Genomic DNA, 72,089 nt, shown 5'->3' with positions numbered 1-72,089 from the left:
TAGCAACTTCTCTTTATTCATTGATTTAGTGGTTTGGCCTGTTTGCACACACACAGTGCGTGAATAGGCACACACTGAAACGCAGTGCGAAACTGTATAATTCGTCATGGGGACCTAAGATTTGTAAACGTGTTCGTTTCGTTCTTTAGTGAATGTAGAGCATAATAAGTTGTTTCCTTTGGCAGTTATCAAAAAGAACCTTTTTCAGATAAGCATGTTGGGAAAGTCATGTATAAACAATAGAGCCAGCTTGGCCACAGTGTTTCCACCTTAGCTAGTTTCGCGCGGATTACACTTGCTTTGATACCCAATGGTTAATGGCGGCTGTAAAGTCACCTGACGGCTATTCAGCTGTCAAGATCGTTGAAAGTCACATCATAGCTGAAGTGATGAGACTTGTTAGGTCGAATCAGTGGCCAGCTTACCATGTTGGAAATATTTGTTTAAAGTCAGGCTTAACATCATTGATTGAAAAAACCTCTGAGAAGCAAATTCGAAATACTTGTTTGTGTCTTGCAGCAACAAATTGGTGCTACTTTAAACATAATACTATTCACATTTTTCCGTCCATCTGTTACAGGGACAGCACTATTATGAAACGAAAAACTGTAAGATTTCGACTGGTCACAGTCTTAGTTGTGGCTGTAATGAGTACTTTGCTGTATTTGGATCTCTGTGTTAATCTGCCAGTCAGCTACAATGGGAACTTCCCCCGAGCAGTTACAATAACGAAGGATATTTGGAATAAGTTTGGATCATACGAATGGAGAAAATACATGTCTGAAGTAGACGACCTTCTCACTAAAATCGAACAGGGAGAAGTTGAATGGCCGAAAAACATTTCCAAAACCACAGATCCTAAGTTATCTGTTATCATTACATCAAGTAATGTTAACTACACGGTTGGACAGAAGTTAGAAGGATTAATTGAAGCAAGAGACTTTAATGGAGTTGCGAAGAAACACGGAGGAGATCATTTTCGTGCCAGGTGAGAAATATAACCCACCCCATTGATGAATTTGAGCTTTCCGTATGTTTTTGTAGCAACATTTTTTGTTATTTGTCCAACTCTTTACACGTATTTGAAACCGATAATCAAATAGATGCGTTATCAATGCAAAATCATAGGCTTCTGAGAGTTAATGAGAATGGTTTTCTCACAAATGATGGCATAGCAGTGATGTTGAATGATCACGGAAATGGAACTTACAGTTGGAAAACACTTCTTCCCTTTCCTGGGAAGTTCAAATTAATTATAGAACTCGTTCACTCCAGTGAGGCGGTAGTGGAACTTATTGTGAGGAAAGCAACGTTTGTGAATTCACTGAAACCGTTCCATATGCAGTTCTTTCCAATGGAAATACTATGATGTGTGACGTAAATGTAAGGTGTGTTAACAGTTTTATGTTATTTTGAAACCAGTTAAAGCATACTAAAGTTTGATCAATAGGTTTCCAGGCTTAGCAGCCCAGGCAATGCAGCCTAGCTATCACTAGGTTGGATCAAATTTTTTTGAAAAATTTGGGCTTAATAATCAATCTATATCTGAAATTTAGCAATCAGTCCCCGGTTTGTGACTACTCCAGACTTGGTCAAGGGATTATATGGAAATGCGTTGCTCCACAGCCAACTACAATTTGTCCGAAAGTGGTTCCCATGATAGAAATTAAAAAGGATCATCCGGACAAAAACCTTGGCTCGGAACCGCTACACAAAACTGGAGTTAACTTTCAAGTGGAGTTGAATAATTCCGGAAAACTTATTTTTGTGAATGGGAACATAAATGACAGTTTGAAAAGTAATGAAAAATGCAAATCAAACAATCCAACACAACATCTTTGTGCAACAAATTACAGCTCTCCAAACGGATATTACTACGCTGGCCAATGGAACTCATTGCTTTGTGACAATAAACATAAGACTGCAAAGATGGCCGGGGAATGCCTTCAACATAAATCAATATATTTTGTTGGTGATTCTACAATGAGACAATGGTACACAAGTGGTTTACTGTCTTTGTTGCAAGCTAAAGACCTACCCTCACCATTAAGTAATCGTTTCTGGTCAATGGGACGAAATGCTATCAGTAAAAAATTTGACATTCATCTTCATTACCGGGCACATGGCAACCCATTACACAACCCAGGTCCCCCAGACAGTCGTCCTTACATTGTGGATACGTTACGAGATATTACAACAAATCGTAGTGTTATTTTGGTGTTTAATATCGGTGCACATTTTCTTCAATATGATCCTTTTGTCATAATTGAACGAGCATCAGGAATAAAACATGCGATAATTGATTTGCACAAACGCCTCCCTAAAACTAAAGTCGTTTTACGTGGCGCTGTGCGTTTTAGAAAAAGTTTTGAGGTAATTCTGAGCGAGTGGCTTTACATGAGAACGGATCGAATTCTACGAAGTTATTTATCTGATCTACCCTATGTATCATACATCGACACATGGGAAATGACCACAGTTGTTCCGCAAGAATCTGTTCACGCCACCAGTGATAAAATTAATGACTTTATTTCTTTATTTCTTTCGCATCTTTGTTAAAGGTGGTTTTCCATTGTACACAATGTTGAACAAGTAACATGCTTTTTTCTGTGCAAGTAACGTTTATCGTTTTTTATTCGATACACTAATACATGTGGTGTACTTGTTCATTTGTTGTGTTGTATTTCTGATTTACTGGTTGTCATTTGAATTATCTTTTCTGTGTCCGAGTTGAGTGACGTCAGATATGTACATTTACAAATCTTCCCGACTTTGTTCTGAGGATCGAAATAATCTTCCAGCTTTTAGTTGTTTGGTTTGTCATTGAACGTCTGACTGCAATCAGACTCTCAGTAAACATTCAGTTATTTTTGGCCACATCACATATAAACCTTTTGATTCAGGTGTATGTGAGGGGCGATATATGTTCCCTTTATATGAGTATTACTTTAACCACACGGGGTTGATGGTTTGTGTGTAAACAAATACACTACATTGCCTATAACGATTGTCATAACAGTAAAGAACAAGTTAACGAAGTTAAAACAGAGTTGAATTTGGGAGTGTTAGTGTAACTTTATTTGTTAAGCGGTTTTCCATGTTTGCACAAAAGACAGCGTAGTGACAAAGGTACACAGCGAAACGACATAGGAAACTTGATACACTTACTACAATATGGTGCGCAGGTAAATCTTGAGTTAATTTTTTTGCCATGTTATTAGATGTTATGGCCGAAATTTCCTTCGATTATTTTGCAAATGTGAAGCATTTTAATAAAAACGACTTGATTCGCACAGTTTGTGATGTTACACAGGCTCATGTGAGGATCAAATATAACGATCATTCTATGTCCCATTGTAGTAGTATTTTCCCTTCACAATATCAAATATATCACACACGTTCCAAAAAGAAAGGCAATTGTACGAGAAGCTTTACATATATTTCCACAAAAATAGCGAGACTGTATATCAGCACATTGAATTCAAAGCAAATGAATTAAAATGCATCAAAGACAAGCCTATGACATAAATTGTCTGTCATTTTGAAACTATCACTAAACGAGTTTATTTAAAACGTATAAAACCAACTTTCAACGTTTATATTACGTAAAAAAAGGATTAGGATCATCTTTTGCTTGTAATAACGGTGGAAAAATGTTTGTGTACCATTGTCTCATCAAGAAAGAAGTGTTTTCCAACTGTAAGTTCCATTTCTGTGATCTTCCAACGTCACTGCTATGTCATCCTTGGTGAAACAACCATTCTCATCAACTCTTATAAGTGTGAAAATGTTGCATTGAAAACGCTATCTGATTTCCGTGTTGATATACGTGTACAGAGTTGCAGAAATCAGGTAGCATGCTCCTACATTGGGCAAAATTGATGAAATTCAACATAAAGGTGGGGGAAATTCCTTACCTGGCACGAAAATGATTTTCTCTGTGTTTCTTTGCAACTCTCCTGAAGTATCTTGCTTCAATTAATCCTTCTAACTTCTGTCCAACCGTGTAGTTAACATTACTTGATGTAATAATAACAGATGATTTGGGATCTGTTGTTTGGGAAATGTTTCTTATCCATTCAACAACTCCATGTTCGATTTTGGTCAGAAGGTTATCTACTTCAGGCATGTATTTTCTCCATTCGTTTGATCCAAATTTGTTCCAAATATCCTTCTTTGTAGTAACTGCTCGGGGAAAGTTCGCGTTGTAGCTGATTGGCAGATTTACACAAAGATCCAAATACAGTAAAGTACTTAATACAGCCACAATTATGACTGCGACCCGTCTGAATCTTATCGTTTTTTGTTTCATAATAGTGATATAACTGTGACATGTAACAGCTTGACTTCCACTGAAAGGCTAAGAGTATACTTTCGAAAATATTTGGTCCCCGTTATGTACTGTGCAGTTTCGCACACCGTTTCGCTGTGTGCCTATTTACGCACTGCGTGTATGCAAACAGGCTAAACCACTACGTTAATGAATAAAGAAAAGCTATCTCTACGAAATCAAACTTTGCTTGCACTTGCCGTTGTTTACCTAGCCAAAAAAAGTTAATCGTGCTTGTTTCACGACAATCAAAAATGAAATGCTTTAACAAAAAAAATCAACATTTAAACTATGACATAATGATGCCTTCAACCCGAATCAGCTGATTTTGCTGGTGATTGATTACGTTTTCTACCAACACAACTTGTTCTGAATTATTCGATCGAATATTTTTAGTTCAAGAGTAAAAATGCTTCCAGAAGAAAATTGACAGACTTTTACTACCAAGCACCAGCAACCCATTATATATTAGAATGTGAGCATTGCGGGTAAAAACAGACTGGTTAAAAACAAACACGTTATCGTTTTGATGTGTGCACATTTTCTTTAATGACAAATAAAACATATGTCATATGTCGTTATGATGATTTTGATGTATATATTTCGCCTACAATTAGTACCACAAAGTGTGGAGACTAGTGTGCCTGCTAGTGTGAAAGCTAGCACAGTGCCACTCAACAGCTGCACTGATGAGACCTTACAGGTCGAAACAGTGCGTGTACACACCCTGTCTGCAGCTTTACAAACAACTTTGATTTCTTGAAATCACAAGCAAGAAAAACAAACGAAAAATTTGAAATCACTTTTCCAGCTTTCCCAGCGGTCCGGTGTCCATTCATCGTATGGGAAACTTATTTTCTGTTTGTGCTGAGAGCCTATGTATCTTGCTTGGGTAGATTACGTGTAATACGAACCAGTCTTTCCAGCCCTTAGCCAGTTTAATCATGTCGCTGACCATGTTCTTAGGGAAGCATTATCGCACGGCTTTGGACACTCATTAACGTTTGCTTCCAGGAATACTCACTGTCAACACCAAGCGGTTAAAGGAACGTATCTTTTCTCGCCACTAGATTTTCTCAGTGCGTGCGACCCATATAAATAGTGTTCGAGTCCCGGTGTTTAAAAAAAATTGACAAGGATTCGTGGCCGGGATAATCTTGATTCGAATCCGAGTGTGGTCGAACAATACATGCAAAATATGTCAAGATAGTTGAAAATGCTAGTCACGCTTTTATAACAATTTCTGGTGAATATTTTGTTGAGTTACTTTTACTTGCAAGTAAATGCAATCACATTTTGTGTTTCTGGCAGTGAATAAGAAATTTTTGCAATGCTTTGGTGATATTATTCAAAACAAGCGGCCATACATGATTTGGAAACTTTGCGCACAATAAACCTTACAAACAACATAATTCAGTATTTTTGACATATCAATGTCTACATGCTGACGAACGATGGTCAGTTATTTCTGCGCTGTCCGAAGCCATACCTACGCCTGATACATTTCCGTTAAATCCTTTGTCTTCTGATTGAATAGTATCGGATTGCGCAGACGTTGCCTTCTTCTTCGTAGTCGCTGTCGCACCACCTGCCTTGCCATGTGTTCGTGAGTCGAGTAAAGATAAAAAAGATTTAAGGAATGTAATGGAAAATCTGATTATTTTGAATAAAAAAGTCAAAGCTAAGATGCTGTTAATCATTTTAAGTAAACGTTTCGAACCTATACTTGGTTCATCATCAGTACTACTACAGCTGGTTGCAGAAAAGCGTCGAGTTAATACGGGACTGAAAGGCAGAAGGGAAACAGCAGCAACAACAACGAGCAACAGGCCGAAGGCGTGTAGCGTGAAATACTCCACTTATTTTGCACCCAAATCTGATTATGTTGGGCAGATTGGGAAGTAGCACTAATTGGAAAGTATTGTTTAGAGAGAAAATAAACTGTCCAGTGTTGAATTATCACCATTGAGACAACCTATTTCTATAACGTTGCATTTATTTTTTTTAGCTTTCGAATGTAAATTAAATATTAACTTTCTAAAATCTTTGCGTAAATTGTTGTATAACAAAGTGTTTTTTAATTGCGTGTGCTGTCTGGAAAATCCAAAAAACTGAACGTACAACCGTTAACAAGGGGCGTGGTGAACAAAAGAGTGCCCGTGTCAAAAGTATGTAAGACGTTTGTTGAATAAATCGCTCTGATTCTGTAATCTTACACCGACCTGTTGAGAAGTTGTCGCTACTCCTTTGCCAAAACATGTAAGATGAATATTTCTGTTTTCAACATTACTCCACGTAGTTAACGATGTGTTTGATATATTAAAGTTGAATACAAATATTAAAGTTGAATAGTGTTGAAAACGCCGAATTGTTTCATGCTATCGCGTAATTGGCCGAATCGTCCGACTGCGCAGGTCCGTACTTGGCAAACACGGCTATCGTATCGAGATCATTAGATATACAGTCCTGGAATTGCATCCCAACTGCATCGGAGCAAGATCTAAGAAATCAGGCTCCCAGTAAGGTTTGAATTCACGTCCCCAAACCTCTACCGAGGGTATGTTGTGACACTGTTAAAACAATACAATTGTAACCCCTAACACATATTTATTTTGTAACAGCTTTTGTAATAAAAATCAACACACTAACGATAAAATGAATAATATATTGATCAAAGTCAAATTATTCGTACTTGTGGCTGTGGTATTGAGTACTTTGTTGTATTTCAACCTCGATAAAACGCTGTCAGATGTCAAAATGAGGAAATTTCCAAAAGGGATCACCGAAAAGCGGTTTATTTGGAACAAGTTTGGATCATACGAATGGAGAAAATACATGCCTGAAGTAGATAACCTTCTGACTAAAATCGAACATGGAGTTGTTGAATGGCCGAAAAACATTTCCCAAACCACAGATCCCAAATCATCTGTTATCATTACATCAAGTAATGTTAACTACACGGTTGGACAGAAGTTAGAAGGATTAATTGAAGCAAGAGACTTTAATGGTGTTGCGAAGAAACACGGAGGAGATCATTTTCGTGCCAGGTGAGAAACAAATGCAGACTTTACTACTAGAGATTTGCCAAGGGTTTTCCAACATGTCTTGTAAAGTGGGCAGTAATTTTGTCTCCCTGTGTCGACAGTCAGTAACTTTGTTTTTTTCTTAGGGTCGAACGGCGTTAATGTAATGTTGCAATCTTCATTGATTGTGCTGCAGTAGCTTTGTGTTTTTGTCCGCTATATAGTGGTTCACTGGCATTGCAGCCAAGCTGGATCAGCTATAATGTGCATACTATCTTAAATGCTGTAAAAGCGATTTTTTTCTCAAGCATAAATATTTGCGACGATGAAGTTCGTAAATTTGTTGATAGTTTCAATGTTACCAGTATAGAATGTGACGTGGTTGTCAAACATAGTTTTAACAAAGGTTTTGCGTGAGATGATATTCGTGGTTTGAGAACAATGTCATGGAATCGGCCGCAACTATCTTCGAATCAGTTGTTAAAGTGAACATGAAAGCACAAATGAACATTTATCGGTACTAATCGCTTTCAAACTTCGTATTGCTTTGTCTTTGGTACCACATTATCAAGGCAATTGCAATTGTCAAGCGATAGTAGTAGACTAGAATGACCAACTGCAACGCAGGCAGTCAAGAGAAGAGGAAACAATTTACGCTGTCACATGAACTAGCATTTAACCGTTCATATGTGAAACATTATTTACTTTATAATTTAGCTTGATAATTATAAGATCGATGCAGTTCAAATTAGCAACAAAATTGTGTTGGTGTTTATACATTTTCAGACTGATGAGAGTCGATGGAAATGGTGGCCTTACCAAGGATGGTATAGCAGTGATGTTGGATGATCACGGAAATGGAACTTACAGTTGGAAAACACTTCTTCCTTTTCCTGGAAAGTTTAAATTAATTATAGAGCTCGTTCACTCCAGTGAAGCGGTGGTTGAACTTATTTCATGGAAAGCAACTTTGATCAATCCTCTCAAACCTTATAAAGCAGTTCTTTCTGATGGGAAGACGATGATGTGTGACGTAGACCAAAGGTCCCTTGCTCGTTAATTTCCACAGTATTAAAAATACATTACAATAAAAAATTAAAGATAGCGGAGTTATTATTTTTGAAGGCTATTGTTTTTTAAAGCATTACTTGCAAAAATCATTACTATTTGCACAAATTATTCTTGTCACTAAATTTTTACGCACAACCGCTACATTTTGCATGAGTAATCTTATTTCTATGTCATTTTCGTCAAAAATTATAAGATATATATTTTCAGCAATCTTTCGACGGTTTGTGACTATTCCAGACCTTACCATGGAATTACATGGAAATGCAGTGGCTTACCACCAAATACAAGTTGTCCCAAAGTGATCCCAATGATTGAATTTGCAACTCTGCCAGGAAACTCTCTTGGTTCTCAACTGCTTTTCAAGTCAAAGGTTAACTGGCAAGTTGAGTTGAGCAATTCCGGCACACTTCTTATTGTCAATGGGAATATTAAAGACAGTTTAAGGAGTTTAGAGAAATGTGAAAATAACACAGCAGTGCGACTTCACATAACAAATTTCAGTTATCCGAGCGGTTATTACTATGATGGAAAATGGAATTCATTGCTTTGTAACAACGAAAATAAGAATGAGGAGACGGCCGGACAATGCCTTCAACATAAATCGATATATTTTGTTGGTGATTCTACAATGAGACAATGGTACACCAAAGTTCTGCTACCTTTGTTACAAGCAAAAGATGATCCCAATCCCTTGAGTAATCGTTTTTGGTCCATGAGTAGAAATGCCTTTGGCAGAAAATTTGACATTGAACTTCATTACCGGACACATGGTAACCCGTTGTACAACCCAGGACCTCCAGAAAGTCGTCCTTATATTGTCGATACGTTACGAGATATTACAACAAATCGTAGTGTTATTTTGGTGTTTAATATTGGTGCACATTTTCTTCAATACGACCCCGGTGTTTTGCTTCAACGAGCATCAGGAATAAAACATGCGATAATTGATTTGCACAAACGCCTTCCTGAAACCAAAATATTTCTTCGTGGCGCTGTTCGTTACACACAAAGTTACCCAATTACCTTGAGCGAGTGGCTTTACATGAGAACAGATCTAATTCTTCGCCGCTATTTCTCTGATCTTGCCTTCGTATCATACATCGACACATGGGAAATGACCACTGTTGTTCCGCAGGACTTTTTACATGCTACCGACGATAAAATTATTGATTTCTTCTCTTTGTTTTTGTCGTTTGCGTGCTGAAGATAAAGCTTTCGAAGTGCATCGCGCAATTGCAATGATATTTTTATGCTTGTTTACTGATTCTTCTTAACATCTTCCGATCTTTAATTAATTACTTCTCAGTTTTAGTCTTGTGTGCATTGGTTTGTGTGATTCTTTTGTGTATTATCCTAACCATAAAATTATTCATGCCGTTTTTATCTTGAAGGAGTATCATTGGGTACATTCCCAGATTTCACAGTTGAGAATTTTCGTCGAATAAGTGAGCTGTTACCTTGATGCAAGTGTAAAATATCCTTGTGCTATTGGACGAACTCTCAATAATTTCATACAAGTGTTGTTGCGCCTGATATACCTACGCCTATACCCGTAAGTGTTTCGTAGCGGAAAGTTGATGAGATACTGGGATTTGCCACCGACAAGTACCATATTGATTCATATGTTGCTCTAGTAGAGATGATGGAGTTTTTTTGGAAAATAGAAAGCGTTTTACTCTTAGGAGAGCAGAAGCTTTGCATGAAATATGGTGGCAAATTTTGATAAAAACAAATCATAACAATTAAGGGCGTGACTCTTGGCTGCATTTTGAGCAATTTGGGTGAGAAAACAAGTTTTTGTTGCACTGTTTATGTTGGCTTCCCAGTTGGAATCACGAATCGTCGAAGCGGTGCTTTTTTTTCACAAATTCGTTTTAACAAATTGGCCGCGTAATTTCAAGTAGCGATATTGGTATGCTTCAATTATTGTCGGGCGTTCCACTGTTCTTTCGTTAAGCGTATAATAACAACACATAATAATGAACAGAAAATTGTGCACACTGCACAAATATTGAGCGTTGGCAGGAAAACCAACTGACTCGACTAAACGGGAAGCGTTGGTGGGCACTAAAAGCTTATTTCAGACAATTCATCTGTTACTCATCGGAATCGAAAAAATATGTGTCAAAGCCTAATGTTATAGATTCAATATACTATGAGAAAAAAGAAAGATAGTAATTAAAGTGAGGCTGGAATCCATGCAAAATCTTTTATGACAAGCTGTGGAATAAAATCATCACCAAAAATCCAACAACTACTTTTCATACACAAAGTCGCTATTTTTTCAGGAAGACGTTTTTGGTAAATCGAGTGCGTTCTGCAGAGGAATGCTGCACAGAGGTGACAAATGTTCAAAAAAATTTAAATCATAACTAATGAAGGCCCAATACGTTCTCAGGTGCCCTGACCGTTTATTTTATCCCAATTTAGGTATAAATTACATGTAGTAGTTGTACTGTTCAATTTGGCATCCAACATGGAATACCTATCATTCTGACGATGTTTACTTCCTTTGCGATTACAACTTTACAAACGCAGTGAAATCCTTTGCAAATCTGCAAGTCTTGTCGCAATCTCGAAAATAACGTTGTTACGCGATCTACCGCTACGTGGCGCTACAGCGCATGTTTTCAAATAATTCTCATGTTGTCTGTTTTCGGAAGGCAAACTTGAAAGTAACGCAAAAAACGAGATCTTTGAAAGTAATGACAAGATCATGCAAACATGCCTTAGGCTTCTGGATGAAAAATGGTGTATTATGTTGGGCAGGATAAGCACGTATTTTGTAACGAAACAGAACCCAGTATTTGGACAAGTATCCCTATTGAGCGGCAAACGTATTTGATTTAAATACACTTATTCAATCAAAGTCGCTGACGTAGAATCGGGGAAACATAATTAGCAGAATACACTAATAAGTTGTCGGCATATTTATATTCAAACCACAAGTAGCACATCAGCCGAAACAGCTGTGTTGTAACCAAATCATAAAGCAGGATAATAATCAAATATTGGGTCTAATCGCATTATATGGTACACGGTTTAAGAGCGCCACAATCGTTCAATAAAAGTTGTCATTGCGCGAGCTTCGTTCCCACTTAGCCTTGCATGCTGCCCGCTTCACGCACATGCGCACAAATGCCAAACACCAGGCCCATAGAATTGTGTTTCGCGTCGCCACACCTACAGATTTGTCACGTGGAAATATAGTGTATCCCACTGCAGTTCCACGGTGCCTGAGTCGCCAACGCTAAGGTTTTTGTCCGCCTCACTCTTATATAAACAAGTTATAGTCTATGTAATATTCACGGCCTTTTTCGCTACTTGTTCGGAAACGATCAAAAGCGTCACAGTCAAGTACGTGCTAAATAGGAGTTTAGCTATTTCAACAACGAAGCATACTGCAAAACATTGGTGAGTAATCGTGAATTACTTGGTAGCAATAAGTGTTAAGAGATCCACAAGCGTTATTTAATAAATTTTCTGTAAATTATAAATCTCCTATGTTTTCTAAATACTTGGCAAAAATCAACCACCACATTGCCTCCAAATCATATCACAGTAAGTTTGTTTTTACAACAAAGGAAGGTGGGTGTTCGTTCCAATCAGGATGCCTGCACTATTGCAGGAGAGTTTGAGTTAATGTTACTGAATCTGTTTTCGTTAGTGGTGGGAATTCGACCTGGACTTAATTGAATGTTGGAGGCGTTTCACAGAGGCAACCCGGGAAAACCATAATATGTTTATTAAGTTTCAATTATTGTTTGGCGTCACATTCCAATGCTGGCAGACATACCAACATGCTACGGTTGTCAACTGGAAACTCTTGTAATGTTAAAAGTTGCTCAAATGATAACTTTTCCTACTGTTTCACAAAAAAACCTGACAAATACCAAAAATATTTATGTAAATCCTTCTGATGAACGGGGAAAACATTCTAAGTCAAGTGATGTAGAATTCTTTCGTTAAGCGTATAATAACAACACATGACGACGAACAGAAGATTGTGCACACTGCACAAGTATTAAGCGTTGGCAGGAAAACCCGCTGACTCGACTAAATGGGATGAGTTGGTGGGCACTATTATTATTTTAGACAATTGATCTGGTGCGCATCTAAACCGGAACAAATATGCGATAAGTCCTGATATTATAGATACAATACATTATGACAAAAACGAAGATAGCAATTAAAGTGAGGCTGGAAACCACGTAAAATCTTCATGACTAAACATTTTATAGATAACATAACATCAGCTTTAATTTAAAAAAATGTGTTGAAATATAACATTTTCACATAAACACTTTATGAAGCAATGCGAACATTGATGACTGGTTTATTATAAATCTGTTATCGTTGTTTGTATGTTTTTGCAGGCATTTTTTCCTTCCCCCAAAAAACATTGATGATGACCCCTTCTGAAACATTATAAACACTTCTCCGCTCATGGGAGGTAAATATATCGTAAATCGACAAAAAAAATGTGCTTTTTACTGGCTAATCGCTTGTAAAATGCATAGCACCAGGAGTAAAAATTTAGACGTATTTATAGTTATCCATCTATTTTTAGTCTCCGTAGGTCTCCTTCCTGAAATATATTGGACATAAAGCACATTTCGAAACAATGGAATTTACTTGCCTTAAAATCAATTTTCTAGATTTGCCGCCTCAAGTAGCGGTGACAGCCAACAACGAAAACACCTAGTCTAGAATACTATTTGGTATGTCATAGTGCACACATTTTGCTCCTGAAGGTTTTACTGCAGTGAAGCAACGGGAAACATGCAAGAAATATGCAATGAAAATGTATAAGTTAATATTGACTGCTCGCTTGACTAAGACAAGCGGCGAAATATATTTAATACAGACTATGATTGATCCTAATTTAAATTAAATCAATACACAAGCTCAGTGTTGATCATGTGCGGTTTATGAAAACGTTTGCTTTTACAAGAGTGAAGGTGGGCGTTTGCCGATAGCAGCACCAACTCTGTTGTGCAGGACAGTGGGAGTTCCGAAATTGCACAGAATAATGCTGAAATAGTAAGCCATGATTAAGGTTTTTTCCCTTGGAATACCGATCGTGGTGACGATGTTTACTTCCTTTGCTATTAAAACTTTACAAACGTTGCAAACAACTTTACAAAACTACGTTTGAATTAGGAAACACAACATGAAAATTCAGGCACTTTTATTCGTTTTTCGAGAAGATTTTTGAGAATTTTTTTTTAAATCGTTGAAAATAAGTCGAACTTTTTATTTTACCAGAATTGGACGAAAATGTTGATTGACTGAATCCAGATTACCTGCGTTTCACAGAATTTAAATTTTTCAAATAATTGTGTGCTGTACATATCATATCACCACACTCATTGCGACCCTTGTTATTGCTCACTGGTTTGTTTTCACAGCAACAGGAAGAAGGCTTCCTGAATAATCAATCCACCTACGCATGAGTAAAATACACTGGTATGAATGAATAATATTACTTTGTCGTGACCATGGTGTACAGACCGGTCGTTTATCCGTTGTTTTAAACATAATATTCCCTATTTAAATAACAAGGTTAATTTTTACATTCACAATTAACATGCATTCGGCGAAATTAGCAATTTGTTTTCACAGCGTTTGCACAAAACCGAAACCATCAGTATTTGGGCAAGACAACTTCCACTAAAACGCAAGGTCGTTATTTGTACTTGCGCGAGCTTCTTTACCACTTAGCCTTGCATGCTGTCCGCTTTACGCGCATGCACACAATAGCCAAACACCAGGCCCTGGAATTGTGTTTCGCGTCGTTATATCTACAGATTTGTCACGTGGAAATATAGTGTATCCCACTGCAGTTCCACGGTGCCTGAGTCGCCAACGCTAACGTTTTGTCCGCGTTAAGTTATAGTCTACGTAATATTCACGGCCTTTTTCGCTACTTGTTTGGAACGATTAAAAGCGTCACAGTCAAGTACGTGCTAAATAGGAGTTTAGCTATTTCAACAACAAAGCATACTGCAAAACATTGGTGAGTAATCGTGATTTACGTGGTAGCAACAAGTGTTAAGAGATCCACAAGCGTTATTTAATAAATTTTCTGTAAATTATAAATCTGCTATGTTTTCTAAATACTTGGCAAAAAACAACCACCACATTGCCTCCAAATCATATCACAGTAAGTTTGTTTTTACAACAAAGGAAGGTGGGTGTTCGTTCCAATCAGGATGCCTGCACTATTGCAGGAGAGTTTGAGTTGATGTTACTGAATCTGTTTTTGGCACTAGTTGGAAATTGAATTAGACATGTTTGAATGTTGAAGCTATTTAAATATTGTTTGGCGTAACATTCCGATGTTGGTATAAATACGGTTGTCAACTAAATTTATCCCTAAGTAGTTCAAATGATAACTTTTCCTACTGTTTCACAAAAAAACCTGACAAATACCAAAAATATTTGTGTAAATCCTTCTGATGAACAGGGAAAACATTCTAAGTCAGGTGATGTAGAGATCTTTGGTTAAGCTTATAATAACAACACATGAAGATGAACAAAGGATTGTACACACTGTACAAATATTGAGCGTTGGCAGGAAAACCCGCTGACTCGACTGAATGGGATGAGTTGGTGGGCACTAAAAGCTTATTTCAGACAATTCATCTGTTACTCATCGGAATCGAAATAAAGATGTGATAAGTCCTAAAATTATAAAAACAATATGTCATAAAAAAAAACGAAGATATTAATTAAAGTGAGGCTGGAAACCACGTTAAAATTCCCCATAACCCGACACTGCTGTATGGATAACATAACATGCTTTAAAGTGCGTGTGACACGGAAAAATAAAGCATGTTAATAATTAAAATAAGGGATGTTCATAACTTTAAAACATTTTTGGCGAAAAAAGTAGCCTGATACGAAGACTGGTTTCTGCGAGATTATGGTTGCGTGACATCATAGAAAGCGCTTTGGTCGTGCCAGTGCTGGCAGCAAGCCTTATTCGTAGGAATGGAAAACATTGTAAAACTCGTTTAGTATAGTATTGCATTAAACAGGAGACAACAAGTGAACAAGTGCAACAAACGGATTTCGATGTTAAAAAAAATTTGAGGCTGGCAAAACCGCCGAGAAAAACCGACCGAATTAGCTGATTATGCAACACAACATTGTTATTCTGTCATAATACCACTTTTTGCCCGACAGTAGCGTCGCCTACGAGTTCGCGTCATAAATGATTTGTTTAATTCGCCACAATCAACCAATAATGTATTTTTCGCCATATAGTTGGAACTAGAAATGTTGGAATCATCAAATTTAAATCAACAGAAAGGTGAGGTTAAAGTTATGACATCACACATAAAATGACGTCACGTAATGTGACTAAGCAAAGAAACGCACCATCCCCGTCTTATCGAGGTACAGAGTAGTGTCGTTGCTGCAATAACCTTGCTTTTCCGATGATCAAGGACAAATAAGCCTTTGGTTTGTGACGTCACAGTGACATATTTTTGTGTGATGTAAAATCTTGTCTTGACCTTTGAGGTAACGTAATCTGTGGATTCTCCTATGTTTGAAACTATGTGATATCTGCAATATAAGGCGCCTTCTCCGATGTAAACAATGCATTTTTTCGACGCGGGCGCCTTGTGTGATGTCAATTACGCCAGAGCGAAAAAGATTTCCGATTTTTATTCGCCGCTATTGTTCGTGCAATTTTCTGCATTTTTTAGTTAACGTAGAACCGAAAAACTTTGGATATATGTTTGTTGTAGATGTACCATTAGTTTTACGCATATTTGTCATGGCCGTGGCATATATGCACATTAATTTTCAAATATGGGTGAGCGTATAACATTTGCACAAGAAACATTTGAAAGAATGCGAAAGTAGATCGGGAATCTGTAATCGTTATTGGGAAAATTTTTACAGGCATTCACAAATACAATTCAATACGTTGATAAAAAATATAAAATAAACACTTTTCCGATGTTGGAAGTTTTTGTTGCAGCAGCATACATAATAACTTAAACAATGTAAATTTTACAAAGGTAAAGTGTCTGTTAAACGATTTGAAGATAAAGGCGTCGTCATGTTGAAAATAAAGAATTTCCCAAATATAACACAAGCCATCTAAATAGGTTTTCAAATTAACTAAACGTAATAATTTAGCAGAAGCAAACCAAGGATGTGGGTTGTGCACAGTTTTGTTGATGCAGTGTTTGCTATCATGACTAACGTGTTGCGTGGGAACCACAAAGCCAATGCATTTAAATTGAAACGGTTTTCACAGTCAGATTTTAAATAAACGGTAGTATCACGTTGCAAAATTTGAATAAAATTAAAATCAAAACAAACAAATGACAGTCTGTCAACCTGTTTGTGGTCTGGTCACGACCGGCGGCATTCAATCCATGCATCACCATTTATTTAATTTTTAAATTTAATACAGTGTGAAACAAAAATACAAGAAAAGAACGTTTTGGTTATGTATGCCACAGTCAGAGAGGTAGATTTTTTGCATTAAAAGCATGTCAATATCATTTTGGCACTTTGCTTTGAAATTATAGTACAACACAACACACAAACGTTAGAGAAAAGAATGTTTAGCATATATGAAGCAAAGTGACTGAAAAGAATATTTGATACCTAAAGCATGCAGCATCATTTTGGCAATTTGCTTTGTAAATAAAGTACAACACTACACACACAAAAATTCAAGAAAACATTGTTTAGCATACATGAAGCAAAGTCACTGAAGAGAATACTTGATGCCCAAAACATGCAGTATCATTTTGGCAATTTGTTTTAAACTGAAAGTACAACATAACAAATTCAAAAACACTAGATAAGAATGTTTAGCATATATATAGCAAAGTCTCTGAAGAGAACACTTGATGTATAAAGCATGCAACATCATTTTGGTAGTTTTTTTGAAGTTGACTCTCTACTCTGCACAGCTCTGCATCTGTGGTGTGACTTTTTCTTTAAAAATATCACAAGCATTGATTTAATTTAAATATTTACTATCAGTGAAGTTTATTTATTTGAAAAAAGGGATTTGTGATTGTTTTTTGGGTGTAGTGCGGAATCGCACGTACCTATGTTCCAGACACCGGGGAAACCCCAAATTACGTCACAATGAAGGTGGGGTCATGTTATGGGTGTAGTGTCCAATTGGGGTCTGTTGTACTTTTAGCACCACACCTAATATCTCGGCTATCCCTTGCACTACAAACCTGAAAGTTCACACGAATGTTAAATGACACCTTACGAGTAACCATGCCAAAAATAACGTAATCACCTATGATGTAACGAAAATTACAAGACTTCGAAATTTTGCTCTTTAAACGCGCTACGCCCGTCAACGAACTACAGTAGCATACTCTGTAAGGAACAACACCCACAAAACCAAATTGTTATTTTATGAAAATTTACACGTGTCATAAGTAACCTGAATTGCGTCGTGAGACTTTTACTTATTTGTTAAATGCCTTCCCAAACACACACTCCAAAGTAGCCCGCAGTTACTTCGAGAAAAAACACAACAAACAAAATGTACTCTTCTTACGGCGACAAATTGTCAGAATAATAAAGCAAAAACCGTTGTTCCAATTGAGTCCATTGTGGCTTCTTCACAAAGGCCTGCTCCTCTACTTTGCAACTGAGTTAAGTTTAAAGATATACTACGAATGTGCAACACCTAGTGAGGTTTAGAACAAGAACGATTTACGCAACATTGTGACGTCACAAGCACACTAATCGAATCGAAACTTCCATCGATTGAAAGACATGTCCTTTGTGACATAGCGTAAACTGATTACGTGTCCAAACACAGTTTTGGAACACTCGTTTTGCTAAAAACAACTTATTTAAACAGCCTGTTTTTTAACCAACACGATCAGTATCGTCACAGTTCCCCCTTCCAGGCGACGCAGGGGCAACTCCTTGAGGTGATTGAACTCGGCAAGCTTCTTCGCATCAGGGATCCTATTCGGCGACACGGGAATTTTGTCGATGGACAGCACTTCCGGCAACAACAACGGCTCTCCGTCATCAAGCGGCATGACGGTGAAGGACACAGTGGAGCCTTGGTACACTCGCGATTGATCTGTCAGAGTGCTCAGACAAATCTTTCGATCCTTGGATTGCAGACCAAGTTTATCAATCAGACCTTGTTCGCAAAATATAGACGAACCTTGATCAAGAAAAGCGTACGTCTTTACCTCGATGTTGTTGTGTCTGACCTTTACGGGAACGACGTTGAGGTACACTCCGCAGTTGTCCGTTGTAGCTTTCATTATCGTTGCCGATTGTTCTACCGACGGTGGCTTTGGGACGATGACCTGAACAAAGGCATTTAAAACGCAATCCATTTGTGACAACGAACTCGCGTCTTTCCTGGGGAGACATTCCGTCGAATTTCAGGCATTTGGACAGGTCGTGAGACTTGTTACAGCACGCGCATGAAACGTGAGTAGGTGGGTTTTGACTTCGGGGCTGACTGGATGTCGACGACGAGACGTTGCACGCAGCAGCACGAGGACCCTTCTTTACCGAAACAGGGACGGGTTTTTCTTGCACGCTTTCGTAGACAGCCTCGACACCGAACAACGAGTTGGCGATGCGCTCGCTTCACGGCAAAATTTGCAAAGGCGAGATATCCGGCTTGGGATCCAGTCTCGTCAAGCACTTGAACGGAACGTTCGATCCACTTCTCTTGAAGCCGGAAAGGCAGTTTTCGAATTAGCTGCGACACTTTTCTGAAAGGTCAGAAAATTCCATCAGGCCTGTTGAGGTCACGCCTCATTACGTACGGTGACAACAATGCGCTTGCATACCACAGTCGCGTGATGCGTGGAATGTGCCGCAGTCCTTTCCACGTGATTATTATTTGTGCGTGTTACTTGAAATGCAAATACTTTCCCTTTAAATGCGTGTACGCAGTACCTTGTTTTCATTCTATGATTTGCAACGATACGAACAAAATATAAAGAAACACAACAAGGTCTTTTGGTCGACCTTGCTTGACTGGCGGAAATTATGTGAGCCGACGTTCACATGCGTTGGTAATAATATGGGGTTGTACGTAATCGTATTCAAATCGGGAACGGGCTTTGCAGTATCCTGAGATCTTATCCTTGCTGTAGATCTCAAGCTTAGCAGCAATGAAGTCTTCGCAGAATTGCAACAAACAAACTAGCCGTGAATCTTGGGACTTCGTTCGGCTATGAACATGAGACTCGATAGCACGAACAAATGACCAGTAGTTCAACGGATTACCATCAAACTTTCTGACCGCGGGCTGGGGCAGAACAATTCGCTGTTGTATGAAGGGACGTATCTACGCGACGGAGACACAACATGCTGTATGTTCGACGGAAAAGGATCAGGACCTTGATATGACTCAGCAACTAGTGCGCTGAAAGTTTGCGGAAAAAGCGGCTTCGTATCCATGCAAGTTGGGGGTGACCGTGTCACGACAGGGACAGCAGGTTGGCAAGCATTTACCGGCGCACTAATAAACTCAGGTCGAAGCATCCCGACAGAGGAACTTGTCACGGGAGGATGTCTTAGGTCACTCAAATAGGGATCTCCAGCAACGGATTCTTCTTCCCACGCACGTACCTCAGCTTCGGCTATCTCAACCTCATCGTTGACCTCTTTTTTTTTTCTTCGTTCAGCATCAAGTTCTGCTTGACGCCTTGCAAGTTCAGCATCTTCATTGACTTGACGCTGTGACACCCGAGCCAATTGAAATTTAACACGATCGGCTATTCTGTGACGGGTAATCGAGGAGGTGGTGGAAACAGAGCTATGTACGTCAACGTGTGAACTCGACGATCGGCTTGATATAGTCTTCCGACGCCCGGTTGACTTCTTGGCGTTGGCGAACCACTCCGCCACACGAGAGTCGAGTTCACGGTTTGTGCGCTGACAATCCTGTCTTGCTAGAGCCAATTCTTCGCTGTTTTCAGCAAGCGGCGCATAGGCATCAATCAGGTCGGAAAAACATTTCTCCAGCTGTGGCAGGTATTCCTTAACAAGCACAGCGTTGTCAATTTTCAGAATTAACTCTTCTACACGCAGACAAGATTGTTGCCATGCGTGCGCGCAGCTGGATATTAGCAAAACTGCCGGGTCCTCGACTGTGGAAGACGAAGACGGTGAAGCAGAATCACACATTTCGAATGGTAATAAATCCAACTGATTCGAAACGGGCTGAGAATAAATCCAACTAGTTCGAAACGGACTGAGAATAAATCCAAATAGTTCGAAAAGGGCTGAGAATAAATCCTAATAATTCGAAACGATGTTACGTTGCCCTTGGCAGTGCGGGTGGGCGTGACTCCTGCACCCGGACAGTGCAACAGTGGGTTTTCTACAAAAGTCGCAACGCGCAACCCTCTTCCAATAAAACGAACAAATCCGCTTTATTTTGAAGGAGCTGCGGTTTCTACATGAACAGTTGTAGAATTAGCGACCAAAAACAAACACACAGAAATAAGCAAATTCTGCTTATCGATTTATTATAGCACCAGAGTCACAAATTTCGGGAGGTTTCAGATCAACCAGTCATCGGAAAACAATGGCACTTAAATTATCCTTATGTAAGCTATTCAAATAGAAAAAACATTTACAACAGGTCAGCAGTACTGGTAAACAATAACAAGCCGACAGCAGTGGCAGGCAGCAGTGTTCCACTAAGACAAATGTTCGTGTGACGCAACAACGGCACATTGAGATGACGTTAAACAATCACAACATAGAAAACACACACACAGCATACTAGTGGCGATGTAACACTAATTATATCGGAGTGTGATTATTTTCATCCCGCAGTTTCTCTCTCTCATGAGGAATATTAATCTGACGTAGCCAACTCACGCTGTATATTACCAGAACACAACACGCTGTAACATAGAAATCAAGTTAAATCGTCGAGAAACTTCTTTGTCCTGGGTATCTCCAAACTGAACAGGAAGCGTGGACCAAGCAAAGCGGCAACACACACACACTCACACCCACACACAATAGCAGCAAGAACAAAAGCAACATTGCTTTGGCTAGAGATATTTGGTTACATCATATGATGTAGTTCTCTAATACATACGATGAGTTGTAAAAATTGCCGAGTAAAAGAGCTGATGTTGCAGTTGTTGAAAGCGCGGATCAGACTAGAAAATGATAGAAAGGATCGGTGTTTGTGAAGCTTTCTTTGATAAATGGTTACTCGAAACAACAGTATACTTGCGTAGCAACCAAACACAGTTAGTCCTTCCCTACGCTTTTATTTGACGTTGGCAAAACTGATTTGGTATTTTGGGATGAAGGACAGGAGTTGGACAATTTGTGTCACATAATGCCCTCAACATCATAGAAATAAGCAAAAAATGTTAAAAAAGCTTCTGTCGTTATCGGGATTGAATGGTGTTGTGTTGCTTGCATTTTTTTCGAATAAACTCCGACTTTAATGTTTAATTAAGAATCCCATTTAGTCAAAAATATGGGTTGGCATTGCAGGGTTTTTTAAATTGACATGTTTTTACTTCGTCAGTTTACGAATCTGCGTTAATTGCATTGTGTTGTAAAAAAAGCTGTACAATACATAGCGGAGATCTGAAAATTGTAAAAAAAAGGATTTTAGCTTTTCAGTGAAAGAGAAGCATTTTAAGTTGTACTGTTCCCTTAGATCATTCCGAGAATTCGGTGAATTATTTCTTGTTGTCTAGTTTCATTTGATAAAACAGGCTGAAATTTTTACATTTACACTAACGTTAGCATTATTGTTGTTGGTAGCTTTTACTTGAAGGAGTAACGAATTTGATTCCAATAAAAATAGAATAAAGTTGAACAAATGAAATCCTTGTGAGCTACACACAGGTGTACACACTGTTTCTACCTGTAACGTCTTGATTTTACAATAACAGGCACATATATTTGTTGTCAAAAAGATTAATTGATTTCAGTTTGCGCAAAACTACTACGCGAAATAACAATAAACACAAGAAACGAAGTGGCAAAAAGTTAAAACCGTTGTCACGTGACTGCAAATTTCATGCAGTGTATCACCCTTTGACGTGATAGTCACAATGGTGAAAAGTTGCGACCGGCGGTGTTAGATGTTACAAACCAAGCATTTTAATAAGGAACTAGATGTCGCTTATGAGTAGAAACGTTTCGCATCGGATGTCGGTGTTTGACGCCAAACACATCGTCCCACTGTACGGTGAACTTTCACCTACATCTCCTTCCCTTGTTGATAGTAAACGCCTTATTGTTTGACCTAGATTTCGCTCAGTAGAAACAGATGTCGGTGTTTGACGCCAACCACATCGTCCCACTGAGCGGTCGGTGAACTTTTTGCTGGATCTCTGAAAGGAAATGATTAGTTTAATCGCTGTGTTGTTTGGAATGTGAACGATCTGTTGCAAACACTGTGCTATGTGGAAGTCGGTAACCTACGCAACCTCCCATCAATACAATCCAACCCGACCCCTCTTGCGAATAGATGGGGCATTCCTGCCAGCCGCGTGCTATAATATTTCCGTGCAAATTGCAGAGGTAATTTGAACAAAATAAGGTTGTACTTCAAATAAAATTTCCCAACGTCGCATTCTTGTACAAAGTAACAACAGTGAAGAGTTTTCAATATAAATATAGTATCGGCCCACTGAGACATTACAGAGTTTGGTTTTATTCCGCGGTTAGATTATCGATGTCTGGTCTGGATGTTTGCGTTACAACAGAAAAGTTTTCATCATCACCAGCTCCAGGCAGTAATCAAGCAGTCTCAGCGTTCGCTTGAAATCTCCCTACTCAGGAAGCAATCGTGGTATTGAAGAAATACATAGCTTTCGGTCATAAGCCGACCAACATTAACCAAAACTTCTCAATCCATTCTCTACACAAAATAAGAGGGTAGCCGTTATATCTCCGCTTGGGAAGTTCAATATTATGCCTCATATAATACTTCGCAGAAATTCTAAAAACGATAAAAGATACGAAAACGCACGAATAAAACAACATTGTTTGTTATGTGAGCTCGTATAGTCGTCCATGTGATGCTGGTTTTCATTGAATCGCCCGTGGGTTGATTATTTGCAGCAGGTTACACACGACGTATTGTTTTGATTGTCTTATAAATAACTTATAAATACAACGTGGGCTCGATAGACTCATAAATACCCCGTAGACTGCCAAACAGCAATGGAAAATTGTTTGTCAGGCTCTTGTATTGTGAATGTGCTTTGTATACCATTGTCTAAAATAAAATAAACAATTGCACATTTTTACATTTGTTGATTTAGGAAATACGTTTTTTTCTTTTGTAAAGAATGAGACTATATGTGATTTGCCTCACAATGCGCAAATAAAACTTGCACCACGTGGTATTTAAAAACCAGATCAACCGCAACTTTAAGGTGAGATTTTTGACAAAAATGATAGCGAACAACTTTTGTCAGGGAAAAGTGGCCGATCCAGCTAGGCTGCAGTGCCTGGGCTGTGAAGCCTGTAGACCTAATGTATTTAAGTTTTATTTTTCACCCCCATAATGAAAACAATAATTGACCTTTATGCAATGTTATCACCTAAAAATGTTTCTATTTGAATAATATATGCGTCACGAAAGTTTGTAATATATTGTTGTCTGTTGGCAAAACTCGTAATGAACATATTTCTCAGCAAACATCGAAGGAACGTTGAAACGTGCAGACAAATATGTCATCTCCTTCTCCACAAGAACAAGGTGACGTTAAGTTAACTTATATAAATATGTGAGTGCTCTAAAAATGAGTTGCTTCAGTAACTATAAGCCCTTTGCTCTGTCCACATGAAATGGTTTAACTACTATAACGTAAGCTTTATACATGTTCACAAAACAGTCTAATGTGATTATAATTCACATGTTCCATACAACACTAAAACATACATCTCACAATTAAGCTGGGAGTTCAAGAGATGTGGATGATCTCTCACAAATGTTGGATCTTCTACCAACGGCCAGCCAACATGATGTAGTTGGTGTTCCATGTACATCTTCACAACATGTACTGGTAAGTTATAATGTAAAGATAACAATTAGAATATACAATTTTACTACAATGTCGTACTATGTGATTATGCTTAGTCTTCACAAATGACGGGTGACTCATCACATCATAGCTCCAGTCAGGAATCGAGTGACACAGATGAAGATGTAAATCAAACTGCTCCTAAACGTGTAGAAAACCCAGAACAAATGCTGGATTTTTTACCAACGACCAGCCAACAAGACATTGTTGATGTTCCAGGGACATCTGGAGAACCTGTAGTGGTAAGTAATAATGTTGCCACGTGAAATTGTAAGTCGGAAATCAAACTGTGTGATAAACAATGATAAACAGCCTGATGGTATTTTCAATCACTGCATGACGAGGTTGGATTTCCTTTTGAGGCCCAATCCATATGTTGTTTATTTCTGATGAACTAGAATAATTTGTGGTTACAAACTATTCTGTCCATGATTGCTGTAAAGTGTCGATAGAAATGATTCATTATATCAACTACACATCGAGTACACCTAACCGCTTATTTCAAACCTAACTTTTACACCACGTCACATGCAGAATATCCAAGGAGAAGGCCCTGTCCTTGGCGACCAACACATCCACACAACTGGACCAGTCTTTAACGCACCAGTTACGATCAAACAACAGTTCAACGTTGTTCAACATACAGCACCACAACAGGTCAACGTTGTTCAACATGCAACACCACAACAGGTCAACGTTGTTCAACATGCAACACCACAACATGTCAACGTTGTTCAATATGCAACATCACAACAACCCAACCTACAATCAGAAATACAGGAAAAATGTAAGTGAACTTTGGGACAATAAAGTGTTATCACGCATGGGTAACTTGCCACCCCAGAATGAACAAAAGCTGTGCAGTATGTCACAAATGTTACATGGGCGTGGGCGGAAAGTTGCCATACCGAAAGAAGTGACTTGTTTACATTTAAGCAATGAACAATAATAAGATTCCAGAATAAATTTGAGGTATGATGCTGTGCTACTCCACATATAGAGGAGTGTTTGTTTATATTATTATGTACAGTAACGCCCAAGACGATTATGCAGATGTTAAAGCAGCTACGAATCCTGGGGGCATATAAGCGCATTTAACACAACAATGTGTGACACAATGCATTTTAAATATTTCTCCTTCCTTTCTCTGTGTTTCTTCTTCCGATTAGGGTATAGAGGGAAGATATTTTATGTTTCACACTTGTGCATTTTAAATGGCAAATCGTCTTACGGAGATTACAGTTACATACTATTTCGGTCTCGATTGAGATTTCCGTATTCCTCCATAAACCGGGAGAAATCTGTTAATCTATTTATTGCCCTGTACCCTGACTGACCCTTTTCCTCTCCAAGTCGACACAGTCGTGATTGTATATGCAGCAAAAATTCTAATTTACGAACATTTCGTTGTGTGCCATGAGGAAACTACGTTCTGTTAACACTTCTGACGTCATACGAGTGAAATTGTATCCTTCTGCGAAATTATTCCACTTAAAATACCCCGGGCTATCCCTGACCTTGTGAAGGTCTTCGGCACTGATTTAAAAGCGGGGCAAGGAATAAAAAACTTTTGTTCGGTCAGCTGATCGATCAGATTACGTTGAGAGTGAAAGGAGTTGTTGAGAACAATTACCTCCATAACGATGCTCGTGGTTTGCCGCATTTCGCTGATCCGGTCTCACAACGCTGACACGGGTTAAGTAACTTGTTTGTCAATTTAGACCGCGCCGTGTTGCCTTTTCTATTGTTGAGCACACGGCAAGTGTAAAAGCAGTGTTTAGATTTGGGGGTGGGTTTTGCAAGTGACGTCATGGTGGGTGATCGGGTATGAGCGACTGTTGACATGACTTGGATCGAACCAACTCTATCCTTTATTCCGTCATCACTTCTCGTTCAATATCTGTCTTTAGCTGCTGTAACCAACGCGGGATCGTATGATTTTTATATTGGCGCGGAAACTACTTTAATGCCAAGCTGCCGTTGGAAGCGGACGGTTGAAACTTGGACGCCGATGTTGCAGTGGCATCGTCTAAGCTATTTAGCTCATGTCCAATTGAGGCAAATAGAATTGTCTCAGTAACAAAAAACCATGACTCACACTAGCAATAACTACAAATCTTATATCGCCATGTTATGTCGTTGTTGCGATTCATCTTCGTCATACGCTTGTGTCCTACGCGCAGTTAAGACCAGTTACTGGCATTGGTCTCTGGCATTTCAATTCTCAAAATCAATGTAGCAAAGTGTCAGGTTCGTCGGTTTTGCTTCATGTACAAATTACAAACTGGAACTTTGATTTCACGTCGTCGATTTTCCAGGGGTTTCAAATTGAGACTCGTGATATGTCCCCATTAACCACGGGCGGTGTTTTGCTACCAGGAAATCTTGTTCATATTCCGTTTCTTCCATAAGTTAGCAAATATCGTTAGACTTGTTGAGAAAAGCTCTCGCAATTTAGTCTAAAAAGACAATTTGCACGGCAAGTATACTTGACCACGTGGTCAAGGAATTCAAAATCCTTGGGACTCATGGCAAGTTCGATTTAATCAAGATCAATTAAATAGCGATGGTCGGTGATCAGTCGACCATCAATCTCATTATGTACTGAGTTGAGGCCAACGTTGAGGCTAAGACGCCTTTAGAAATTAACAGGATTCCCTATCCATACGTGCAGTGCGTAATACACTTATAGAGCAATGTTTGTTAACACTTGGAGTCAGGACGATGTTTTCTGATATCCTCCAAGTGTTCGTCTCCCTTGAGTTTTGACAGAATGCGAAAAGTTCATACTTCAATGTCCGACAACGGAAAAGAACGCATTTAAAGCACACACAAATTCAAAAACTTTTCCCGCTGTTAAATGGACGTTTTCCATACATCGTACATTACAAGTTGCACACAGTCACTGCCATGTAACAGTAGTTGCAAACAGAGTTACTTATGCACGCATTACACTAGTCAACAGTGCTTACCTTCTGTTTGTAAAACCGGGCAGGCCATCTTTTTATTCCTGGCAGAAAAAGTGCGAGCTCCCGAAAAACACACGCATACACAGAATAAGAAGCGAGAAAACACAACACAATCACATAAACCATACCCGACTCCATCAAAAGGTTTTCGTTCTGCGCCATTTCATTCCTGCCCTCGAGGCCCTTTGTCTTTTTGGAGGGCTGCGATAAATGCAGTGACTTCATTCAAATGTAGAAATTATGGGAAACGCGTACTACCTGAAGTCGCTCACGTGTGATGTGTCCGCGGACACCGGATCGTTTCGCGTTTTTGGCAACGCGTTTGACAAGAGGAAACAGGAAAATCACAATCAACTCACACCGGGCGCTTCTGAGCGCCACCACTATGCATCTCCTTACGTCGTTTTATGTTGCGGAGCGAAATAAACTTAAAAGCGAACATGGACGTAATACTAACCACTAAAATCGCAATAACAAATTAAACATCTTGCCGCAAACCTTACAAATCGCACATCAGTTACATTCATTTACATGTGATATGACATCATCGGTTTTGGTAAAGTGCATTTCACAAAATCCGCAATGAAATCGTACACGCATGTGTATTGCCAGCTTTCGAGATTTGCAATGATCTGCTACGTACCCTGACAGTCTCAATGGTGAGACACTTGGAACTTTCAAATGGCTTCGCCCTTTTTACGCTAGTTTTTAAAAAGAAATAAGCAAAACAATCGGATGGAACTTGAAAAGGAAAATGCACAGATGCGCTTAGAGGCTTCCTTTCCTTACATTGTACAAATTGGCGGTAAAAGGTGGGTCAGATTACGGTCACCAAAGACTGAAAAGGCTAAAATATCATATGGCAAAGCGACCAGTTGGATTCGCTGAACGTGAAATAAACGCATATGGGAAATAGAGAGAGCAACAGGGCGTGACGAATATTTCAATTTGTCAAATTAACTCGATGAGATGATCGTATTGCCTCAAGAATGGGGCATAATTAAAAGGGTGCATCATATGTGAAACAACACATATGGTCCGACTGAATCGATAAAATTTGGGCAAAAGGGGGGTGTCATTTTGTAATGTTGATGTAATCGAAAATAAACCGACCAAACGCGGATTGCCAGGCGCGCGCAGCTAAGTTCACGGTACATATTGCCGCAAGCTGCATGAAGCATATGAAAACAGCATGGGAATTGAGAGAATCGCAAGAAAAAGGCAACACGCACTAAAACTTACACAACCCGCGACGGTACAACTTTACAACACATTGTGTCGCTACATTACTCCCCCCCCCCAGAAGCGGGTTTTGCACTTTTTGGAGGTCGGCCTCTTTTTTTAGCCTTTGGTGTAAGAACCGACTGTGTTGCATCAATAAAGGCCGGCTTAAGGCGATCAATGGAGACTGTTTGCCGAGTTCCAGAAATATCTAACACAAAATATGTGTCGTTGCGCTTTACAACATGAAAAGGTCCCTGATATGGTGAATTTAAAGGAGGACGGTATCCATCTTTTCGAACAAACACATACTCGCAAGTAAAAAGCAAATCAGGAACAAAAGTACGATGAGTTCGATGGCGTGACATTGGTACAGGTAGAACACGGGAAACGGAACTGCGAAGCGTTTCAAGAAATTGCGAGGGTTCAACGGCAGTGGTGGTGTGCGGAATGCAATCACCCGGTACAACGATCGGTTCGCCATATACCAGCTCAGCGCTGGAGGATTGAAGATCATCTTTCGGCATGGCCCTGATTCCCAGCAACACCCATGGCACCTCATCTATCCAATTTGAAGAGTTGAGTCTAGCCATTAAGGAACTTTTTAAGTGTCAGTGAAAACGTTCCACAAGACCATTTGCCTGAGGGCCGAAAGCTGTTGTGCAGTTGCGCTTAATACCAATAACATTGGTAACAGTCGCCCACAGATGCGATGTAAATTGCGAACCTCTATCGGAGGTAACTTGAGATGGAACGCCAAATCGGGCTATTCAATGGTGAATAAGAGCACGTGCGCAAGTTTCTGTTGTAGCATCGGGCATAGGTATAGCTTCGGGCCATCTAGTAAACCGATCAACGATTGTAAATAAGTATTTGTTACCTTGGCATTGTGGAAGAGGCCCAACAATGTCAACGTTGATGTGTTGAAAACGGCTTGCAGCTGTGTGATAATGCTTCAATGGTGCACGCGTGTATCTGCCAACTTTTGCCTTCTGACAAGCATTGCACTGTTGAGCCCATGTGCGAACTTGCATATTCATGCCATGCCAGACAAATTTAATTGATACCAGCTTCTGTGTGATTCGAACAGAAGGATGCGCCAACCCGTGAATCACGTCAAATACACGACGTTGCCATGGTTGTGGAATGATTGGTCGAGGGGAACCGGTTGACATGTCACATAAGAGCGTTAAACCGGGTTCAAACTTTATGTCCTGAAGCTTTAACTTGGTAAGCGCTGTGCGGTATGCTTGTACTTCTTGGCTTTGTTGAGCAGCAGCGAGGGCGTTGTATTCAAGGTCAATATGTGATTGGTCTGCAGAGGCAATGTACGACCGGGACAATGTATCTGCAACAACATTTTGTTTTCCTTCTATGTGTCTAACATCCGTTGTAAATTCGGATATAGCAGTTAAATGGCGTTGCTGTCGAGCAGAAAAAAGGTTCCGACTGCTTCTTCAGAGCGAATGTTAAAGGCTTGTGATCAGTGTACGCGGGGAACGTTCGACCTTCAAGAAAATATCGAAAGTGGCGAACAGAAAGATGCAACGCCAAAAGCTCACGAGCAAAAGTGCTGTACTTTGTTTCTGCGGATCGCAGATGCTTGCTAAAGAAAGCCAATGGCTTCCAAATTCCATTGATTTGCTGCTCCAATACCGCGCCATAGCTTTATCCGACGCATCGATGGTTAATGCCGTTGGAGCCCGTGGTTACGGATAGCACAAAATGGTCGCACGTTGCAGAGCCATTTTTGCATTTTCAAAGAAGGCATTTAATTCAGGTGTCCACTGCAGCTGTAAATTTTTGCCAGAAAATTGTCTATAGATTGGGGACATGATTTTAGCAGCCGCAGGAATGAAACGAAGATAAAAATTAATCATACCAGCAAACTCTTGTAGGCCCTTAATCGTAGTTGGGTACGGAAAACGTTGAATGGCTAAAACTTTGTCCGGAAGTGGCTGAGCACCGTTGCAATCAATTCGATATCCCAGAAAATCGATTTGCGTTTTTCCGAAAACGCATTTATTCACGTTAAGGACAAGGCCATTGTCTGCAAGTCGTTGAAATAGTTGTTTGAGATGTGTTCGGTGAACCTTTAACGAGGAACTCGCAACCAGTATGTCGTCTAGGTAAACAAAGGTGAAATCCAATGATTGACAAACAGAATCCATATGTCTTTGAAAAGCTTGAGCAGCGTTCTTTAATCCAAAAGACATGCGAAGGGACTCAAATAAACCAAAGGGGGTGATGACGGCTGTCTTTGGAATGTCGGTTTTAGCAACTGGCACCTAATGGTATCCGCGCACCAAATCAATTTTTGAAAACACTTTTGCTCCATCAAGACGGGAACTAAAGTCCTGAATGTGCGGTATATTGTAACGGTCTGGTATTGTGGCAGCATTCAGACGGCGATAATCGCCACACGGTCGCAAATCACCGGAGGATTTCGGCACCATATGTAACGGTGATGCCCATGGACTCGAAGATCTGCGAATGATACCCAGTTGCAACATTTTAGAAAACTCGCGTTTTGCTGTTTGCAATTTTTCTGGCGACAAGCGTCGTTCTTTTGCGTGAACTGGTGGACCAACAGTTGGAATGTAGTGTCCCACCTTATGTTTTGGCGTTACTGCGGAGAACTTGGGAGTAGTTATGGAAGGAAAGTGCGTTAGCGATTGTGCGTAAATGTTGTTACTTGTCGAAAGTGCGTTGAGTTGCATTGGCGAGCACTCGCAAAGGAACGAGCGTTTAACAAGCATTTGTGCCTCAGGTCCACAAGCAAGGAATTTGCGCGCAGGAAATCTGCTCCGAGAAGCGGCCTGGGCACGTTGGCTAAAACAAACTTCCAAGAAAACTTGCCCGCAACTAAATCGAGCGAAATTGTTTTTGTTCCAACTGTTTTAATGGCACTCCCATTAGCGGCTATAAGGTTGAAGTCGTTGCATTGACGCAAGCGTTCCCTACTGGAAGCCGGATAAAGGGCTAACTTCTGCTCCAGTGTCGACCAAAAATTGTTGTTGTGAATTATTGTCCCATAGAAAAAACAAATTCTTGTGAACGCCGGCCGTTGCTGCAGTTAACAACGGCCGGCCTTTAAGTTTTCCTGATAAGCACAGGGATGCTGGCATTTAAGGGCACGGTCGCCAAAGCGTTGGTGATAAAAGCATAAACCGTTCTTACTTGATTGCTGCGCAGGTCTTGCTAAAGGCATTTTACGCTTGCGAACTTTTGAAACGAAAAATTGCTCGCTGTTTCTTGCCTTCCAAAGTACGTCGGCACGTTGTGCTAATTGCCTTGGTTCGACCAACGTCTCTTTTGTCAACACGAACCGAATTTCTTCTGGCAAGGTTCGAAGAAAAATGTAGTGAAACAAAAAACATGGCTTATGACCGGCCTTCAGGGACAACATTTCATCCATGAGCTGCGTTGGTGATCGGTTTCCAAGCTCGTAATGTTAAACAAGCGTGCAGATATTTTATACTCCGTAAGTCCAAATGTTCTAAGCAAGCATTCCTTAATTGCTGCGTATTTGTTTTGCTCAGGCGGACTTTCAAGTAGATCCAAAAGGCGGCTTGCCGTTAGTTGGTCCAATGCTGAGACCACATAATAATACTGCGTTCTATCGCAAGATATATTGCGCAGCGTAAATTGTGCTTCGGTTTGTTGAAACCACACTCGATGTTGTTCAGTCCAGAACGTCGGTAGTTTCAAAGAAACAGCAGTGTGTAGTACTTCTTCTCGATCTTGCATTGTCCAGGAAATATCGCTTCTTGGCGGTCGGGGTCACCAAAATATGGCATGCTTGCTCTTTATTCGTCGTAAATCGAATGATGCGAACATGGCGTGACACATGACACGTGAGAGAATCGCAAGAAAAATGCAACACGCACTGAAACTAACACAACCCGCGACGGTACATTTTTACAACATATTGTGTCGCTACAGGCCCGACATTGGAGGGATAAAAACAACTCGCAGAAAGGAGTGCTGGGATTGGTTGGAACGTATATTTCTGGAAACGGAGGCCGCAGAAATCTTCCTTCTTCCACCGGTTCTAAATCTTGGTCACAAACGTATCGAACGCGTAACTGGTAAATGTGACGTCGCCATATTGGACCTCGGGAAAACACTTTTACCTGAAACATTCGACTGCCAAAACATTTAATAATAGTGGCAGGAACCCAGCGGTCATCCTTGCTTGTGTCGCGGGCCCATGTATAAAGCATAACATGGATCTCCAGCTTTAAAAGAAATTGTATCTTCGGATTTTCGTGTCGGCCTTAATTGATTACGTTGCATAACGTGTGTTGGTGAAGGTAACAGAGTATCAATTTTGCTCGGATTTGTCTGCCTTTAAGGAGTTTACTTGGTGAAAATCCACTAGCGTTGGGAGTACGCCTGTACTGCAACTGAAACTCCTGCAATGCTTCTTTAGGCGGTTTGGAAGACTTCTTCATTGCCTTCTTAAAAGTTTGGACCAATCTTTCCGCAGCGCCATTGGTTGCAGGAAAATATGGTGCTCCTGTCAAATTTATGATGCCCCTTTGCTTGCAAAATTCCTGAAAGTCAGCAGACATAAATGCTTGTGCATTATCCGACACGATAGTGTGTGGGTAGCCGAAATGAGCAAAATCTCTTTCCAGCAATTCCATAGTGGTTCTTGATGACATAAATTGCGTTTGATGTACGCAAGGGTACTTTGAATATGCATCGATCATCAGAAGCCAGTTACTTCCCAGAAAGTTAACTGCGTAATCGATATGTAATCAACTCCATGGATGAACTGCTACCTTTAACGGGGCGTTTTGGTGTTCGACACAAGTTTGGCACTTGTGACAAAGAAGTGTAATGTCATCATCGATATTCGGCCATTAAACTGCGGTCCTCGCCAGTTGCTTCATTCGTTGGATCCCAAAATGTCCAGTATGTAAGATCTGCAACGAAGTGATTCTGGTATGACCAACCGCGAACCATATAGTAGACATCCGTAACTTGTACTCATCGAATCCGCTACTTTGCGAAACTTGGCAACTGGGTCACTGTTTGCCAAAGAAGATGGCCAACCCTCTCTTGTAAAGCGCATGACTTTGGATAAAACTGTATCTTCTGCAATTTCTTTTCGGTGGGTTGCACTTGTAAACTCAGACTGGTGATTGCACAAACTATGTCGGTGTCTTGTGCACTTTTCTCTCTGTCAAAGTCTACATCTTCCCCAACTGGTAAACGACTAAGTTTATCGGCATTCTGATGTTCCGATGTCTTCCTGTATTCAATCTCGTATTGAAATTGACTCACAAGTGCCCACCTTGCAAGGCGGTTAGCTGCTAAAGCAGGTGTCGCTTTAGTGGGACCAAACAAAGCTATCAGTGCCTTTTGGTCGGTCACCAAAACAAATTTCCTGCCCAAAAGATACTGGTAAAACTTCTTCAGCGCAAAGATAATTGCAAGAACCTCTTTCTGAATTTGGCTGCAGTTGCGCTGGCTTTTGGTTAATGATTTTGACACGTTTGCAATTGGCCTCTCGCTTCCATCTGGATAGCGGTGAAACAGAACTACTCCAATTCCAACGTTTGCTGCATCGCAGGAAATTCCAATAGACAATGAAGGGTCGAAATGAGTCAGAACTGTGTCAGCTTAAACCATTCCTTCAATTTGCAAAATGCAGCATTCTCGTTCCTGCCCCATTTCCACGCAACATTTGACCTGGTAAGTCGATAAAAAGGTTCCGCAACATTTGCGAATTGCGATGGCAGGAACTTGCTGTAGAACTGCGCTGAACCAAAAAATGAACGTAGACTTGGCACATCTTCCGGTGGTAACATGTTGGCAACCGCATCCAATTTTGAACCTTTGGAAATGCCTTCTTTGGAAAGTATGTGCCCCAAGTATTCCACTTGTGGCAATGCAAATTTGCATTTCTCTATACCACAGCGTAAACCCTTGTCGTTGAGCCTTTGAAGAAGTTGGCGAAGATTGTGAATATGTTCTTCGGCCGTTGATCCGCTAACCAAAAGATCATCCAGATAGACGGTTACACCTTGCAAATCTTTTGTAAGGTCGTCCATTATCGATTGGAAGTAGCCTGCAGCGGAGGTTATACCAAATGGCAAAACGTTTTGCAATAGAACACCTCTGTGTGTACTCATTGCCAGTCTCTTGTGACTCTCTGGCCCACCAAATCAGTTTTTGTAAAGCTGTATCCACCTCGCAACTTGCGCATTAAGTCTTCAGGAAGTGGAAGTGGGTGACGGTACGTAGATAACTGCGGGTTAACGGTTGCAGAGTAATCTACGCAAACTCGTATCTTGGCTTTGGTTTGTCCTGGAAGCAGCGACTTTCGTATTGGAACCACTGGTGTTCCCCACTTGTTAAATTTCACAGGAGTCCAAATACCTCTTGCGATGCCAGCGTCATATAGGAGGTTGACATCGTCTTGTAACGCGAATGGAACAGGTCTCGGCCTGCAGAATATGGGTTTCACGTCCTTCGTAAACTTTACCTCTAGTTCAAAATCCTTTAAACATCAAAATTCGTTCTCGAAAAGATCTGGGTATTGTCCACAAAGTTGTTTGCAAGCTTCTTGTAAATTAGTGTCCGGACGGCTATCGTCGGCTCGTCGGGGCTGTGAAGTAGCTTGTTCAACAAAATGTGCAGGGATTGGATAGCGCATCGTCCAAGCAGATTTAAATGCGGCATTTGGGAGACGAAAAACTCCACCTTGCTCATGTTTGGTCCATGTTGAACTTTTGCCTCAAACGCCCCCACAATCGGAACAACATGTTCTGTCGCTGAGTTGAAAAACGGTTTTCCAACTTTTCTCCACGTCTCGACAGAAATAAAGTTTCCGTTTGTTGCGGTGTCCATCTCCAATAGACATGCTTTGCCGTTAATGGTAACGGTTGCCTCCAACTTCGTACGTGAAATGGCTTGCGGCTTGATCAAAAACAACAAATTGACATTATCGTTAGATGCCCTCTTCTTTCTGCAAGCTGCTTCCAAATGTCCCAAATGCTTGCAAAAACGGCATGTTGCTATTTTATATCGGCAATTGGGTGCAATATGATCTGCCTTTCCGCAGCGGTAGCAAGAAATCTTCTCCTTGAACTGACCTTGAACAACCGTAGTTGGTGACGTAACAGCAGTTTTCTTTGCACCCCGAACTTTATGCACCTATTCCCGTGTTCCATAAACGGTTTCCTTTGCAACCTTTGCAGCGTCTCCGGTTTGCATGGCAACTTCAATAGCACGCGTAAATGTCAGCTCATCGGCGTTGATTTTAAAAATTGCCTTCAGCACTGCTTTATTGGCTTTGGAGCAAATAAACCTAGTGCGCAGCGCTTCGTCCAGCTGGTTTCCAATCAAGGAAAAATCTCACGAGACTGCGTCGTGGCGAATGCGTGCAGCCAATTCTTGCACTGTTTCCCCTGGCTTGCGTTCCATGTTGCTCCAAAACTTGAAACGTTCCCGAATCACAAATCGCTTTGGACCGAACTGTTCCTTCATAAAGGCTTCGATGTCTTTAATAGAAAGATCGTTGACGGTCTTTGCAGGAGAGCTTTGTCCAGCCAGGTTGGATAAAAGCTTGTACGTTGTGATAGTTTTGTTGGTCAAAAAACCTGAGCAACCCTCGTTTCTCGTACGGTATGTGTAGGTATAAACGTAGTAAACCTCGACCAGTAGTCGTCCCACAACTCCGATGTTGCGTCAAATCCCGAAAAGCTTGGCGTAGCAACGGAAGGTGCAGCGTTTCCACTTGAACCAGCCTTTTCAACTAGGGCAAGAATCAACTTCATTTGTTCTTCGTGACACTTACGTTGTTCTTTTCGCTGTTCATCGTGACTCCTTTGCTGCTCTTCTTGCTGTTCATCGTGACGCTTTTATTGCTGTTGTAACTGTTCTTGAATAAGCTTCGCAACTTTTTCCATCTTCGGGCGAACTAAAATATATTCCATACCAAACTGCGTGTACCTCGTTCAGTTAGTTGATCCCGTCCTCGTCGCCAATAAGTTTGTTGTGTTTCTTTATATTTTGTTCGTATCGTCACAAATCAAAGAATGAAAAACAAGGCAAGCACACACGCATTTGTAGGGAAGTTAATTGCATTTTAAGTAAAACGCACAAATAATAATCACATGAAAAGGACTGCGGCACATTCCACGCATCACGCGACTGTGGCATGCAAGCGTATTGTTGCCGCCGTACGTAATGAGGCGTGACCTCAACACTCTTCATGGGCGTCGATTGCTTAACGTTTTGTGAATTATTAAGGGTGACTTTTTCAGGGTTACGCAACAATGACGATTCTTACCATTATGTTACAACAACTGCTGCGCTGCGTAACAATCCACGAGACACTTGTGTTTGTCTTGATTGTGACAGTGATAACAAAGGTCTTTTGAAACTAGCTTAACGCATCGTATCATGTATGTGGCACCGTGTGGTCAGTCACTCGTAAATCGACGCTTATGTTCAGCATCAACGACAAAACAATTAGTTCTTCTCAATCAAATCAGTTATGTGACATCCCAAATCAAAACGTACGCATTCATTTCTTGTTCTACAAAACACCTGACATGTTGTACAAAAAAAAGTTTAAAAAACTTTGTTGTAGGCGAAGAACTGAAGTCACTATTAAAAGACAAAGTGGAATCCATCGCCAGTGAAGAATCATCACTTGCAGAAATTACCCAACGAAACATAACACCAGTCAACCTATCCATAGTCAGCAAACCACAACAAATTGATGACGAGTTTCAAGCAGAAGGACATTACCATCGTAGAGAGGAGTTGGTTAAAGTTTACGATCGACCATCCGGTGACATCAGCCCTCAAGAAATGTTTACTCGTGCAAAGCAAACAGCACAAAGAGAAGCAGAAAGGAAATTTAAACCCGAACAAGTGGAAGCAAAACTCGAGTACGTGGAAAAGCATGGAAATATTGTAGGTGTTCTAGGTCAAGCGGGCATCGGGAAAACGACTTCATGCAAAACATGGGCTTTACAAGCTTTGCATAGAGAGTTGTTTGGTAAAATATCCTTCATCTTCTACATTGCAATTCGAAATATAAATTTCAAAACAAGCATGACTTTCCTTCGGTTTCTCCTCCACGCCATGCTGCTTAGCTGGGAATACAATCCAGAGGTAGCTCAGGGAATAATGCAAGCCATCAATGGTGATCCAGATGTTCTCTTGGTTTTCGACGGAGTAGATGAAGCAGCTTTTAAATTCTCAAGTAAAGCTCCAACTCCCCTGTTGGATAAAGAGAACAAAGCAGAAGTTTATCTCAAGCATTTATTGAGTGGAAATTTGCTCCCACGTTCCCGGAAGATATTCACGTCACGACCAGCTCCATTCTACAAACTCCATCCATCACATCGACCAAGGTTTATTGCTCAGATACTCGGCTTAACTCCAAACTCACAGAGAGAACTTGGACAAGATATGCGGTGCAAGATATGACTCTGTACAGAACAAACTTGAACAAAACACCAATATGTTCTCTTACTGTTACGTTCCGGTTAATTTCATACTGACCGTCAACTATCTGCTGAGTCATGATGATGATATTCAGCATGTTTCGCTAACCCGTGTTCTGGCATCTACTAGTGTTCAATACTCACAAACTGATCACCTAAAGAATGAAAATCCACAGTTGAACAAACTTTCAAAACTGGCCTGGGACGGATTTCGGAACAAGAAAGTTGTATTCAAAGTACAGGATTTCAAAAGCGCAAAACTGAATGACTCAACAGTTCATGCTTTTCTGAATACCTCAATTACAAAGCAGGGAAACTTAAAGTTGACAATACTGGACGGACATAAACGTAGATATTTTTCACATCTCATTTGGCAAGAATTCTTCTCCGCGGTTTACCTGATGACGATCATGCCTTTAAAAGAATTCAAGAAACAATACACCCGACTTACCAAGGACAGATGGGAGGTTGTTGCCAAGTTCGCGTTCGGAATTTGCGATTCTTCCGTTTTCAACGATATTGCAACCGTAGTTCCTGGATGTTCACGTGAAGATTGGGAAGCGAAAAAGAAGCTGCTGAAGAATATCGCGACGTCGTGGGGTATGGAGGAATCAACCAACCAAGCGATGCTTCGATGTTGCAGCTGGGCTCATGAAGCGAACGATGAGGAGATAACTTCAATCGTGTCCTCCTTACTCCCTGATGAGATCGACCTCAGTAACTCATCGCTCCATCTGACTGACCTCGAGAATCTCACCTTCGTGATTCAAAGAAGAAGCAAACCGGTAAGATGTTGTTTATGCATTTCTGTACTCACGACGGTCACCCTTAGGAGGGTGGCGCGGGGGACTTACCCCATGAATTTGGGTTTTTGGGGACGTAATATGATTGGCCCGCCAAAAACCTTACAGTATTTAATGTTTTTAAAAAAAATCAAGCGCTTCGTTTTGGTGGAGATCTGTGTTATTTCGATGTTTGGTCATTTTATGATAACAGAAACTACGGTATAAAAGATAAGAAAAGTTTACCAACATTTTGTTTCAAATGAAATCTTGTCAATAACGACCAAGATGACACGCACAACCACAACGGAGTAAAGTTATAACTCGAGATAGATTTAACAAATTTGTTGCGAAGTAGTTTTTTATATATGTATTCTTTATCAAATATTATTTGTTTGTGTTTGTGACGTAACACACTTTTTCACATGTCTTTAATCACTTTAAAAATGGATTGTTGACCTGATCGTGGTGGCTGGATTATTTTTACTGAAGTCAGACATCTTTTGTGGATGATTTTGTCTGCAAAATGAAGCATGCTGCAATTTTCCAAAACCCGGAAAGGGTGGCCAACTGTTTACACGTTTCTGACCTTACCAGACATGGTGTTAACTTAACTCAAAACAGATTTTCTCTCCTTTCATTGCAATGTATTTTTTCGGCGATATTATTCGCCATCATATTATTGACGGTGATAATCGAACAGAGTTTAAGTGGTGTCAGATATAAACAACACATAATATTTTGTGTTTACCGTCTAACAACATGAGGTGGTTAAACATAAGTGAATTTAAATGGAGCCGGTGCGCATTCGACCAAACACGTATTCACGAGTGATTTTCTACTCAGAAACGTAATGGTGCGTCATGGGTAGTGTTGTGGTAAACGTAATAACGGTCGGGATTCGTGGCCGGGATTTTCTGGGTTCAAATCGAGATGTAGTCCCAAAAAATGAATTGTGCTAATGTTTGTTGGAAAGGCTTACATATCACTTAAAAGGAGTTTTATCCAAAACAATATTCGGAAAACCGACTTAAATTTTAAATAACAGGGCGGGTGATAAGTGCACGCGGTGAAACTTCTCGCTTCTCTGAATGTAACTTAGGTTTGCTTAAACTTTTTCAACCAAAACACGCCATTATATTTGTATGAAGCAAACTCTAAACAAAACGGTACGACATCCATATATACCATTATTTGTTTGATTCCTTGTGTTATTCACACCATGTTTTACATGGATATTATTTCACTCAGCTGAAATTGCTCAACGTATCCCACAACAATATACTAGAGCGTGGTGCGGTTTACCTGGCCGACTGCATCGGAAATATTGAACAAGTGGATCTGTATGAATGTGGTCTGAAAAACCTTGGTGTCAAACATCTGTACGAGAAGATTAAACTGTTGAAGGAACCGGTGAGTGATTTCATGTCTTTCCAAACGAACAATATTTATGTTTGTATTGCAATGATGCGTCCAACATACACGAAAATGACAGCTTACCAGAGGTGTTGTGCGTTAGGTTCATTTGTTTTATGAGAGGGGCCGAGTAACGCAAAACAATATGACCAAAAAAGCAGGGGCACATTTTAAATAATTTTGGCAAATTAAGTTGTTTTTCAATTAAAACATTCTGTCACGATGCAGGATTTAAGCTCTACTAATTTGATTTGTCCGAAATGTACCAAGGAAACTAAGAATAAGCTGCTGAAGAATCTCGCATTGTCGTATATGGGGATACCAACCAAACAAGCGATACTTCGATGTTGCAGCTGGGCTCGTGAAGCGAACGATGAGGAGATAACCTCAATCGTGTCCTCCTTACTCCCAGATAAGATCAACCTCAGTAACTCATCGCTACTCCCGACCGACCTCGAGAATCTCACCTTCGTAATTCAAAGAAGAATAAAACCGGTAAGATGTTGTTTATGTATTTTTATACCAGAAAGATATTAGTCCAATGTGAAAATTTATCATGAATGTCAAATCATACATTACTTTACTGTCAGGGATGTGGGAAAAAATGCAAGAGTTTTCCAACACATGGGTCGCATACTATTCGTTTATTCATTTGGCTTCACAAACATCCAGTCTGTTTACCATCGGTTGTTCCACAAATGTCACTGCAAAAGAGCTGTCAATGGACTTGTGTTGAACTGACGAGGGGTGCGCGCTTTAGTAATGATGGCGCAGCGTCCGTCTTTTCGGTACTCCTCGTTTTGCCTATTGTCACGTTCCAATCTGGCCTATGTTGCGTCCATCGTTTTGAGAAACTATTTTTTGTCTGACCAACGTACTGCTCATGGCAGATTTGGCACGATGCAACATAAATGCCATAACTTGCTCAGAGTAGATGTTGCGTTAGTTTGTATTCTTTACCTGTTTTCGTCGTTAAATTGGTGGTTTCAATAACCGTAGATTTATGGTTGCCATGATGTCTGCGCACCGTCTGCAAGCGTTACCCCCGCGGGGCTGCTGCAGTCTGTTTGCAATGCAAGTTGCCGGTAATTGCTCGGAATATTTTCCCAAACACAGCGGTCGTTTGTGAACAATTCTTGCTTGGCTTTTCAATTCTTTCTCTTTGTACATTAGTTTGAGCACTTGAGGAAAGGGGGTGTCCCAAGCAATCATTGAGATTTTGTCCTTTTCGGTGGCGTCACAAACGCGTTGCCCAATTCACAGGAATCGAGGTCAGAGTTAAGCATCGTCATGAACTTTATGCAAGCTGATGTGAAAAATAACGTCGAACACAGTGCAATTTCAAATGACATGTTTCTATTCGTAGCAAATGAAACTTGTAACAAGGAATAAATAATACATAGGTGATTCCATAAATCAAAATGAACAAGTACCGGTGAAAGTTGCATTGTCAGATCCCCGACAAATACCAAACAGTTCTATTTGTTCGTCCCTAACATTGGCGGTGGAACCGGTTACTGTATATCACATTGCAAAGGACTTACAATCGTACCAATGTTCAACGCGATCCATTCCACCATATTTGGAATACTGCACACTCGTGCTTTAGTGCATACATCGATAAAATATTTTAATTCAACCACAAGACAAACGTCTACTGGACCAATAATTGGGGATGGTCTGCTGGTGATTGGCAATCCGTAACAGTATTCGATTGTTATGATGTTCGACTTCAAATAGAGTTCAACACCATTAACGCCTGATGGTCTAGTGTCCACTTGCGCCTTTTCATTTTCCTCGAGATGAAGATTTTACCATTCTCCTACGACTCAGACAGTGTGTGGTTTGTCGCACAATAATTTTCTGTCAATCTTCAGTACCGCTCATTTATTCACACTATGTCCAACTTGCAGTAATATTACATGCAATGGCATGACAGTTAAGATCGCCCCACTGCGCAGGTCCTTGCTTGGCGATCACAGCTAACGTATCGCCATCATGAGGTATTCAGGCTTGGCAGCCCTAGCAATGCAGCCTAGCTGGATCAGCCACATTTTCCTGTTGTGTCAGGCTTGGCAGCGCAGGCAAATGCACCAATGTACCTTGGCCACAATATACTCCGTGAAACCACTGAGCTCCAGTAGCTCAGTTGGTAGAGCGTTGGGCCTGGTTAGCCCAGGGTCGTGAGTTCAAACATCACCGGGAGCTTGATTTTTCAAATCTTGCTCCGACTTGTCAGAAAAATGTGGCTGATCCAGCTAGGCTGCATTGCCTGGGCTGCCAAGCTTGAATACCTTATGTTCAACTTGGATATTACTTCATTCAGTTGAAAGTGCTCAACCTCTCCGAAAACAAGATAGAAGACCGGGGTGCGGTTTACGTGGCGGACTGCATCCAAAACATTGAACAGGTGTATCTGCATAAATGCGGTCTGACAGGTCTTGATGCCAAACATCTGTACGAGAAGATCAAACTGTTAAAGAATCCGGTGAGTGATTTCATGTCTATTCAAAGGAAAAATATTCATTAATATTGCAATGAATGTACGTTAATGTCATCTCTCTAGAGGTGTTGTGCGTTAGGTTCAGTTGTTTTATAAGAGGAGCCCAGTGACGCAAAACAATACAAACAATAAAGCAGGGGCACATTTTAGGTTGTTTGGGAAAATTAGGTTCATTTTCAATTAAAACATTCTGTCACGATGCAGTATTTGTGCTCTACTAATTTGATTTGTCTGAAATGTACCAAGGAAACGAAGAAGAAGCTGCTGAGGAATCTCGCATCGTCGTATATAGGGGTTTCATCCAACCATGAGATACTTCGAAGTTGCAGCTGGGCTCATGAAGTGAACGATGAGGAGATAACTTCATTCGTGTCCTCCTTACTCCCTGATGAGATCGACCTCAGAAACTCATCGCTGTTCTCGACCGACCTCGAGAATCTCACCTTCGTGATTCAAAGGAGAAGCCAACCAGTAAGATGTTGTTGATGTATTTTTTACCAGTAAGATATTAGTCCAGTTGTGACACTTGGAAACGTAAATTTTTCATGAGCGACAAATCATACATTACTTGACTGTCAGGGATGTGGGAAAACATGCAAGCGTTTTCCAAGTAGTAGACATATACCACCATATGGGTCGCATGCTATTCATTTTTTGGTGGCGGAAATGTGAGGGTGTATTTGATTTCAGATTTTGGTTTCATTTATAATAACATCGATTAAACCCAATTGTTGCAAGAAAGGTACTTCAACAAAAAAAATTGAATCAATTGGAATTTGCAAGGGTTTGGGTGTTCGTGTTTGTGACATAATATACTTTGAATTGTTTTTGTCATACAAGTTTTCATAAATTTCTGCATGTTTTTGTCGTGAAGCAGGCTGCAATTTTTAAAAGGGGTCTAATGAAAAAGGAATGGAATTATTGAAGCACAGGACGAAAATAGTTAGGGAACCAAATCCAACTGGTTATGTTTTAGTTTCAGTGACAATACCCAGATAAACATCTATGTTTCCGGTCGAGTTGTTCCTTAATTTATACAGAATCTACCCCTTTAGTTGGAATTGTACTCAATCAGCGACACCAGTTTATTTGGAAATAAGTCAATGTTATCAGAAGTTTCAAATTGAAGTCAACTGATTGATTATCAAAATTGATAAATCAATTTCGCCTGCACGAGCATTTTCAGTTTCTGCAAATACGAAATTGCAAGTCAACATAGAAAGCTATACGGGAAATGGAAAAATAAAGAAAAGAATGAAATAAAATAAATCAAAGTCAAAACGCCAAGATATTATTCCCCGAGTTCTGGGAATGATCATTTTTTGGACTTGCTTCAGGTTTATTCATTTGGCTTCACAAACATCCAGTCTGTTTACCATCGGTTGTTCCACAAATGTCACTGCAAATGAGTTGTCAATGGGCCTGTGTTGACCTGACGAGGGGTGCGCGCTTAAATAATGGTGGCGCAGGGTCGTCTTTTCGGTACACCCCGTTTTGCCTATTGTCACGTTCCAAACTTACCTATATTGCGTCCATCGTTTTGAGAAGCTATTTTTTGTCTGACCAACGTACTGCTCATGGCAGATTTGGCACGATGCAACATAAATGCCATAACTTGCACAAAGTAGATGTTGCGTCAGTTTGCATTCTTTACCTGTTTTCGTCGTTTTTGGTCGTTTCAATAACCATAGATGTATGGTTGCCACGATGTCCGCGTACTGTCTGTAAGCGTAACTCCCCGCGAGGTTGCTGCAGTCTGTTTGCAATGCCAGTTGCCGGTAATTGGTCAGAATATTTCCCAAAGACGGCGGTCGTTTGTGAACAATCCTTGCTTGGATTTTCAATTCTTTCTCTTTGTACATTTGTTTGAGCACTTAAGGAAAAGGAGTGCCCCAAACCATCATTGAGATTTTGTCCTTTATGGTGGCATCACGAAAGCGTTGTCCAAGTTCGCGCCTCTGCAATATTTTCATAAATGGCCTTCCTCGAGAAGCCTGATTTTGTACACTTGTCCTGAAGTTGATCCAGGCTTTGTAGGTGGTTGTCTTTGTCTTTCATTCAGGCGATGCAAACGACATGCTTTCACATAGAATAATGGACTTGTAAATGTGTCATGGTGATAAGATGTTCCATAAAGGAAACACCGCTCTTTTGCTGTCTCTTTAACAAATTTTTGGTGAGAAACCCAAAGCAAGATTCGCAATCCGGGACGTTCTACACATTCAGAAACTCTAGGGAAGTGTTACTATCTTTGATCCGCATTTGATGATACACAATCCGCATTCCTGCAGATGAAGATGCTTCCGGTCGTCGAAAATTCTCATGCATTTTTTTGAAACGATTCCATGCACATACGATTACACCTGTCGTTTTCTTTGCCCAGAATTGTTTTTAAATCCAACTGACGCCTCGTATTTCATACATGATGTGAACGTATTGTTACATGGACATCAGGCAGTTAATCTCTGACAAAGCTTTGCTCGTAACTTCAATAATACGGGAATGTTTCAGATCAAACGACGATCATGTAACCCCCGTGTTAGAGTGATTGCCTCGTTTTTAAAGGGAGTTTGTCGAAGTACTGATGAAAGCCATGTTACAGGTGTGTCTTTGAGGCGTAAACACATCGGCGTTAGTAATTGCACGCGCCTCGTCAGTGCTTCGCGTTGTTAAAGAGTTTGGTGAAAACTTCCTTTTACGCCCATATCGCGGTTGGCGGTTGCGATTGGCGATGCATGACGGTCGCGTATTCACACCTGCAGTGCAGTTGGCGCCAACGCGACAAATCATTTCAACATCTAAAATACCAAGAACGTCTTTATGTCGTAAATACGTTGGTAGGAAACTTCATTTAATTTTATTAAGCTACTTGGGCATTGAACCATAATGGACGAAGCCTAGCGTTTCAAAATGGTTTTTGCAAGCTCCTACGGTGGCTCGCAGGGATCGTAAGGGTAAAATTCGCTTTAAACGTGAAGACTCAACTTTTGCATTTCCATTTAAAATTACCTCCAACCAATTTTCGTTGCAAAACGGCTTTTCTATCACCTTCCAAGTTTCATTAACCTTGTCATCGTGGAGTTTTCTAAACCATTTTAAGTTTAGTGCAAGGAGGTAGTTTTCAATATCAATCACGCCGAGGCCGCCTTCGTCTACATCCAATCATATTGTCTCTCTTTTAACTCTTTCCCATTTCGACCCCCAAAGAAATTTAAATATTGGTCGCTTGATTTTTGAAATAAGCTGGTTGGTTAATATTATCGGTAATACATTGAATTTATACGTTAAAATTGGAATTACCAAAGATTTAATAATTATTGTCTTTCCGAGTAGTGTCAAGCCTCTTGACGACCAGAGAATTAATACCACTTGGATTTGTTTAAGAGTAGGATTAAAGTTCCTGTTTACCATAACATTGTTGTCATTTGTTTTGATTGGTATTTCTACCCCAAGATATTTTATTACATTCTCGGGCCATGACAAACCTTCATTTTCCATAGGTTTGAAACGTTCATTTCTTTTTGAACCTATGAAAAAGCGACGGACTTATTCATGTTTAATTTGCACCCTGACAATTCTCCAAACTCCTCTATCACTTTAAATACCTTATCAAAGTCGTCCTCATCTCCCTTTAAAAAAACGATCGTATCATCTGCAAACATCGAGACTTTAAATTCGTGTTGGTTAATTTAAATGCCTTGAAAGTTGGCCTTTTTGAGTGCGCTCGCAAGACATTCTATGCATAAAACAAAAAGGGTAGGAGAAAGTGGATCTCCTTGCCTTACACCTCGTTTAATTGTGAACTCCGGCGACAAGTGGTTGTTGTTTACTATAATACCGGTCGGTTGCCTGTAAAGGCATTTGATCCAGGATAAAATTTTATTGCCAATCCAAATATTTTGAGCACCTTGTAGATGAAGTCCCAGCATATGGTATCAAATGCCATGTATATGTCCAAGGACAGTATCGCACCGGGGATATAACGAAAATCTGCGAAATCGATTACGTCGAACAAAGGGCGAATGTTCGTACCAATGTATCTACCAGGTATAAAACCGTTTTGACTGGGAGAAATTAGTTGGTTCAAAACCGATTATCATCGCGTATTTATGACTTTGGAGGCAATTTTTTCATCTATGTTCAGTGGTGTTATCGGCCACCCCCTGCGCTTGCGTGTTGGAGAGCGCTCCAGTTGCCGTTGTATATTTCCAAGCTACCATAAACATGTTTTTCAAGTTACTCCAAAAGGTTAAATAAAATTCTGCAGAAAAACCATCTAATCCGGGAGATTTATTTTTTGCCATTTGCATAAGCGCAATGTAAAAATCTTTTTCCGTAATTTCTGCATCTAATTCAATGCCTTGTTCATTTGTTAATTTTGGTAGATCAAGGTTTGCTAATTTACGAGCGGTGGCATTACTATCCAGATTGTTTGCGTTTTGTTTGTACAGCTCTTCGTAAAAAATAACAAGATCAGACAAAATAAGCTTCTGGTCTGTTATGGATCCCGTTTCCCGACCTTAATTTATCGATGGTTTTCTTTTGGTTGTGCCGTTTCCCTAAGTTTAAAAAGTATTTAGTATTTTTTTCCCCATCTTCGGCCCAACGTGCTCTGCTTCTGACGATTGCGCTTTTAGTTTGGCGCACAAGAAATTCGTTTAATTTGTCCTTAAGTTGCGCTAACTCGGTTAGTAAACGTTCGTCTTCCCCTTTTTAGCTAAAGTATGTTGCACTTTTTTATACGGTTTTCGAATTCATGCAGGGTTGCCAATCTGTTTCTTTTAGCGTTTGAGGCCTAACGAATTGTTTCCCCCCTAATCACGGCTTTTAGTGTGTCCCACCTTGTATGTGGATTTGTATCATTTGGGGGATTTTCGCGTTCGAAGTTGGTGACTACTTTAACTATTTTCTCTCTATAGTTGGTATCATCAAGCAAGGATACATTAAACTTCCAGTATCCTCTTCCGCGGGACGGAGGGTTGGTATTAAGTTGTAACGTTATCATACAATGATCTGAAATTATTTCCGGGTCGATATCGGCATTTGTAACATTTGAAGTGAGTTGTTTATCTAACAAAAAGAAATCAATACGTGAGGCGGCGTATGGATTTTTCTGAAATCTCGAGTATTTCTGCAGATTTGGATTTTTTTTGCAACGGTAAGGACGACTGGGGCTAATTTTGCGTGCCGATATCTTTTTACACGTACAACTAATTATTCTGCATTTACAGATGCTATTTTTACATGCAATCCCCAACGGGGACTTAGGCACAACATTTACGGTTTCACAAGCACACCTAAGAGTACCTTTGGCACTGCACGCATTCGAACATGTCTCCATCAAGACGATACTCTAGTTGAAATTCTCTTCAGCAGGGCATAAGTCTCATTGTGTTCTTGCAGGCTGGGCACCCACATACTTCCATTGCCTTTTCGACCAGGAATACTTCACTGGTGCAGCATTCCAATCCTACAGCATATTATGAACCACATGACCAGCATGTGAAGGTGGTTGCATTGTCAGGTAATGCTGCTTCTTTTTTGCATTTCTTGCAAGTAACCGTGTTTGTTTGTTCACACAAGCTAATTGATTTGCTTTTTGGCTCCTCCGGGATACCTAGACTTCTCATTTTGCTATTACCTTTAAGAGGGGTACTTGCTTGCAGTTCTCTTTCGTGTTGCTTGAAGTTACCTCCTGTGGAGTTCTCTGGAGCCTTGTCGTCAGTTGCTGCGTGTTTTGCAGCCCTCTTATCAGTTGGGTCTCTGTTATCAGACTTTTTGGTTGTTGCGGCGTTTCGGTGTGGTGTTTGGTTATTTCGTATTTGTGCACTTAAATCTGGGAAATCCTGTTTTCTAGCTGGACAGTTTGCTTGTTTGTGTCCTTTTCCTCCACAATACTTGCAGGTAAAAATTTGCCCATGATAGGTAACATAAAATTCGAAATTGTCAATTCTAATGTAGCTTGGTATCGGGTTTTCTTCTATTTCGTTTAAATTCATTTGGACCACTCTCATTCCGGTCAAGAGCCCTTCCTTATCTTTTCGATGGGTAATTCTTTGGATCTTTCCATATGTCTTTGTTAGTTCGTCGACTAGGTATTCGTTAGGAAATGGAATAGTCACCCATCCGATCGCAACATTAATTTTGTTGCTTTCATACAGTCGGATACTTAATATCTTCGTTGTCAGCCAGTATGCCATAAAGCTCAATAACATTTTCAATGCTTGTTCATGTAATTTCGAGGTTGTTTCCACGCATGTCAGCTATACCAACAAATTTTTTAACCGAGTAGTTCACGCTCTTCAGGAAAGAAAGTAACTCATATCTTTTTTGGAATTTCTCAGAACGCATAGATAAACAGTTTGGTTTTTCAAAACTTGCCGCTTTCTTATTTACTGCCTGCGCATAACTTGTCTTGTCTGTCATTTTCGCTCCTGCTCGCGCGAGCGTCAGACCTAGAATGGCATGACGTGTGAATGCCTTGCCGCTTGCCGTGTTTAGAAAACCGCGCCACCTGCCGCTAACCGTGACTGGTGTGTATCCAGTTGGGAATTTTATTTCAATAGTGAACTGTGTAATATTTTGAAATGATTGTAATGATTATCGTATTACGCAAGTAAATTTGTACCTAAAAATGTTGTCAACGTTATCAAGATTTCTCAAAAGATCATGGTTAAATCTAGGACCAACTTTGTTGCATAATTTAACGCAATAGCACGGTGCTAAACGAGGTCACAGTCTTTGAGCAACATATGCGCTGAGTAATTTTTAACAGAAAAAAACATCAATTGTGAATTAAAGGGAAAAAAAGATAAGCAACAATTGTTATTGGCGTGAAATCGGCATCGAACATAAATTACTTGGGTAAAAGTCAAGCACGGTCACATTCCATTATAAACATTTAGTTCGATTTTACGTTCGATTTTCGATTCAATTGTTCTTGGCGATTGTAAAGCGAACACAAAGTCTGTTATGTTGTCAATATGCATATTTACAAGTATATATGGTAATTAAATTGAGGTGTGTTAAACCGAAAAAGAACGACAGAGATGTTAAAAAGAGTTTTAAATCGTTTGCACAACCACGTGACATTTGTTCGGTCGTCGACCAATGTCATTAGGTTTTATCTTGTAACTCAAACAGAGTCTTGTTGAAGTAGCTTGCTGTAGTTATTAAAGTAACTTACTGTAGTTATTTTCACATACGTCACGTTCAGTACAAATCTGTTCAACTGTTGGCGCACAGATCTTCCATTCAGCAAATTGAAAGGAGGAAACCCCCGTCAATTCTTGCGAAACAGAAACAAAGAGTAAACTACGTTTGATTCCATCGTTTTACTTAATCACAATTGATCAATAGTTTGAGAAGTTGTTCTCAAATTAGTGTTTTGGGCAAACAAAACTCGCTGGATTGTAATCTTATAACTTGGAACGCCGAGTCTTCGTCTGTCCGAGTTTCTGTCCATCACAGTTTCTATTCCAAATCGAATTATTGAAATTGGGATAAGAAATATTCGCGCTTGATTAAAAATAATTATTACTTGTTTGATTCGTGTTTTTAACGTATTGTTTTTTGATATCACTTATCTGTGTTGTTATTCACACTTTGTTTAACATTGAGATTATTTCATTCAGATAGAGATGCTCAACCTCTTCGACAACAATATAGAAGACCGTGGTGCGGTTTACGCGGCCGACTGCATCCGAAACATTGAACAAGTGTATTTGGGTAGATGCGGCCTGACATGCATTGGTGCCAAACATCTATCGGAGAAGATTAAACTGTTGAAGAAACCGGTGAGTGATTTCATGTCTTAGTCGGAATTCGTCCAACACACACAAACTTTTGTGAGTTTCGCGAGCAAAAATCCAACGCACGAAAAGAAAGAAAGTTAAATGCTTAGTAATGCTTAACCATTGTATTCGCACTATATAACCCAACTATAATTTAGTGACATTCTGAGGATCGTGCCATTTTAAGGCCTATGCTTTGCAACAAACTCGCTACATGCTGCTAACCCGTAGACTTCTAATGCGCGATCAGTCTCACCAATATCAACCACGTCGCAGTTGCCACAGTGTGTTTAGTACACCACACCTCACACATCGAGCATGTCTCCTGTGCAGTCCCAAGAACATAGTATAACAGGCGGGTGTTCAAACACTTCGATGTGAAAATCTGAAAGAGGACGCATCAAGGTGTCAGATAGTTCTCCAAAATATGGCAACACAATCACACCTATAGGAGTCGTCCCGTCACATCTAGGCGGTGAAGCCTGGTTACGCCGCATATAGGAAGGATAATAACCGTTTCGCCCTCTTTACGTCACCCACCTCCTGCTCCACTGCCTCTTTCCCCAAAGTCAGTCACCACTCTTGTTTTCATTGTACGTACTACACCGGAACTCGAACTTTGACATAACTTTGTGTCCAACTCCAGCTTGCTTCTAGTTTTGTTTAACCTGCAGTAACTAATCAGCGCTAAAAGCCACACGAAAATTATCGGCTCTCTTTGTATTAAAAGACTCGTAAATAGCAGTAAAATTACGTAAGGAGAAATACGTTTATAAAGTAAAGGTAAGTGTTGGCATCATCAAATGGAATAAATGATAATCCATAACCACATGTGCGCAAAATAACAGAAAAAATTAACAAAGAAAAATCAGTGATTTAATTAAGGTGTGTTAAATCAAATAAATCGACAGAGATGTTTAGAAACAGAGAAGAATCGTTTGCACAACAATTTGTAACATTTGTTCGGTCGTCGGGTTTCGGTCCATAATTCCCTGCAACTCCTCATCGTCACGCCTCGTTGGTATCACTGTCGACAACCATAACACTTACCAGGGAACTACCGGTCGTCTGTTCGTCCAAAGTTATATCGCAGGTTTCACGCGAACTCATCCAACATGTTCACATGATACGTCCGCTCATTCCCATTGAAATCCCGAACAAAGTCATTAAGTTTTATCGCAGGTTTATGCGAACTCATCCAACATGTTCACATGATACGTCCGCTCATTCCCATTGACATCCCGAGCAAAGTCATTAAGTTTTATCGCAAGTTGTATGCGAACTCATCCAACATGTTCACATGATACGTCCGCTCATTCCCATTGATATCCCGAGCAAAGTCATTAAGTTTTATCGCAGGTTTCACGCGAACTCATCCATCATGTTCACATGATACGTCCGCTCATTCCCATTGACATCCCGAGCAAAGTCATTAAGTTTTATCGCAGGTTTCACGCGAACTCATCCAACATGTTCATATGATAAGTCCGCTCATTCCCATTGACATCCCGAGCAAGTCATTACGTTTTATCGTGTATCACAAACCGAGTCTTGTTGAAGTAGCTTACTATAGTTAGTGACGTTGGTATTTTCACATACGCCATATTCAGTACTAATCTGTTCAACTGTTGGCGGACAGATCTTCCACACAGCAAATTGAAAGGAGGAAACCCTGTCGATTCTTGGGAAATTAAAGCGGAATACCTTTGGTTCCATTCCTTAACCTAATCACAATTAACCAATCGCCTGAAGAAGTTGTTCTCGAATTAGTTTTTTTCAGTCTTTAGGAGTCTTTGTAATTTTAGGGAATGGCAAAGATCCTGAATGTGCCATAATTTCTTCTTACATCATGCGAAAATATACTTTGTCACGTATTGTTAGCATAAATACGTCTGCATTATTGATTTTGTTATTGTCTTTTATCATTTTATTTCGTTAGCAGCTTTTATCTAAAGCGACACAGAAAGAGTCAATTAAAATCCATGCGAACGTAGGTATAATGTTCTGGTGGGCGTAGGTGACAGTACTGCCCCCCGGAACACGGTAAGGGTCAGTACTGTCCATCATGTCGAACAGCAACCGGATATTTGTCTCGATATATCGGTGCGGTTTGAGGCCGTTTCGGTCCTTGGCCTCTATAATAAATCCAGTAGGGCTGCATAAGGAGTCGTTAAGTGGGTGTCGCACCGAACAAACACGTATTAACTTATCTTAATGTTTTTGAAAACGCTTACGCGAATGTTTCGACATGGGGTTCGGAAGCAGCTGAAGAGATCTTCGGAGTGCAAGCAAAAGCGTTGTGGGTTCTTGTTTAATCGCTACAATGAGTTGCTGAGCCACCGCCAATTTTGTACCATCAAACATCTCCGCTGAAGACGTCTGCAAATCATATTCAGGGGTAGTTCGTATTCCCAACAATGCCCAAAGTGGACATGTGGGCTGGAATACCGAAACGGGATATCCAATGGTAGATATAAGCGCGGTCGCACGTAATCTTGCATTGGAATTTCCCCCAACCAGCGAGTGAAACGGTCTACCACCGTGGGTAAATACATCTTGCCTTAATATTGTGGTAATGGCCCAACTATGTCAATGTTGATGCAACTGAAACGGTTTGACGGACGTGGATATTCCTATCACGGCGCTTTGATGTGATGTTGTAGTTTGGCTTGCTGACATAAAAGAAAATTGCCTCATCCATTGAACCACTTGCTTGCGAAATCCAAGCCAAACAAACTTGAAGGTAATAAGCTGCTAGGTGATGCGGATAGATGTGTGAGAATGTCCATGAATTACGTCAAACACACTTTTCGTCCATGTTGCTGGAACGAGCAAAATAAATTTATAGGCCTGGCGAGAAAGGTCAAAAGTGTCCATCAGCAACTGTGCCTTGATGGCTGCTGTAGTTAGTGCGGTATTTTCACGTGCGTATACAGAGTTGATTGCTTATTAATTCATTTATTGTTTTTTTTTTCATTTTATGGAGCAACAGGATTACCTTAACTCCACATTTGGTCGGGTTTTTAGATGATGCTTGATGATGTGGATCAACTTGTTCCGTGCTTTTAGAAAGCCCTGCACCCAGCTCAGCGGTTTAATCTTCTTGTTTGGCATTTCTTGTTTGGCATTTTTGGTCTTGTTTGGTATTTTCACAAACGGCATGTTCAGTGCAAATCTATTTAACAGTTGGCACGCAGATCTTGCACACAGCAAATTGAAGGGAGGAAACTCCGTTGATTCGAACGCACTAAAGCGTAGTTGGTTTTATCTGTACGAAAGTACCAATGCAATAGCCCTTTATTTTATCACAAATAGCAAGAATGCGATTGTTGGAAAACAAAACTCCTTGGATTTTAACCATATAACTTGCATCGCCAAGTCTTATTTGCAAGCTAGTTCTACACTAGGTGGCTGTAAGATGTTTGGTTATCAGTAAGCGGTTTACCTCCGTCATTCATTCTGATACCAACCTCACAATTACTTCGTTTGTTCCAGTATCTATTCTTTTGAAAAAATCGATTTGTCTAAATCGGTATAAGAAATATTCGCGCTTGATTAAAAATATTTATTACTCGTTTGATTCGAGTTTTCAACTTATTGTTTTTTGATATCACTTATCTGTGTTGTTATTCACACCATGTATAACATTGATATTACTTCATTCAGATGAAGATGCTCAACCTCTGGGGCAACAACATACAAGACCGTGGAGCGGTTTACGTGGCCGACTGCATCCGAAACATTGAACAAATGGATCTGGGTGGATGCGGCCTGACAGGTGTTGGTGCCAAACATTTATTCGAGAAGATTAAACTGTTGAAGAAACCGGTGAGTGATTTCATGTCTTAGTCAGAATTCGTCCAACACACACGAACTTTTGTGAGAGTCACGAGCAAAAATCAAACGCAAGAACAGAAAGAAAGTTACAAGCCTAGTTATTTAAATGCCTACAGTCGCCATATCGCTATGTAATGCTTAACCGTTCTATTTCCACTATTCCCCAACTATGAGTTAGTGTCATTCTGAAGATCATGCCATTTTTAGATCTATCCTATGCTCCAAACTCGCTACAAGCTGCTAACTCGTTGTTCCCGTAAAACTAAATATACATCTACAACAAACATATATCCAAAGTTTTACAGTTCTTCGTCAACCAAAAAATGGAGAAAACTGCACGAAAAGTATCGGCGACCAAATATCGTAAACCTTTTTCGCTATGGCGGAAATGACATCAAACAAGGCGCTCGCGTCGAAAAAATGCATTGTTTACATGGGAGAAGGCGCCTTATATTGCAGATATCGAATTGTTTCAAACATAGGAGAATTCACAGATTACGTTACCTCAAAGGTCAGGACAAGATTTTACATCACACAAAAATATGTCACTGTGACGTCACAAACCAAAGTCTTATTTGTCCTTGATCATCGGAAAAGCAAAGGTATAGCAGCAACGACACTACTCTGTACTTCGATAAGACGGGGATGGTGCGTTTCTTTGCTCAGTGACAGTACATGGCGTCATTTTGGGTTTGATGTCATAACTTTAACCTCACCTTTCTGCTGATTTAAAATGATGATTTCAACATTTCTAGTTACAACTCTATTGCGAAAAATACATTAGTGGTTGATTGTGGCGAGTTAAATAAGTCATTTATGACGCAAACTCGTAGGCAACGCCACTGTCGGACAAAAAGTGGTACTATGACAGAATAACTGTGTTGCATCATCAGCTAATTTGGTCGGTTTTTCTCGGCGGTCTTTGCCAGCCTCAAATTCAATTAACCTACTTCTATCTTTTGCTGTGAGTGGACAAAACGGCAATGCTAAATTGACGGTTTGTCTTTGTCGTGTTTTGAAAAGTTCATGTATCACGTTAGCGATCATAAATGCTGTAACAACAAGAACGCCTTGTCCCAGTAACTGTTTTATTATTACACAACTAAATAAGACATAATAGGTCGAAACAACGGTCATCTGTCTGTTGCACTTGTTCACTTGTTGTCCCCTGTTTGCAATACTATACCAAACGTGTTTTACAATGTTTTCCATTGCTACGCATAAGGCTTGCTGCCGGCACTCGCAAGACCAAAGCTTCTTCTGTGACGTCACGCAACAATAAGCTCGCTTTTGCATTTTGTTCGCAGCGGTAAAAATGCGACTTTGATCAGCTGTATCTCAGAAACCAGTCGTCGTATCAAGCTTCTTTTTTCGCCAAAAATGTTTGAAAGTTATGACCATCTCTTAGTTTAATAATTGACAAGTTTGATTTTTACGTGTCACATGCACTACAATCTTGAAAATTTAACTTTAGAGGTCATTCGACTTCATGCATCTGGTGACAGTTTCTCTTGTTTGCCAAAAACATTTGCCGGGTCTGATGACTCATGAAGGGGGACTACTATCAATTAATAGAAAAAAAATATTGTAGCTGCATTAAGACAGCTTTCTGTAATTCATTTTTGCACGAATCAAACCTACACTTTTTTCGCTTTGTTCGACAAATGAATGTACAACAGGGGGTCAAAATGCCCCAAAGTACTTCTCTGGAATATAATTTTGACCAGAATTCCTAGACAAGGGTCTGAACTAACAGGAAATTACAAATTGAGTATACTTTCTGTGATTCGTCAGGTGATGTTTCGTAATAAATTAACAATTCCCGAGAGTAAATTTAAATTCTGATACGATTGTCACACACCGAAAAGCGGTTTACTTACACGATTCCTTGCGCTCTCGGCAAATGGCAGCCACAACTTGTTTCGTGCTTTAAGGCAAGGGGTAGCCCTGCACCCCGCTCAGTGCTTGAATCTTCTTGTTTGGCATTTTGCAATTGTTTTATTAAATGTGATGTTTGCTTGGTGATGCGGATAGATGGGTGAGAATGTCCATAAATAACGTCAAGCTAGCAGCGAGTGAATCGGTCTACCACCGTGAGTAATTACATCTTGCCTTGATATCTGCATCTCCAGTGAGTAATATATTCAATAACATCTGTTTTTTTATTTCATATTTTGGACCCCAACAAATTCGTTAGCTGCTCGTCCTACACAAAGATTTCGTCCAATAATAAATGTTGTATCTCTGAGGACGACAACATCTTACTCACAACTTTACATAGTACTGCACACAAAAATTAAGAACATTAAAAATACCAAGTATGCGACAATAACGTGTAATTACCTCTGGTAATTTTACCCAAGCCAGAGTCAGTGAGTATTCCTGGGTAAAATCTGATGCTCACTGATTAACGATGTGACAAATATATGGAAAACCCGCGTGGGGCAAAATTACTCTTCTTTGAGACGACACAGCGATGACGTATCGACATTTGTAAAATCCAACGCTGAAACACGGCGTTAACAAAGAGTCTACCAGATGTGCTACCTGGTGACGTCGACTTCCGTACTGGAACTAACGGAGTTCCCCTGGCGTCCGTATTCCTGCTTTGTAACATTGATTTAAATCGTCTGAGCAGAGCAAACAGAACAGACTTTATAGACTTTTTTCCCATATAATATTGGCTCCAAAGCAAACTTCAATTTCTTAATAAAGTTTCTTGTCATATACATCCAGCACCATAAACCAACACTCAACGTAGATGATAGCTCTAAACCTCTCTATCTGTTTAAAATCTAGGTCTGCACAGCAGCTCGACACATTGCTAATGATCACCCCGCTGGGCTGCCGGTGCTGTTATCACGTGAAACGCCCCCCGGCTTGTTGTTTTACGTCATTGCTGTTTCCCTTCTGTCTTTTGTTTCCCCTTCCTACCTCGAGGCTTTTTGTAAGCTGCTCATTTGAGTACTGACGATGAACCCTGTATGAGTTCGAAACGTTTACCAGCATTATGATGAACAGCATTCTAGCTTTGGCTTTTTTATTTAGACTACTTAACTCCAGATACCCAAGTTTCTTGTTAAGTTTTCCCATTAGCTGACTCGTGCTATCCAAAATTGGAAAGTAGAATTTTTAACGACAGGAACCAATAATATTCAGAGAATGTCCCTAAGTTGATCGGTGACCGAAGTTTGTTGCTTTAAGTTTCGATCGTCCAATCACCTGTCCAAACTTTGTTTGTAAAAATGTTGCCAGTTGGCATTGAATCGAGCTCCATGTTAAACCATTTCGAGTCGACTAGTGGAATTAACATTTTTGCACGGCTTTGCTTACGAGAATTGCCACTAACCTCACACTTGAAATCTGTTTGCTTTCACGACTCACAACTGTCAGATGTCCACTACGCCCGACAAAATTACACCTGTGAGTTTTTGAAGCAACAGTTTGATGCAATACCCCGGAAACCTAGACTGTAAACACAGGGTGCGAAATTAACAATACGTTGCCATCCATGACAACTTCCGCAGTGTTTTATATTTACCTGCTTTCTTGCGTCCCGAGATACTTTCGGTTCGTAACCTTTTCAATACTGGCTTCTTACGCTAAACTTTATTTTGAGCAAATAATCCGCTTTAGAATACAAAGAAAAGTTCCCATTAAAGTTACAAATGTCATCCCGGTTGGTAACCACTGCTGTATTCGTTTGAAACAAACAAAAAATAACATCTGGAAACTGCAATGAAACAAAAGAACCTGACATAACCACAGAACAACGTTGAAGTTGAAGATCACAACAGGAAACAGTAATAAATATACCAGAAGACTAAAATCGCCTGACATAACCACTCCTTATCCAAGTATCAGCAGGATGACGTCGATAATGCAAAATATTAATTTGTGCTGTAGTTTACTGTTACATGTTTGGTTCAAATATTAACAAAGCATTGTTTGTTTGGAAACAATGTCAATTGTTTTGAAACAATGACCACTATTACCAAAATCCTTGTCATATATTTGAATAAAATGTTGTAAACGACGATGATATCACTGACGTAATAATCTGATGATAAGAAACTTTCTGTGTTTATTTTTGACTTAAGTTATTTTGTTGTTTAGATGGAGTTACTTGATCTGTCCGGAAATGATTTGTCGGATGAAAGTGCCGAGTCATTGGCTGCATGTGTTCACAACATTAGGGAGTTGCGTGCTCAATATTGTGGCTTCACACAAGCAAGGGAGGATCTCATCAGATCAAACGCCAGGAAAAGTTTTCATTTAACTTTCCTTTCTAGCTTGCAGTTCCTTGAGTTGTTTCCGATAAAACGTTGAATGTATAGTAAACACAATACGTGACGTAACACGCGATGCAATATTAACCAGGATTTATTGTATGTTACTCTATACTTGCAAATTCGTCATGTCCTTTTCGTATTTAATCTGTCTATGACTTTGCCTGTGAATCTATTTAACTTTTTTAAGCTCTGGATAAATTCCTCATTTTTTGACGACACCGGGATTTGAACCCAGGATATCCTATGTTATATTGAGACAATACAACTGTAACCACTAGCACAAATTTTATTTTGTCATAGCATTTGTAATAAAAATCAATACACTAGCGATAATATGAATAATAAATTGATAAGATTCGAATAGCACAAAATTATAGAATGAATGTAAGCACAGGGAGACCTGCCTTTATAGCTGGAACTTCAATTAACATTCCGGCACTGGAATTCTGCGAATGCAATTTAACGCAGGGTACGAAATAAATACAGAGTGCAAAATGAGTATTTTGTTGCGTTCCACAACACCTCCCCAATAACACACAAAACCGCGCAATGCACAAAATCACACACAATTTTAACAACAAAATTGTTGCGGCGGTTTACGACGTCCAGTGGACCTTCGTGGATTACCCGGGCCATACTCGGGTGCATCTGAGGATGAAAATTGCGAACCCTGTTTTGTACATGAGATTCCCTATTGGGCCATAATACAATGCGTAGCATGGCATCCCTACTTTGTACGCAGTCCGTGCACTGCGACGATTCTTCGAGTTCGCGGCTAAAGTTTCTCTCGACAATTTTCCCTGAGCAATATGAGGGGGTGAAGGTATAAGCGCGTCAATCTTCGTACGCATTTGCCGATTGTTGAGAAGTTGACTTGGCGAATAACCATTCCCAGTCGCCGTCCTTGAGAAATGAGAAATTCCATGATTGCTTGTATTGGAGGCTTCACAGACTTTTTTAATGCTTGTTTAAAAGTCTGAACAAGACGTTCAGCTGCTCCATTTGTCGCTGTGTGGTAAGGAGCTCCGGTGAGGTGAACTATTCCTCTCTCCTTGCAAAATTTTCTGAATTCGTCAGAGGTGAACGTCGGGGCGTTGTCAGTGACTAGTGTATGGGGATAACCAAAATGAGAAAAGTCTTTCTCCAAAAGATCCGCAGTAGCTTTTGCTGTGATAGACTGTGTAGCGTGGATGCATGGATACTTTGAGTAAGCGTCAACCATAACGAGCCAATTGTGACCCATAAAGTTAATGGCATGATCCACATGTAGTCGACACCAAGGTTTTTCGGGTGTACTCGGCACAGTTGTGGCATTTGCGACACATGTCCATGATGTCCTTGTCGATATTTGGCCAGTATACAGCTGTTCTAGCCAGTTGCTTCATCTTTTGCATTCCCAAGTAACTTTGATGCAACAACTTGAGAACTTCACGTTGAAGTTTTGCAGGTATCACATCTCTGCAGCCAGACAGTAAGCAGCCATGACTGATGCTAAGGGAGTCCGCAATCTGACTGTAACGATTGAGCGAAATTTGCTTGTCAAAACGTTTATTTGGCCAACCTTCTTGAGTATACCTCATGACCTCGGACAGAATCCGGTCTTTGGCCGTTTCTTTTATAATAGCTGTCGCGTCTGCTGGCTTTACTTGATTACTCAACGTTGTAATCGCACATACCGTATCCGTATCAACGGCGGTTTCCTCCTCATCAAATGTAAGATCCTTTCCAGCTGGAAGACGACTAAGAGCATCGGCATTGTTAATGTCGGAAGTTTTTCTGTACTCAATATCGTAAGAGAATAGGTTGAGTAGCAGCGCCCAACAGCTTTTGTCGGTCGGTATTTGGAACGTGGACCTTCAACAGGCAAGAACCAATAATATTCAGGGGATGACCGGAGGCGGATCGGTAAGCAACGCTAGTGGACTCCAGCTTCGGTCGCCCAATACTTTTCCAAACGTTGGTTGACAAAATGTTACCACCTGCAGCGGTATCGAGTTCCACCTTGAATGATTTGAGTCGACAACAAGTGGAATGACCAATTTTGGTACCGCTTTGCAGTTAACAGAGGCCACCAACCTCACACTTGAAATCTGGTTCTTCTTACGACACACAGCTTGCAGATGCCCTTTGCGTTTGCAGAAATTGCACCTCGAGTCTTTAAAAGGACAGTTTGAAGCAAAATGTCCAGGTTTTCCGCACCGGTGGCACTTTAACGATTCCTTTGGGATATCCCGGAAAATAAAGTTCTTCGCTGTCTTGCCTCCTTTTAGCTTATTCACAGACGACTCCCTTACAGGACCAAAAACTGTTTCTTTTGCCACCTTGGCTGCATCTTCAGTTTCCACAGCAATTTGTATTGCTCTTGCGAACTTCAGTTCGTCATCCTTGACCTTGAACAGAGCCTTTAACACTGCCTCGTTGTTCACGGAACAAATATTCTGTTGCGTACCACAACAATCTTATTCCTACATGACTGTCGAATTGTGTACTTTGTTGTATTTCAACCTCAAACGCTGTCAGATGACAAAATCAAAAAATTTCCAAAAAAGATCACCGAAAATGGAAATTGGAGAAAATGCATGCCTGAAGTAGACGACCTTCTGAATAAAATCGAACAGGGCGTTGTTGAATGGCCGAAAAACATTTCCCAAACCACAGATCCCAAACTATCTGTTATCATTACATGTTAACTACACGGTTGGACAGAAGTTAGAAGGATTGATTGAAGCAAGAGACTTCATGAAAAGCAACTTTGATCAATCCCCTCAAACCTTATAAAGCAGTTTTTCCCGATGGCAAAACGATAATGTGTGACGTAGACCAAAGGTCCCTTGCTCGTTAATTTCCACAGCATTAAAAATATATTAAAATAACAAGTAAAGAATTACTACATTTGAAGGCTATTTTGTTCTTTAAGCATTACTCGCAACAATCATTATTTTTTTAACAAATAAGTCTTGTTACTTATTTGATTAAGGTAAATTCTATGCTCAACCGCTGCATTTTGCATGAATAATCCTATTTCTCCGCCGTTTTCGTCAAAAATTAAAACGTATATATTTTCAGCAAAAATCGCCGGTTTGTGACTATTCCCGACCTTACCACGGGATTACATGGAAATGCGGTGGCTTAACACCAAATACAAGTTGTCCCAAAGTAATCCCAATGATTGAATTTGTCACTCTGCCAGGAAACTCTCTTGGTTCTCAACTGCTTTTCAAGTCCAAGGTTAACTGGCAAGTTGAGTTGGGAAATCCCGGAAAACTTCTTATTGTCAATGGGAATATTAAAGACAGTTTAAGGAGTTTAGAGAAATGTGAAAATAACACAGCAGTGCAACTTCACATAAAAAATTTCAGTTATCCGAGCGGTTATTACTATGATGGAAAATGGAATTCATTGGTTTGTAACAACGAAAATAAGAATGAAGCGACGGACAATGTCTTCAACATAAATCGATATATTTTTGTTGGTGATTCGACAAAGAGACTGCTGCCGTTATTACAAGCAAAAGATGATCCCAATCCCTTGAGTAATCGTTGTTGGTCCATGAGTAGAAATGCCATTGGCAGAAAATTTGACATTGAACTTCATTACCGGGCACATGGTAACCCGTTGTACAACCCAGGACCTCCAGAAAGTCGTCCTTATATTGTCGATACGTTACGAGATATTACAACAAATCGTAGTGTTATTTTGGTGTTTAATATAGGTGCACATTTTCTTCAATACGACCCCGGTGTTTTGCTTCAACGAGCATCAGGAATAAAATATGCGATAATTGATTTGCACAAACGTCTTCCTGAAACCAAAATATTTCTTCGTGGCGCTGTTCGTTACACGCAAAGTTACCCAATTACCTTGAGCGAGTGGCTTTACATGAGAACAGATCTAATTCTTCGCCGCTATTTCTCTGATCTTGCCTTCGTATCATACATCGACACATGGGAAATGACTAGTGATGTTCCCAGTTCCAAATTATCCGGCCCGGCCGAATCCGGATAGTTGTCAATCAAATCCGGCCGGGTAATTTGGATCCGGCAGTTTGTTAACGCCGATTCGTGTATTATGGCAAAAATGTTTGATTGCCAAACAGAATGCTATGTTAAGGTTAGCTTATCATAAGTGGAACAAATAAACGTGGGCATTTATTAATATGGTATAACACGTCACGAAAACCTTGATAACAAACAAAAGAAAAATCGGAAGTCGGCGAGTATCACAGACCGGGTCCCAAAAACGAGCAATTTGCGAATGTTTGTCCGTTTTTAGGACAAAAATGCTTTCCCAACTATCCGGTAAAATTAAGTGTATTATCCGGCCGGGTCCGGGTATTGAAAATTGGTCAATATCCGGCCGGGTCCGGGTACCCGGATCCGGCGTAAGACATCACTAGAAATGACCACTGTTGTACCGCAGGACTTTTTACATGCTACCGACGATAAAATTATTGATTTCTTTTCTTTGTTTTTGTCGTTTGCGTGCTGAAGCTTCCATCTATATCGCGCAATTGCAATGATATTTTAAGGCCGATTCTTCTGCACATCTCACGATCTTAATCAATCCAGACTAAAAAAAGAATCCAGACAAAAAAAGCATAGACAAATTTGGTGAGGTATAAGAGGTATTGCCATCGAAAAGTCCCATATTGATCCATGTTCATCCCATCTAGTAGGTTGAATATGTTGAACAGACGAGAAACGAATGGAGTAATTTCGTGTTTGCCGAGTACTTTTCAGAAAAATAGAAAACGTTCTGCTCAGAGGAAAGCTGCAATAGGGTGGCATTAAATTATTAAAGCATTTTGAGCAATTTGGGTAGGAAAACAAATGTGAGTTTCACTGTTTGTGTTGGCATCCAAATTGGAATCTCGAATCGCCGAGGGGGTGTTTACTTTTTACTAATTCGTTTTAACAAATTGCGCTAGGGAGCAACTTAAGAAAAATTCTATTCATTTTAACGGTGATTTGAAGGCAAACTTACCAGTGGCGATACCATAGTAATATCCAGATCGTGTAAACAGCAGGCCTTAGGTTTCTGGATGAAAGACAATGTATTACGTTCGGCAGCATGAAAATCTAATTTTTGGGCCTTACATCTTTTTACGAATTGAAATACAAGATGTAACTTGAGCAACTTTTATCCGCAAAGATTTGAATAAAATAATCCAGATTTTAATGATTTTCTGATAAAACATTGTAAATTGTTTGCAACTCCAATTTTACTCGAATCAGGAAAATCATGTGTTAGTTTATTTCTGTTTCTAAATGCTCAGCAAGGACAAAACTGAGCCGCCACATTGCCGACAAAACATACCAAAAAAAACTTTATTTTTATTGCTATCTCTATTGTAGGAGAGTTTGTGTTAATGGTATTGAATCTGTTTTCGTTATTGGTGAGAATTTGACTTTGACATATATTGATGTTCAAAGCATTTCTGCAGAGGCAACCCGGGAAAACCATGATATTGGTATTAAGCTTCAATTACTGCCTGACGTAACAATTCAATGTTTGCATAAATACCAACATGCACCGTTTGTCAACTGGAAACTCTTGTTATGTTAAATTTACCCATAATTAGTTCTTTTACTACTGTTTACGTTCGAACCTATACCGCATATGTTATAATATGCCTTGTGTAAGAGAATGATCTTTCAATTTGCAGTCCCAAAATCTACCAAACCACCAAAGATAGGCAAATTTAATGCACAACTATTATAAGTTTTAAATAAAGTCATTATGATAAAGGCGGACTTTACGCCCTGTTGAAGAACCCATATATTTTTTGTTTGCAAACGTATTTGGGCACCCAGAAAGATTGGTAAATATTTGCCAGAGTTGACAGAAGTAAATTGATTTGCAAAGGGGAAGTAAAGATTTTTGCTTGATCAAAAATAAACTTAAAATATATGTCTGAAAGCTACAGTAACAAATTATTTGCTGGACTGCTTGTATAATGTAGCGGCACAGAAGTGAGAAATACGTTAAAACATAAACAATTGTGTAGCGAACTATGTTTTTCGCAAAAGACAGCTTTGCTGGACAGGAAATTTGCTGTTATTAAGGAAAATTAAGGACTACTGATGTTTATCTTGGTCTCATCGGACTTTTTCCCACCATGTTTCTGCAGCAATAGCATTTCACCTGACTGAGATTTGTTCGGTTTGTCTGGTGCAACGGACTGAAATTATTTACATTTACACTAATGTTAGCACGATTTTTGTTGGTAACGAAACTGTAGATATTTTGCACACATTTAGCATGATATTTATCGAATTCTTGGTCTGGATAAAATTTTAAAAAGTACAGGAATCAGACTGTGGAAGTCGGTGACCGGCGGAACTGTCTTTGTGAATCAACATAATATATTCCTGGAACACCATAAGGAGTGAAGGACGATCAACACCAGTTTATTATCTTTTTTTAACATAAATTTTAATTTCGCCTTTTGGCATCTGCATTGTCTGTGTTACAAGAAAAGCCTTAAAAAATTAAAAACCACAACAAAACACATCATCAAGTCTTTTTTGATTGTCTAAACAAAAAATTGGAAAAAAAACGTTAAAACTTTTCCTGTGACAAGCGTCCGTGACAACACGTACACAAAAACGCCAAGAGGCCACACTCAAGGTGATAGTAGACCATAGCAACAAAACGGGGAAGGGGCAGCAACCTAGTCATGTGATAAGGCCATAACGCACAAAGAATACAAAACAGTGATGGATATAAAAGACGAAAAGTGTGTGGGAAGTCCTTACAGTAAAGGCATTTTATGCAAGAGCATCGATAATGCGGATCAAAACTTCGTTAAGTGAGTGAGTTGTTTGCGGTTTTACACCAATGCATGGTAATGCTCGGTGTGACAGATCTCGTCCATTCAACTTCGATATGCGGAATAACTCATTGGATTTTATTTGTGACAGTAGGAGATGTTTTATTATTATCGTTTTATTTCTGTGGAAAAAAATTTCCAGCAGGTTTCATTTTCCCTGGTTTTGATCTGAAATTATAAACAACGTGGTCTGTTAAACGTAAATAAAATAAAATCTCTAATCGCTATTATTTCTCTCAATGTCACATTCGTAAAGGTAATGGTGGAAGGTCTGGAACATCAGATTCAAATCTGAATTCTTGAAAGAGGTATTTCTCAGAAATGATATAAGAAAATAAACAAGGCTCGAAACCTACATATTTCAATTAAATATCCACTCGTCGTAAAACAAAATTTCTTACAAGGCGATATAATTTGTCACCAAATTTAAGTCACGTTTCGGCATAAGATCTTCAGAAATCCAATCCGTCTCAACCACTGTGCACATCGGATTAAAGCTGAATCCGACAAGCGGCGGTTGCCTTATTTCCTTTCTTTGAAAACGAGAGAGTTGGATGTAAATGTGCTTACTGTATGTTTTCACGTCGATTTTCATTTTAACAGAAACAACATTTGTCAATATGTGATAAGAAATTTGCGATATTTCGGTTGTACCGAAGTTTAAAGAATGGTATATATATATATATATATGTTTACTTAAATGTTGCCATGGCTATATAGGCTACCATTGCCTTGATGTTTCGGATGGTGAGAGGTGTATTGTAAGTAGCGGTTATTGCGTGTAGGCCTCTCACCATCCGAAACATCAAAAACTTACTGTGGCCAGAACCTTATGTACACCTCTCACCACCCGAAACATAAAAAACTTACTGTGGATTACACATATTGCGGATCCACACACTCGGAGGGTTGAACGCAAACACATTCGGGACGTCCTAAATCTAAACAAATTCCCCACTAACTTATATCACAAACCCCACACACACCACAAACCCACACAAACATACACAGCATTCACTTCCATAACATATGTAAAGGGAGTTTCTGAGCGGATATCAAGAATACTCAACGCCACTGGTGTAAAAGTTGCCATGAAACCGGTGTGCAATTTAGAAAATATGTTTCCCAAACATAAGACCGTATTCCCATGCTTCAAATGACCGGTGTGGTTTACTTGATACCTTGCCTTGATTGCAACACAGTGTATATTGACCAGACTAAGCGCAATTTAACGTCTCGTATTATAGAACACAAAGCAGCTATACGCAATGTGGAACCCAATAAATCTGCTCTATGTGCCCATATGCTTAACACCGACCACCGTATCTATTGGAAGGAAGCAAAAGGATTGAAACAGGAAACAATTTGGGCAAAACGGTTGGTTGTGAAAAATTATTATATTAATTCGTTACCTAATATCTTAAATCGTAATGATTGAAAAGTATTTTCACCCGTGCTCCACAATTTCGCCCGTAATCACTGGTGACTTTTGTTTCCAACGTTTGGCCGTTTTACCCGCGATTGATGTTGTCCATTGATTTATGTCCCGCTGTGTTTTAACTGATGCGCGTTATTGTACTTTTTGTCGCTTAATTTCTTTGCCCTGTGGGTTCGCTTCGCTACTGTGTTTGTTTTATTCTCTTAAGAAGCCTAGTTGTTCGTACAGGCGAAACGTCAGAAAATACAATCTTTTTTCAACAAAAAGTGTATTTTTGTTGTTTTTCGCCAGAAGAACGTCAGATCCGTATATCATTATGATACCTGGTGGTCAAAACCTATTTTCAGTTTTCATTTATCACCAAGTGACAACACGCATATGAGATATGTCCGTTTCAAACCCTCCAGTATGCGTGTGTTTGAAACGACGCTAGATGTCGCTCATGGGTAAAGACGGTAAGCATCAGATGTCGGTGTTTGACGCCAACCACATCGTCCCACTGTGCGGTCGGTGAAATGATCAGTTTAATATTACAGTGTAAATTGTGGAGGTATATTGAACCAAATAAGGTTATACTTTTTATATAATGGATCGAAGTCTCATTCTCGAACAACGTAATAAACAGTGAAGAGTTTTAAATATAAAAATAGTAACGACCGACTGAGACATTACAGAGTTTGGTTTTGTTCCGCGGTTAGATTATCGATGTCTGGTCAGAATTTTTGCGTTATAACAGAAAAGGTTTCGCCTAACATTCATCACCAGTTCAAGGAAGTAATCAAGCAGCCTCAGCCTTCGCTTGAAACCTCCCTACTCAGAAAGCAATCATGGTATTGAAGCCAACACGAAGGTCGCTGTGCAATCAAGTTCGTCTAGTGAATATGGTAGAGTTAGCGAGGAGACCAGGAAGGCGAGAAACCTTAAATATATCATCGACGTCATATCACGTCGATAAATGCAAGTAAGACAAGGTTGGTGAGTTAATTGGTCGAACCTGGGTCGCCTCAGACCAGATCAAGATTCTATGGAAAGGGACCAATCACAACAAACACCTCCAAGCAACAATTTGTGTGGTTGTTGTTTTTAGTACTTGTTATAATTGTCGCAAACCCGCCATCCCTGGACTTATCACATGAAACTGCAAGCAAGTAGTTCTTATATTGGTTCCTTGCATTGAAAGGAATCGAAGAGCGTGAAGAAGCCTCGACCCATTAATTGGGGATTCACAAGCTTTTACTTGAAGGAGTAACGAATTTTATGCCATATCATATTCCGTCACCTTTCCGTTGCTGCAATGATAAAAGTTTTCCTATACGTTCGTGAATTCACACGTAAGACAGTTTAACAAAACCGTAGTTTCATTTTCCCTAAAATGGACAACATTTTTTGTTGAGTGTGCGTAACATTTTGTTAGCGGGAAATGCGTCACCGGGTTCATGAAAGTTGGCAGTCTCCGATCCATTGTGTAAAGTTGAGCGGACCTGCGCGAGAAACTTTCTGTTTCCTGTTTAGAGCTTTTATGGAAGTTTCCTCAATGCTTGAACTCACCACAGTAGTTGAATATTGTCACAGACAGTGGAGGGCTAAACTAAACCCTCCTGTTGCTTACCACGGGTGAAGGTATTGTATTGGATTTACCCGTGGAATGAAGAAGTTCTGCAACTGATATCTTGAACTTATCAGTGTTTTGTTGTGAGTAAGGATATGAGTTGACAGAGGCTTCAACGAATTGTGAAGTGTTGGCGTTCTAAGGCTAGGCGGATAATATGAAAATTATTCCATTAAATAGAATAAAGATGAGCAAATGAAATCCTTGAAAGCTAAAGACAGGTTTACACATTGTTTCTTTCTGTAAGGTCTCATCATTGCAGCTTTTGACTAAGGCACTGGTCTCGCTTATACAATAACAGACACATAGATTTGTGGTCTAAAAGGTTAATTCATTTAAGTTTGCGCAAAACTATTACGCAATTGAAGAATAAACACAAGAAACAACGTGGCAAAAACAGTGGTGACATGACTGCAAGTTTGTCGCAGTGGATCACCCTCTGACGTAGTTCGCAGAGAATCACTGGTGATAAGTTGCGACCGGCGACGTTAGATATTACAAGTCAAGCCTTTTAATAAGGAACTAGATGTCGCTCATGAGTAGAAACGATTCGCATCAGATGTCGGTGTTTGATGCCAACCACATCGTCACCCAAATCTCCTTCCCTTCTTCTCTCCAGACAAAGTAGGTGATTCCCTTCGTTGATAGAAAACGCCTTATTGTTTAACCTAAGACGCTAGATGTCGCTCATGAGTAGAAACGATTCGCATCAGATGTCAGTGTTTGACGCCAACCACATCGTCCCACTGTGCGAGGAACTTTCACCTAAATCTTCTTCCCTTCTTCTCTCCAGACACAGTAGGTGATTCCCCTCGTTAATAGTAAACGCCTTATTGTTTAACCTACGACACTAGATGTCGCTCATGAGTAGAAACGATTCGCATCAGATGTCGATGTTTGACGCCAACCACATCGTCCCACTTTGCGGTCGGTGACGTTTTGCTGAATTTATGAAAGGAAATGATTACTTTAATCGCTCTGTTGTTTGTGATATGAACGTTCTGTTGTAACCACTGTGCTATGTGGAAGTCGGTAACCTGCGCAATCCCCATCATTACAATCCAACCCGGCACCTCTGGCGAATAGAAGGCAAATTACTGCCAGTCGCGTGCTATAATACTTCCGTGTAAATTGTAGAGATATTTTGAACAAAGTAAGGTTGTATTTCAAATAAAATGTCCCAAAGTCGCATTCTCGAACAACGTAAAAAACAGTGAAGAGTTTTGAATATAAAAATAGTAACTGCCCACTGAGACATTACAGAGTTTGGATTTGTTCAGCGGTTAGATTATCGATGCCTGGTCTGGATGTTTGCTTTATAACAGGAAAGGTTTCGCCATTCATCACCAGTGTCAGGAAGTAATCAAGCAGCCTCAGCCACCGCTTGAAATCTCCCTACTCGGGAAGCAATCACGATATTGAAGAAATAAAGTTTTCAGTCATAAGCCGACCCACGTTAACCAAATTTTCTCTTTTCTTTCTCCACACAAAATGAGATGGCAGTCGTTATATCTCTGTTTCGGAAGTTTAATATTATGATAAAACATACGAAAACGCACGATTAAATCAACATTTTTTGTAATGTAAGCTCGTATAGGCGTCCATGTGATGCTGGTTTTCATTGAATCGCCCAAGGGTTGATCATTTGCAACAGGTTACATATGACGTGCTATTTTGATTGTCTTATAAATAACTTATAAATACCACGTGGGCTCGATAGACTTATGAAAACCCTATACACTGCCAAACAGTAATGGAGTATTGTTTGTCAGGCTCTTGTATTGTGAAGGTGGTTAGTCTCCCATTGTCTAAAATTAACTAAACATTTGCACATTTTACATGTTTGTTGATTTAGGAAATACGTTTTCTTCTTGTGTAAAGAATGAGGCCATATGAGATTTGCCTCACAATGTGCAAATAAAACTTGCAACGCGTGGTATTTGAAAACCAGATCAACCGCAACTTTAAGGTGAGATTTTCGACAAAAATCACAGCGACCTATTTTTGTCAGGGAAAAGTAGCTGATCCAGCTAGGCTGCAGTGCCTGGGCTGTGAAGCCTGTTTACCTAGTGTATTTAATATTTAATATTATAATTTTGACCTCAGTGCAAAGCTATCACCTTGAAATGTTTCTATTTAAATAATATAAGCCTCACTAAAGTTTGTAATATTTTGTTGTCTGTTGGAAAAAACTATTAACAAGCATATTTCCTAGCAAACTTTGAAGGAACGTTGAAACTTGCAGACAAATATGTCATCATCTGCTCCACAAGAACAAGGTGACGTTAAGTCAACTTATATAAATATTTGAGTGCTCTGGAATGAGTTGGTTCAGTAAATATAATCCCTTTGCTCTGGCCACATGAAATGGTTTAACGACTATAACGTAAGCTTCACACATGTTCACTAAACAGTCTAATGTGATTATAATTCACATGTTCCATACAACACTAAAACATATATCTATCAATCAAGCTGGGAGTTCAAGAGATATGGATGATCTCTCACAAATGTTGGATATTCTACCAACGGCCAGCCAACATGATGTAGTTGATGTTCCAGGGACATCTTCACAAAGTGTAGTGGTAAGTTTTAATGCAGAGATAGCAATTACAAAATATAATTTTACTACAATGCTGTATTGCGTGATTCTGCTTAGTCATCACCAACGATGTATGACTCATCACAAAATAGCTCCAGTTGGGAATCGAGTGATACAGATGAAAATGTGAATCAAACTGCTCCTAAAGATGTAGAAAACCCAGAACAAATGTTGGATGTTGTACCAACGATCAGCCAACATGACATTGTTGATGTTCCAGGGACATCTGGAGAACGTGTAGTGGTAAGTTATGATGCCGCAACGTGAAATTGTAAGTCGGAAGTTTAACTGTCTGATAAACGTTGCTAGGCTTGATGGGATTTTCAATCACTGCATGACGAAGTTTCCTCTTGAGGCCCAATCCATATGTTGTTTATTTCTGATGAACTAGAATATTTGTGGTTACAAACTATTTTGTCTATGATTGCTGTAAATTGTCGATAGAAATGTTTCATTATATCAACTACACATCGAGTAGACCTAACTGCTCATTTCAACCCTGACTTTTACACCACATAACATGCAGAATATCCAAGGAGAAGGCCCTGTACTTGGCGACCAACACATCCACACAACTGGACCAGTCTTCAATGCACCAGTTACGATCAAACAACAGTTCAATGTTGTTCAACATACATCACCAAAACAGGTCAACGTGGTTCAACATACATCACCACAACAGGTCAACGTGGTTCAACATGCAACACCACAACAACCCAACTTACAATCAGAAATACAGGAAAAATGTGAGTGAACTTTGGTAGAATAAAGTGTTGTCACGCATGGGTAACTTGCCACCCCACAATGAACAAAAGCTGTGCAGTATGTCACAAA

The 72,089-nt window shown here is 39.9% G+C and overlaps 1 protein-coding gene, 1 long non-coding RNA gene and 4 pseudogenes across 2 annotated transcripts; 4 read left to right on the top strand and 2 right to left on the bottom strand.

Moving 5' to 3' along the window:
• Window positions 1-7,087: 7,087 nt before the first annotated feature.
• Window positions 7,088-9,642, top strand: LOC145906912 (NXPE family member 3-like). The gene is made up of 3 exons (XM_082994369.1): window positions 7,088-7,377; window positions 8,140-8,379; window positions 8,632-9,642. Exons 1-3 carry the CDS (start codon window positions 7,088-7,090, stop codon window positions 9,626-9,628), a joined length of 1,527 nt encoding a protein of 508 aa, XP_082850495.1. The 3' UTR covers window positions 9,629-9,642.
• Window positions 9,643-18,281: 8,639 nt separating this feature from the next.
• On the bottom strand, window positions 18,282-20,595 carry LOC145906911 (uncharacterized; annotated as a pseudogene).
• A 16,501-nt stretch (window positions 20,596-37,096) lies between these two features.
• Window positions 37,097-58,811, top strand: LOC145906910 (protein NLRC5-like; annotated as a pseudogene).
• On the bottom strand, window positions 48,333-49,278 carry LOC145906295 (uncharacterized; annotated as a pseudogene).
• Window positions 58,812-61,243: 2,432 nt separating the features above from the next.
• LOC145906908 (NXPE family member 3-like) lies at window positions 61,244-62,779 on the top strand (annotated as a pseudogene).
• A 7,727-nt stretch (window positions 62,780-70,506) lies between these two features.
• On the top strand, window positions 70,507-71,226 carry LOC145906836 (uncharacterized). The gene is made up of 3 exons (XR_014402869.1): window positions 70,507-70,622; window positions 70,869-70,932; window positions 71,129-71,226. It is a non-coding gene; the product is annotated as an uncharacterized LOC145906836 (long non-coding RNA).
• The last annotated feature ends 863 nt before the right edge of the window (window positions 71,227-72,089 follow it).

This window comes from Ascidia mentula, chromosome 6 (assembly GCF_947561715.1).
Source record: "Ascidia mentula chromosome 6, kaAscMent1.1, whole genome shotgun sequence".
Taxonomy (NCBI): Eukaryota; Metazoa; Chordata; class Ascidiacea; order Phlebobranchia; family Ascidiidae; genus Ascidia; species Ascidia mentula.
This window is presented reverse-complemented; position numbering and strand designations above follow the sequence as displayed.

Coding starts and splice junctions, on each gene's coding strand:
- LOC145906912 (XM_082994369.1), top strand. CDS start 7,088: ATGAGGAAATTTCCAAAAGGGATCACCGAAAAGCGGTTTATTTGGAAC. Junction 7,378..8,139: donor GGAGATCATTTTCGTGCCAG/GTGAGAAACAAA, acceptor ATACATTTTCAG/ACTGATGAGAGTCGATGGAA. Junction 8,380..8,631: donor TCTGATGGGAAGACGATGAT/GTGTGACGTAGA, acceptor ATATATTTTCAG/CAATCTTTCGACGGTTTGTG.